The sequence below is a fragment of the Peromyscus leucopus genome, chromosome X (assembly GCF_004664715.2).
Source record: "Peromyscus leucopus breed LL Stock chromosome X, UCI_PerLeu_2.1, whole genome shotgun sequence".
Classification (NCBI taxonomy): Eukaryota; Metazoa; Chordata; class Mammalia; order Rodentia; family Cricetidae; genus Peromyscus; species Peromyscus leucopus.
The window spans coordinates 51,898,384-51,970,472 of NC_051083.1; the positions used below are offsets into that span (position 1 = coordinate 51,898,384).

The 72,089-nt window shown below is 39.4% G+C and overlaps 2 protein-coding genes and 3 pseudogenes across 2 annotated transcripts in view; 1 reads left to right on the plus strand and 4 right to left on the minus strand.

The window, feature by feature from the left end:
* Positions 1-24,796: 24,796 nt before the first annotated feature.
* LOC114683258 (melanoma-associated antigen B4-like) lies at positions 24,797-27,607 on the minus strand. Its single transcript, XM_028857472.2, has 3 exons — positions 27,524-27,607; positions 26,449-26,517; positions 24,797-26,349 (listed from the first exon to the last, which is right to left on the minus strand). Exon 3 carries the CDS (start codon positions 26,287-26,289, stop codon positions 25,255-25,257), a length of 1,035 nt encoding a protein of 344 aa, XP_028713305.1. The 5' UTR covers positions 26,290-26,349; positions 26,449-26,517; positions 27,524-27,607; the 3' UTR covers positions 24,797-25,254.
* Positions 27,608-42,232: 14,625 nt separating this feature from the next.
* LOC114683259 lies at positions 42,233-43,785 on the plus strand (annotated as a pseudogene).
* A 16,407-nt stretch (positions 43,786-60,192) lies between these two features.
* LOC114683260 lies at positions 60,193-61,557 on the minus strand (annotated as a pseudogene).
* Positions 61,558-61,679: 122 nt separating this feature from the next.
* LOC114683261 lies at positions 61,680-65,538 on the minus strand (annotated as a pseudogene).
* A 2,085-nt stretch (positions 65,539-67,623) lies between these two features.
* LOC114683262 (melanoma-associated antigen B4-like) overlaps positions 67,624-72,089 on the minus strand; it is an 18,827-nt gene continuing 14,361 nt past the window's right edge. The window contains exon 5 of the mRNA XM_037198770.1: positions 67,624-68,792. Within this exon, the coding sequence (XP_037054665.1) occupies positions 67,827-68,792 (966 nt within the window). The 3' untranslated portion in view covers positions 67,624-67,826. The remainder of the gene's footprint in view (positions 68,793-72,089) is intronic.

The following is a 72,089-nucleotide window of genomic DNA, read 5'->3' on the forward strand; positions in this document are numbered from 1 at the left end:
GAATTCGAGTCCAGCTGGTCTACAGAGTAAGATCCAGGACAGGCATCAAAACTACACAGACAACCCTGTCTTGAAATAACAAAAAAAAAAAATTTCTTTTTTAATGCCGTGACCTGTCACTAACTAGGACTCCCCCCCACAGACAGCTCATAGAGTTGCGGCTCCAGGGAACATTCTATCAAGTACACACCAGACAAAATTCAGTTTTTCTCCATCTGCATATATTCACAGCATACAGAATAGTAAAATTACATATAACAAAACAGTTATCTCGCAATAATTATAGTTATAATATCTAATCTATTTGTATTTGGCAAAAAATATTTTATCTATCCTATATTTGTGAGTCAAAAGTTTCATATCTAATTTATCTTTTATCATAACCAAGGAAAATTATAACTATCTAGTCTTCAACTACATCAAAGACCTCAGAAGGATACAATATTACCTAAGTAAATAGGAAGAGCATTGTAAGCAACTTCCAAAAATCTAAAATGAGAGAGACAGCTACCTGCCTAAACAGTCACCCAAAGTTCTTTTGCAATGTTGGGGCATCCATTCTTTAGTCCATAGGCCTAGCCTCTCAGTCATTTTTTCTCTGTGTCCTGTAGAATGTCTGGCAGTTTCTTCTGTGAAGCAGGAACCTAAAGGACCATCTCACCTTGCAAAATTTAGTGGTCACCTTCCTATAGGTCCTGCATATCCAGTAGATACAACAATTTGTCAAGCAGTACAGGCAAGAACAGTTTCTTGCCCAAATGGCTATTTTTGTCAAGAAGAAGATAAACTAGATATTATAACTATAATTCTTGCTAGATAACTGTTTTGTTATATGTAATTTTACTATGTTGAAGTTAAAACCTTTTTAAAAGAAAGAAAAGGGGGAAATGATGGAAATGTCATTCTGTATGCTGTGAATGTGTTGCTCTGATTGGTTGATAAATAAAATGCTGATTGGCCAGTAGCCAGGCAGGAAGTATAGGTGGGATAAGCAGACGAGGAGAATTTTGGGAAGAGGAAGGCTGAGGCAGGAGTCACCAGCCAGACACAGAGGAAGCAAGATGTGAAGGCACAACTGAGAAAAGGTACCAAGCCACATGGCTAAACATAAATAAGAATTATGGGTTATTGTAAGTGTAAGAGCTAGTCAGTAATAAGCTTGAGCTAATGGCCATACAGTTCATAAATAATATAAGTCTCTGTGTGTTTATTTGGGTCTGAGTGGCTGTAGGACTGGTGGGTGAGAGAGATTTTTCCAGCTACATTTATATCATTCCTATCCCTTGAATCTCTAATGTCTTTCTTGCTCACCCCTTCTCAAGTTCATAACCTCTTCTATAATTATTGTTTCTACATGTGTCCATGCAATCTGCTGAGTTCACTAAGTGTTGCTCTTATGCACATGTGTTTAGGACTGACCACTTAGGAATGGAAAACTTCAAAAGGGGCCTCATTCCTGAAGGAGACTGCTTCTTATTCTTTCAGCAGCGTGATTACTTGCAACTCGTCATCTAGGGTGGAGGCTGTCAAATTTTTCCTATCCATTCTGGCACGTCATCTGATATTATTATTATACAGGTCTTGGTTAGGTAACTATATTATTGAGATTTTACGGATGTAGTACATATTTCATACCTAGAAGATACTATTTAGATGCAGGCATCCTTGTACTCAGGCTCTTACAATTTCCTACCTCTTCTCTTCAGTTTTCCCTTAGCCTTTGTTACAAGGTTTGTGTTGTTGATTTACCAAGTGAGTTATGGTGATATTTTATTTGTACTGAAATGTGATTTTATTCAAATGTTAATAAATAAAGTTGCCTGGAGGTCAGAGCTAATAGCAAGCCATAACAGAAGTCTGGCAGTGGTAGCACACGTCCTTAATCCCGATCACATGACAGGCAGATCTCTGTGTGTTCAAGGATACCACCACTATGGAGACACACATCTTTAATCTCATTACCAATCATAGAAGACCTGGAGGTCTATATAGGTGGACAGTGACAAGGAGGTCATGTGGTTGGGTTTACAACCAATGAGAAGGCAGAATAGAAAGCCTATAAAAAGACAGATACACTGGAAGTAGCACTCTTGCTGAGAGGAAGGACAGCAGTGGTAGCAAAAGGTAAGCTCAGCTCTCAGCTACTGCTCTGAACTTTTGGGCTTTTAATTTTGCAATTGTCTCTGTGTTTCTTATTTAATAAGACTGTTCATCTACAGTGAGTTGGAGAAACCCATGGCTACTTATTATCTGCAGTTTGAAAAATTATGGTTTTCTGTAGTTGTCTCCATCTACTGCAAAAATAAAGACTCTTTGAACAGGGGTGAAAATTACACTTACCTGTGGGTATAAGGATACATATTTAAAATACAGTTAGTAATTATACTTGTTTAGAAACAAATGACACTAGTAGGTTCACCCCTAAGGTATGTGACTTCTTCAGCCACAAGTATCTGGCTAGGTTTATAGAACCAAGCATGAATTCTCTCCTAACATGCAGGCTTTAAGTCAAATGAACTAACTGTTGGTTACCCCAGTAGAGACATTATTAAGGATATCTTTCCAAGCTGGTCATTGTTGTTATTATAGGGTATCCTAGTTATTATTATTATTATTATTATTATTATTATTATTAGTAGTAGTAGTAGTAGTAGTAGTAGTAGTAGTAGTAGTAAACAAGGCATGTGGCAGTTTAAATTAGAATGGACCTCATAGGCTCATATATTTTAATGTTTGGTTCCCAGTTGGTGAGCTGTTTAGGAAAGATTAGGAGGTGTGGCTTTGGTGGAGAAGGTGTATCCCTGAGTGTGGTGGTATTGTGTTCCCCAAAATATTGTGCATTATAATAAACTTATCTGGGGTCACAGAACAGAACATCCACAATATTAAACATAGAGGATAGACAGTGGAAGCACATGCCTTTAATCCTAGCTTTCCAAAGGCAGAGAACTACCTGGATCTCTGTGTGTTATGGAAAGATCGACTTTGTACTACAAACTGCTCAGGAAAATTTTGAGATGGCTAGCTGAGATGATCCAGCCTGACAGACTATTCAAGCAAGGACTTGTGACAAGCTCTGCACTTTCTCATTATGCAGTGACTGGAAAAATGATACAGGACTTGATAATTAACCCAAAAATTTTCTTTACATGATCCCCTAAAGATGTCTTCTCCCACAGAAAGCAGGAAGTAATTTTAAGAAAATGACACCCACATTCCCAAGAGGTGGGATGGGAGGTTTTTGGTCGTTCAATGAGTTTGGATATTGTCATTGTTTACAATGGTTGGTTACAAGTTGTTAATTGTTAAGGGTCAGGAAAAAAGCTGAACAAAGAGATTATATTCAGAGGTTTTGTTTAAAAAAAGAAAAAGAAAAAAGAGGATATAGATATGAATCTACTCTGAGAAAAATGATAAAGGAATAATAGGATAAATGGGTAGATCACTGAATCTGCTCTAAAAAGAAAAATGGGAAAGATATAAAAATGACAAAAGGTGGATTATTGAATCTATTATGAAAAGAGAAAAAAGAGAATATAGATATAATAAGATAAAAAGGGAGATTATGGAATCTGCTTTTAAAAGGGAACTACTTTAAAATAGGATAAGTAATGAAATTTTTTTGTCTGAGTTTATCAAATGTTACTGGACTGGACATTGTTATATATTAATGGAGTTTTTTCTCTGAATCTGTCAAATGTTAATGGACTAGACATCATTAATGTAATCTTGACTGTGTATATTGTGTATACTTATTGGATATAATTTTTCTTGTATTAGTTATAAGCTTTTTTTAATTTTAGACAAAAAAGGGGAAATGTGGTGGTATTGTGTTTCCCAAAATATTGTGCATGCTAATAAACTTATCTGGGGTCACAGAACAGAACACCCACAATATTAAACATAGAGGATAGGCAGTGGTAGCACATGCCTTTAATCCAAGCTTTCCAGAGGCAGAGATCTACCTAGATCTCTGTGTGTTCAAGGATACAGCCAAGCATAGTGACTCACGCCTTGAATCCCAGAAAGTGAGCCTTTAATCCCAGGGAGTGATGACGGAAAGCAGAAAGGTATAAGGCATGAAGTCCAGAAACTAGAAGCATTTGGCTGGTTAAGCTTTTAGGCTTCGAACAGCAGTTCAGCTGAAATCCATTTTAATATGAAGACTCAGAGGCTTCCAGTCTGAGTAAACAGGATCAGCTGAGGAACTGTCAAGGTGAGGAAGCCGTGGCTTGTTCTGTTTCTCTGATCTTCCAGCATTCACCCCAATATCTGGCTCTGGGTTTGTTTATATTAAGACATTTTAAGATTCATGCTACAACTGGGAGTAGGCTTTGAGATTTCAAAAGCCCACACTAGGCCCAATCTCTCTCTCTCTCTCTTTCTCTCTCTCACTCTCTCTCTCTCTCTCTCTCTCTCTCTCTCTCTCTCTCTCTCTCTCTCTCTAACTCCTGCTTGTCGGTCAGGATGCAAGCTCTCTTCTCAGCTACTGCTCCATAGCCATGCATGCATGCCGTTGTGCAGATCATGCTTATCACAGACTAACCCTCTGAAACAAAAGCAAGCCCCAATTAAATGTTTCATTTTTTTATAAGTTGCCTTCGACATTGTGTCTCTTTGGAGCAATAGAACAGTAACTAAGAATAATACAAACTAGATTCATCTCATCTAGAAAGACAATCTCATTTGAGGATGCCTCTATGAGTTTGGCCTGTAGGCAAGTCTGTGAGAAAGTCTCATGATTAGATTGCCATAGAGGATCCCAGTTCACTGTGGTCCTAAGTTGTATAAAAAAAACTCAGGCTGAGAAAGCCAGAGGGAGTAACTCAGTAAGCAGTATTCCATGGCCTCTACTTCAGTTCCTGCCTCCAGGTTCCTCCTCAGTGAGTTCCTTCTCAGACTTCCCTTCATGATGAATTATAAACTTTGAGTTGAAATAAACTATTTAAGGTTATCCTCCAGGGTCTATTCTAATGATTGCCCCCTACAGCCAAGTTTCTCATATTTCTTCAACCTATTGGATCTAACCCAGATCCCCCAGTGAGTGTCCTGGCCTAGTCTGACAACCTCCTCCAATGCTGAAGCCAATATCTATGGTTCCACCAGGACCTGGCCTTTATGCATTGATGCATAGGTCTCATTGGACCATCTCCACTCTGCCTTCCCCTACCCAGACTGCCCTAGTCCATCTCCAAGATCAAGCCTGGTGAATACCCCATCCTTCTCCACACATTTTCCTTAACCCACTAGATTCAGCCTGGGTCTCACAACCATTTCAGCATCCTAAATGACCTTCCCTGCCATCACTAAAAACCAACTCTAAGCTTGTTGCAAGTCTATCTGTGAAACTATATGACTCTCTGATAATCATATCCAACCTTTCCACCCAGACCTATCTACTACCACACTCCACCTTGGAGCAGAAAGCACACCCAGTTCCCTCTGTCCACATGATTTCATTTCACCAAAGATATTTCCAACCTCTAGACCCAACTGTCTCCACATCTTCTTCCTCAACCTGTTTTATATGTAACAAACCCAGAACTAACAAGTAAGTCTATGTGCCCAGATCTCGTATTAGGAAAAACAACAATATAAAAGAACTGCTCTGGCAGAAATACTTACCAATGAGAGTTATCTAGATGAAGGACAGGACACAGAATTTAAAAGAATAATCACAAACTTCAACAAAGATTTCGAGGAGTTTAAAGAGAATTCAATGAAATAGCTCAATGAAATCAAGGAGAAAGTGCTGAAAGAAAATAAATACCTGAGTAATGCCCAAGAAAATTCAAACAAGACTTGAGAATGGAATTCAGAGATAGACAAAATGAAGAAGACTCAAGCTGAAATGAAGATAGAATTGAAAAACCCAACAGCCCAACTAGAAGACTCAAAGGAAAGCCTTACAAGTAGAATGAGTCAAGCAGAAGACAGGATATCAGGTCCTTATTAGGCATTAGGATCACCTTCACACATCCCAGAAAGTTTCTACTGCGCTAGGTTTCCACACAACCTCCCAAACACCAGTGGTCCTTAAAAAGTATCAATACAATGACAACAATGATATTGTGCTACACTCATAAATCAGTGCCTAATTCAGTCATCATCAGAAAGGCTTCACCAGCAACAGATGGAAACAGATGCCTAGACCCACAGCCAGACATCACATCTCTCAGGGCTCAGAGAACACCAAGGAAGAGGAGGTGGAAAACAGGTATGATCCAGAGGAGATGGAGGACACCAGGAGAACAAACCCTCTGAATCAAATAAGAAAAGTGCATATGAGTTGACATATAGTGAACCAGCAAGCACAGAGCCAGCATGTGTCTGGACTAGGTCTTCTGGCTACATAATATAGCTTTTAGCTTAGCATTTTTATAGGATTCCTGACTGTGAGAATGAGTAGGTCTCTGACTCCTGTGCTGCTCTTAGACTCCTTCCCTCCCATTGGGGTGCCTTGTCCAACTTCAATATGATAGATTTGCTTCATTTTATTATATTTTGTTTTGTCATGTTTGATTGTTGTCTCTTAGAATCCTTTTCTTTTCTAGAGAGAAACAGAAAGGGAGTGGATCCATAGTGGAGGGAAGATGGGGGCAGGGTTGCTGGGAAGAATAGAGGGAGAGGAAATTATAGTTGGGATGTAATGAGAAAAGAATCTATTTTTAATAAAAGGAAAAATTAAAACAAAATGCAAGCAAAACTTCCAAGATACAATAAAAAGTAGTCCTATGAAGGGGATTTATATATAGCTCTAAGTGACTACATTAAAAAAGCAGGAAGAGAACAAATAAATGGATTAATGATGCAACTCAAAAAACTGGAAAAACAGGAACAAACCAAATCCAAACCCAGTTGTTGGTAAGTAATAATAAAAACCAGAGTAAAAATCAATGGAATAGAAACAAAGAAAACAAGACAAAGAATAAAAAATCTTAGTGCTGGTTCTGTGAGAAAATAAGCAAATCTGAGATAGCCTAGGCAAAATGAACCATAGGAAAGAAAGAGAGGACCCAAAATAACAGAATCAGGAGTAAGGAGAAACATTAAAACACACCAAAGCAATTCAGAATATTATAGGGGAATATTTTTTTTAAAAACCTGTTCTCCATTAAACTGGAAAGCCTAAAAGAACTTTATTATTTTTCTAGATTTAGGTAAACTACCAAAATTAACCCCAAAAGTCAATAACCTAGACAGACCCATAACAAAAGGGAAAATTAAATAGTAATAAAAATATTTTCTGCTAAAAGAAAGGTCAAGGGCAAGAAGTATTCACAAAAGAATCATCAGGACTAAATGTATTCACAGAAGAGTCATATTAGCTATTTAAAGAAGATCTACATCCAGAACTTAAAGTATTCAAAAACAAAAACAGAAGGAACAATCCCAAACTTCTATGAAACCAGTGTCTAATCTAAGATCCAAACCAGGTAAAAATACATCAACAACAAAAGCAAAAAATACAGGCCAATATCCATAATGAACATAAACTCAAAAATCCTCAATAATATACTTGCAAAGAGAATACAGATATGCATTAAAAGATTATGCACTATAACCAAGATGGCTCTATCCCTGAAATACAAGAATGTTTTAACATATGTGATACATTGTCACAATTGTGTATTACTTAGCAGTAAAAAAAATGGCATCATTAAATTTGTAGACAAATGGATGGAACTAGAAAAAAAAATTATCCTGAGTGAGGTAACCCAGACACAGAAAGACAAACATGGTATGTACTCACTCATAAGTGAATATTAGACACAAAACAAAGGATAACCAGGCTATAATCCACAACCCCAGAGAATCTAGATAAACAGGAGGACACTAAGAGGGACAAAAACATGCATTGATCGCCCCAGGAAAGAGAAATAGTGAAGATCTCCTGGGTAAACTGGGAGGAGGGTAGAGGGGAATGGATGGGGATGGGAACATGAGGGATATAGATGGCCTGGTTTGGGGAGAGACAGAGAGGGAGAACAATGAAAGAGATGTCTTGATAGAGGGAGCCATTATGGGGTTAGGGAGAAATATGGTGCTAAGGAAATTCCCAGGAACCCACAAGGAAGTCCCTAGCTAAGACTCCTAGCAATGGTGGAGAGGGTGCCTGAACTACCCTTCCCCTGTAATCAGATTAGAAACTACCTTAATTCTCAACATAGAACCTACAACCAGTAACTGATGGAAGAAGATGCAGAGATTCACAGCTAAACACTGGTCAGAGCCCCTAGAGTTCAGTTGAAGAGAGGGAGGAGGAATTTTATGAGCAAGGAGGGTCAAGATCATAATGGGGAAAACCACAGAGACAGCTGACCCGAGCTAATGGAAGCTCTCGGACTATGGACTGACAGCTGGGGACCCTGCATGAGACCTAACTAGACCCTCTGAATGTGGGTGACAGTTGTGTGGTTTGAGCTGTTTTGTGGTGCCCCTGGCTTTTTGGAGCTCATTCCCTATGGTGGGATACATTGCTCATCTTTGATGCAGTGGGGAAGGGCTTGATCCTGTCTCAACTTGGTATGCCAGCCTGTGATGACTCCCCGAGAGAGGTCTTATCCTCTCTGAAGAGTGTATGAGGAGTTGGGGGGAGGGGGAGAAGGAGAGGGGAAAGAGGGGGAACTTTGGTATGTAGAATGAAAAAATTTTGAATGAAAAAGGAATACAGAACTAAGCAGAAAGTTCTCAAAAGATAAAACACAGATAACTAATAAACACTGAAAGAAATGTTCTACATCCTTAGCTACCAAGGAAATACAAATCAAACTACTTTGAGATTTCTTCTTATCACAGTCAGAGTAGCCAAGATTAATAAAAAAAAAAATGGTAGCACATGCAAGCAAGGATGCAGAGAAAGGAAAACACTAATTCATTGTTACTCAAATTACAAACCTGTACAGCCACTTCAGAAATCACTGCGCTTGTTCCTTAGCAAGCTAGGAATAGATCCATCATAAGACCCAGCTATACCACTCTTGAGATAATACTCAAAGGCCTCTATATCCTACTACAGAGACATTTGCTTATCTATATTCATTACTGTTGTACTCATAATATCCAGATATTGGAAACATCCCAGATGACTGGAACACATCCATTAACTGATTAATAGATAATGAAAACGTGGTATGTTTGCAGAATGGAATATTACTCACCTGTTAAGAAAATGAAATTATTAAATTCATAGAAAAATGGATAGCACTAGAAATGATCAACCTAAGTGAGGCGATGTAGATGCCCAAAACAAATATTATACGTTTTCTTCTAAGTATGGATGTTATCTTTTAAGTTTTCAATATGTGTGCTATGACCTGAATAACCCCAGAGGTTTGGTACCTAGTACAGGACTATAGGGAGGAGAGAATCTTCCAAGGAAGGGGAAATAGAATATATTGTTATGGAGAGACAAAGAGTAATATAGAATATCAGGATTAGATAGGGAGAAGCTGGGAGAAAAAATGGAAGGAATATGGGAAGGAACAATTAACACTCAAAGACATTTAAAAACTATATGGAAACCTACTAATGTATAAGCTTCCTAAAATATGTATATAAAATGAAAGGAGTATAGAGTCACCAAATAATAGGGGATAATGCTCCAATTAGATATCTTATGCCACCAAGTAAGACATCCAGTGCCAGGAATCAGCTACATTTTGTTAACTCATTGAATAAAGGGGTTCTGTGGAAGCCACCAAACATCATAAGCTATGTGACCAAGACCAAAGTGACCAAGACCAGTGGAGACACCACTTATTTATATCATGAAACATGGAGAAATTGAACTGGTGCTTAATTAAAAGCTTCACCTCTACTGACTAGCATTCATGATACTGGGAGGTACTTTACATGATACTGGAAGGTACTCTGCATGCTTCCAGAGGAGAAAGTTAATCATCAATATCACCCACCTACAAACCCTGGTACCTACAGTAGTGACCTGTCTGCAAGAAATACTGGTGCAAGAGGGGCTCAATGTTACAAGAATAACCATTCACTTTTAGGTTGGACTTAAGGCCCATTCCATGAGATAGAACACACTCCTGACACTGTAAAAGTAGCCAAAAACCAGGGAGTAGATAGGATATGGGCCTACATAAAACTACCATTATTTGGCTAAAGGAATATAGCAGTAACACGAATCCTAATGTCATATTGCTGTACCCATAGATCAGTACCTCATTCAACCCATATGAGAGGAGCTTCTTCTTGTTGTAGATGGGAATTAATACAGACACCCACAACTGGACATAGTGAGAGACTTTGGATCACTCAGTCCTAAATGGGATGTTTTTATCAAAGCCCTCTCCTCAAGGCTCAGGGATCTATATAGGAAAGGAATGGGAAATGTTGTAGGAGCCAGAAATAATGGATGACTCTGAAGAAAACAGTATCTTTCAGACACAACAGAATTGGTATATATATTAATTCTCAGAGGCTGTAGCAGCAGTCACAAGACCTGCACAGGTTCAGTTCCAAGCATTGAGAGGAGTAAGTGGACAAGCAATTACACCTCTAACCAAGAAGTTATCTGCAATGGGATACTTGATGGCAAAGAGAAAACCAGTTTTCTCCAATGGAATGTCATTGTATGGACCTTCCCGGGCAGGTCCATGTCTTGGAGTAGTCTGCCAACACACAATGAACTCAATGATATTTTTGTGCAGATTTTGTTCATTTTTTTGACATTTTTAGTCTTATTCATCTTTTGTTTATTTTGATTTTCATTTTTTGTTTTTCTTGTTCTTGTTTCCTGTGTATTTGAAGGATATAGAAAGAGAACATAAATTTGGGTGGGTATGGAAGTGGGGAGGACCTGGGAGCAATTGGAGAAGGGGGAAAATGTGATCAAAATATATTATATTAAAAAATAAATAAAAAGAACTATAATAATAATAATAATAAATTAAAATCCTAAAAATGAAGATTAAGAGCTAGGATTCACAAATAATAGATATCATGCAGTGTTTGTCTTGCTGAGTCTGGGTTACCATGTTCAATATAAAATTTTCCAATTCCATCCATTTCTCTGCAAATTTGATGATTTCAATTTTTAAGAAATCCCATATGCGTCTACATCTGTTTGCAGTTCCTAAGTGTTTTAGGCTACCTGGTATTTTTATGGTCAAGGTTGTGCTCTTAGTGCTTACTCAGGACTTCAGCATTCACTCCTTGCAAGCCGTTTGTCTTCTTCTTTATTGTATATTAATAACATTTGCTTTTAACTGATACATAAAATAAGAGCTTTCACACAAGTATGTGATACCATAGGATGTTTTACTCTCTGCGAACACTGTGGATTGTTTAAATCTGAGTGAATATATCTCCTCAAACACTTGTTCATTGTGAAAACATTCAATATCCTTTTTCCATATTTTTCAGATGACAGTACATTTGTGTTAGCCATAGTCACCCTACCTTGCTGTATAATATACAAGATCTTGCTTTCATCTAACTGTAGTATAGTATCCGGTAAACAGTTTTGCCTTATTGAGCACTATTCTGCACTCTTGGATCTTTCATTTCCACAATTCAGCTTAACTTTTAGGAGATAAAACTATTTATTTTAGGCCGGGCGGTGGTGGCGCATGCCTTTAATCCCAGCAACTCGGGAGGCAGAGGCAGGCGGATCTCTGTGAGTTTGAGGCCAGCCTGGGCTACCAAGTGAGTTCCAGGAAAGGCGCAAAGCTACACAAGAGAAACCCTGTCTCGGAAAAAAAAAAAAAAACTATTTATTTTAAATTACACTTATGTGGAATAAAATGCAATATTTAAGTGAAACAGCTCTCTATACATAATGCTTTATTGTGGCTCATGCTCTCAAGACTCCTGACAATTAGTTGGTGTAATGTCCTCACAGTCCTTCCTCAGTCTTATGGATCTGAGAGAAGACCTAGACTACTTTCTCTGTGATTCGGTTTGCTATGTTCCTATTATGTGAGTCTTCTTGTTGGTTATATATATTACTTGGCAAGCGTCCAGGAAAATGCTACTTCACTTCAAATTCTTAGTCATTTAGCCTGGGAAGATCTTGCTGGGAATAGGCTGAGTCTCAGTAGCAATGTAAGATGTAGAAGAGGAAGCAAAAATAAAGATCTCAGGACAGATACTGTGCTGTCAAGCACAACATGATAATCAGCAAGGCCTAGGTACTTATGCAACTTCTTTGTAAATATGCATAAATTCTACAGGACAAAGGATGAATCTTATGATCTTTCAGTCCTTAATCTTTGAATTTTACTCACATTGATTATGTTGCTAGTGATACTTTCAAGTAGTTACTCTTTCTTTTGAGACAGCCGAGTCAACCTGACAGACAAGGCTGCAACAGAATATGCTCCAAGCCCAAGCCTTAGCAGCTGCTCTGAGGCCACCAAGGCCCCCCACAAAGGGGTATAAGGGAAGTCGGATATGAGGCTCCATCTCACTAGAGCTCAGGCCAAGTCAACTCTGCCAAAAACTGGCTTCAAATGCAAAAAAAGGGCCACTGGTCACAGTATTGCCCTGACCCCCAGCCACCTAAGAGGCCATGCTGTCTGCCGACAACCTGGACATTGGAAATCAGAATGCTCCCATGCAGGCCCGTCCTCCATGCCATGCCATGGAGGTCCAGCCTCACCAGCTCTGGCAACTGAGAACTCCTGAGCCTGGTGGAGAACTGACATGGCCTAGACCTGCTGACTCCCATTGTCCTCTCGGAGCCTAGGGTGACACTGCAGGTAACAGTTAAGTCCATTGACTCTCTTTTGGACATGGGAGCCACTTATTCTGTTTTGACATCTCATTCAGGTCCTACAGTTCCCTCACCAGTTTTTGTCACGGGGTGGACGGGATCCCCTCCTTCCCACTTAAAACTCTGACACTCCCTGTATTTTTCCAGGGTGACCTAATTGCCCTGCACCTCTTCTTGGTCACAATGTACTCAGACTTTTTGGGGCCACACTCACCTTGGCCCCCACACTCTCCTGAGTATTTCACAGGTCCATCCAAAGACCCCTCCAGATATGTCAGCCTCTGTACCACCTTCAAAGACATCAACCAGGTGAGGATTGGCAGGTAGAATTCATTCACATGCCATTACCTAAAGAACTCCATTACCTCCTGACTATGGTTGACACCTTTATCCTCAGGAAAGGTTGAGAAGTCCAATGGACTCATCACATGACAACTCACTAAGCTTTCCATTGAACTCACATTATCTTGGCCCTTCCTTCTCCCCATTGCCCTTACATGCCTCAGGGCCACCCCATGTTCTCCTACAGGTTTGAGCCCTTTTGAGCTCCTTTACAGAAGGCCCTTCCTCCTCAATCACCACCTCCTAGCCCAAACTCCCCCAATGTCCAGGTACCTCCCCTACCTCTCTCTTCTGAGGTCCCTTCTCCATTCACATGCTGACAGGCATCTACCTGCCCCAACACCAACAGACTCAACTCCCCCTGAGCCTGCCTCACTCTCCCCAAGGGACAGAGTACTCCTCAAACAGCTAGCTCCTAAGTCTCTTGAGCCCTGATGGATAGGACCTTATACTATGATCCTCACCAACCCTCGGCTGCCAAGCTTCTGAGATATCCATGCTGGTACCATCTCTCCAGGCTCAAATGGGCACCTATTCAGGATACATGGTCTGTCCAACAGCTGTGACCGTCCACCCTCCAGTTTTCCAAGATGTCCCACTAAAGAGCCTATCTGTTCTTCTGCTCTATACATTCATCTTTACAGTACAACTAAGGCAGATGTTAATCTATTTTTTTTCTACAAACTTGCCTTCTTTATTGATGTAACCAACCGTCTTATTAAATAAGAAACACAGAAACAATGTAAAAGAGAAAGCCGAGAGGTCAGAGCTCAGAGCTAAAATCTCACCCTTCCGCCTGCGGTGTCCCAGCTTCCGAAAGAGAGCTACTTCCTGTCTGTAAGTCGATTTTCCAGTCATTCTGCCTTCTCATTGGTTGTAAACCCAAACACGTGACTGCCTCGTCACTGTCTGAATGTACAGCCCCCTAGGTCTTAAAGGCATATGTCTCCAATGCTGGCTGTATCCCTGAACACATAGAGATCTATGGGATTAAAGGCGTGTGCCACCACCGCCACACTCTGTCTATGGCTCTAATAGCTCTGACCCCCGGACAACTTTATTTAATAACATACAATCAAAATCACATTTCAGTACAATTAGATTACCACCACATTTCCCCTTTTCTATTTTAATAAAAAGAAAAAAAAGCAAAAGGTTATAACTAACAAAAGAAAAACTATATACAAAAGTACAATAACTATATACAATATATACAAGTAATAAATACCTAAACAGGCATTTGACAAATCAGAGAAAATAATTCCATTATCTATCCTATTTTGGTAATTCCAAGATGTATCTAATGTACTTTCTATCCTAATTAATTTTCAACTATAACTAACTAATCTTCAACCATAACTAACTAATCTTCAACTCCCTCAGAGACCCAAGAAGGGAATAATATTAGCTAACAAAAATAAAAACAGGAAGTACATGCAAGAAACTTCCAAAAAATTTGTGAGTTGACAGAAACAGCCAGCTGCCTGGGCAGTCACCTGAGGTTTCTCCGCAGTGTTGGGGCATCATCTTCAGCCTATAGGCTTAGTGTATCTGACAGACTCATTTGTGATGTAGGATGTACACAAGGTCAACAGTTCAACCTCACATTGGGTGAGAGCAGTCCATGTACCAGAAACACCTGAATTCCACTAGTGTCCTGTCATGATTCAGGATTTTAAATTCTGGAAATTGTTGACAGTTTTTAAATTCAGCTGTCCATTCTTCTTGGCTGTGTATATATGGCTTCATCTCAGCATCCCCTTCTTCTCCACATCCCTCTATTAAATGCCAGTCTACTTTCGAGAGGCATGAGCTTTCAGCTGCTGTTCCATTGTACAACAGAATCCATCGGCCCTCTGCCTGTTAAGATGCCTTCGAAGAAAAGGGCACCATACCTTTTCCGGATGCAAAGGCCACTTCAGGGATGGGGCCATATTGTCCTGGCCTCAGAAGATGCCTTTTGATAAAGCCATAACCACACTTGTTTTGGCAAGAATCAGTAGTCCCTTGTTTCGTGTTCTGTCTGTCCATTTTGTCCTGTTGATTCGAGGATACTTTGTTGTCCAGTGGCTAACTTTTGCCACAATGAAAGTTGACTCCATATGCAATTTCTTCAATGCCCATATTTTCTCTGAAGTAGATTAGTACTGCCAGGAGCCGACATGTCTCAAAAAAGAAAAATTTTCTAAGTTATTAAAACATTTTAAATGCCATATTCTGTAGATCTCTGAAGGGTTTGAAGATGACCTGTCTAAAACATCTCTGCTCAATTTTTAAAACATATCTAATATGACTACAAGTTCTATTGTAATGTCTAACTACTAACTTTCATTTCTTTATATCCTAGTAGTTGGTAATAATAACATTCAAGGATCAGAAATTTATATTACATTGTTAAATGAATGGTATAAATACAATTAGAAATATACATATAGCATTTTCTAACAATATCAGTTTCAAATTTGTATACAATATAAAACAATTCAATCCAATGTAAAGTATTAGTAATTGTCTTTTTCTTTTCTTTCTTTCTTTCTTTTTTTCTTTTTTCTTTTTTTTAAACAAGAACCTTAAATCTAATCTCCTTTGCTTAGCCTTTTTCTTAACCCTTGACAATAACTTGTAACCAACCCCCCTAAATACTGAAAATTATCCCAGACCCAAAACCCATTAAAAAGACCAAAAAACCACCCGCCCCACACCACCTCTTTGGGAATGTGGGTGTCGTATTCTTAAAATTGCTTCGTGCTGGGTATGGGAGAAGTTTTCTTTATCCTGAAAGAAAAATTTTAGGTTAATTGTCAAATTCTAGGAGAGGTAACTATATCCTTCATTATCCAGTCTGTGTATAATGCCAAAGTTCAGGGTTTATCTCAAGTCCTTATTCAAATAGTCTTTGAGACTGGATCATCTCAGCTAGTCATCTCAAAATTGCTCTGAGCACCTTGTAGTTCAAAGCTGATCTGTGGATGATGTTTGTCAGCTTAATGATATTATTATTGTCCACATGGAATTGTTGTTGTTGTGGGGCCCCATCTTCTTTCTGGAGACTTCAGTTGATGTTAGGCCTGGCCGTGATTTCCTGCAGAAAACTGATAAGAGACTCGAACACAAAAACATATATATGCAGCTAGCCTTTTTTCTAGAATTAGTTAGTACTCTATGTGACCATTCATATCTTAACAAAGTTTAAAATATATATATATATATATTAATCTTGTAAATTTTGATATAAAATTTATACTTTAAGAAAAGTTTAAAGAATCAGAATAGAATCAAAAGAGTTGAGATTAGTAATAGAATAGTCCCTTAATTAATTTTGCTTTTGTCCTGTACCATAGCAGAAGATGGCTCTTTTATTCTGGCATGATACAGGGAGTTTGCATTTTCCTTTTAACAACATGCTTGATTTTAAAGAAGGGAGAACCATTCTCCAACTCCAAAGTCAGCTTTAAATTTTAATTGAACTGGGACTATTAGAAAACCAATAGTGTTAAATCTTTAGAGAAAAGCAGAAACAAACATTTAGGAAGACATAAAAATTTTTTAGATAATATATACCCATACACCGTTTCACTCTGTTTCTTGGGATAGATGATTTGTCCCTTTTCTTCAGTTGTCTCATTTGTCCAGTGTTCTTCAGATTCCTTAACCTTCATTCTCCTAAAAGACAAAAACAAAAACCTTTCCCCAAGACTAATTTTGGGGATGTTTCCTTTTGACAAGTTATTATCTGATTAAATGAAAAGGCATGTGTTATTGATACAAGTTAGTTTAAATTGGATGTTCATGCTGGTTGATGAACTATCACCTCCTCTAATTAAGAGGTCTCTCTTGTTCAAATCGAACCTTTATCAATTTTGATGGTACCCACAGCTTATCTTCTCCTGTAGAAACAAAAGCAAAACCTCGTCCCCAATGTAATACATACCCTGGTTTCCATTCTGAGGTCAGCACATCCTTAAAGTATATAGGCTGATTTAATTCTGTAGTTTTTTCTATTATCCAATGTCTCTCTGCAGCTGTTGTTCCTTTCTCATTGGCATTCAGAAAATTCAAAGTTAGAAGAGCATTATGCAGTCTATTTCTGGGGGTTTTGTTACCCATTTCTGTTTATTTAGCATATCCTTTAGAGTTCTGTTTGATCTTTCTATAACTGCTTGACCTGTAGGATTATGTGGTATGCCTGTAATATGTTTTATATTGTAATAAGCAAAAAACTGTTTCATTTTAACAGAGACATATGATGGAGCATTGTCAGTTTTGATTTGTGCAGGTATACCCATGATGGCCATAACTTCTAGCAAATGAGTGATTACAGAATCAGCTTTTTCAGAACTCAAAGCAGTTGCCCATTGAAATCCTGAATAAGTATCGATAGTGTGGTGTACATATTTCAATTTTCCAAATTCTGCAAAGTGAAACACGTCCATCTGCCAGATTTCATTTCTCTGAGTACCCTTTGGGTTACATCCTGCTGGTAATGGCGTTTGATTGTAGAAGGAACAAGTAGGACATTTCTTTACTATTTCTTTGGCTTGTTTCCAGGTTATGGAAAAATCCTTTTTTAAACCTTTACTATTACGTGATGTTTTTTATGAAATTCTGAGGCCTCCAGCACATTTCCTATCAATAATTTATCAATCTCATCATTGCCTTGTGCTAGAGGGCCTGTCAGACCAGTATGGGATCGAATGTGAGTTATATATAAAGGATGATTCCTTTTCCTGATTGTATCTTGTAATTGAATAAATAGTGAAGTTAATTCTGAAGCATCAGGGATAAATTCTGCAGTCTCAATATGTAACACCACTCTTTCAGCATACTGAGAGTCAGTTACTATGTTGAGAGGTTCTGAAAAATCCATTAATACCAACAGAATAGCATACAATTCTGATTTTTGAACTGAATTATACGGACTTTGAACCACTTTACTTAAATTTTCTGATTTGTAACCTGCCTTTCCTTCTTTGTTGGCATCTGTATAAAATGTACGAACTCCAGATATGGGTTTTTGCCGTACAATTCGAGGCAAGATCCAATCAGCTCTCTTTATAAGATCAACTCTATTGCTTTTGGGATATTTGCTGTTAATTTCTCCCAAAAATTACTGCAAGCTCTTTGCCAAGGTTCACTTTCTGTCCATAATTTTTCAATGTCCTCCTTAGTTAATGGTACGACAATTTCTGCTGGGTCTATTCCTGCTAATTGACGAAGTCTCAATTTTCCTTTGTAAATCAAGTCAGAGATTTTTTCCACATAAGTTTTTAATTTTTTATTTGGTTTATTTGGTAAAAATATCCATTCCAATATAATATCTTCCCTCTGCATTAATATTCCAGTAGGAGAATGCCTAGAAGGTAAAATAACCAAAATGAAATCCAGCTTTGGATCAATACAATCCACGTGTCCTTCATGCACTTTCTTTTCTACCAAGGCCAATTCTTTCTCAGCTTCAGGTGATAATTCTCTTGGACTATTTAAGTCCTTGTCACCTTCTAAGGTTTTGAACAAATTAGTCAGTTCATCATTTTTTACCCCAACAATAGTTCGTAGATGAGAAATATCTCCAAATAATCTTTGAAAGTCATTAAGAGTCTGTAGTCTATCTCTCTGAATTTGCACCTTTTGGGGTCTAATTTTTTGTAGCTCTTTTTTATATCCTAAATAATTAATAGAAGCTCCTCTTTGTATCTTTTCAGGAGCAATTTGTAATCCCCAGCAAGGTAAAATTTTCTTTACTTCTTCAAACATTATTTCTAAAGTATTTGCAGTTGAGTCAGCTAGTAAAATATCGTCCATATAATGATAAATTATAGATTTAGGAAATTTTTTACGTATCACTTCCAATGGCTGTTGTACAAAATATTGGCACAGAGTTGGGCTATTCAACATTCCCTGAGGGAGGACCCTCCATTGAAATCTTTTAACCGGTTGAGAATTATTATAAGTAGGCACTGTAAAAGCAAATCTTTCTTTGTCTTTTTCTTGTAAGGGTATTGAAAAGAAACAGTCTTTTAAATCAATAACTATGAGAGGCCATCCTTTGGGTAATAGAGTAGGCAAAGGCATCCCAGATTGTAGAGAGCCCATTGGCTGAATTACTTTGTTAATTGCTCTAAGGTCTTTTACCATTCTCCATTTACCAGATTTCTTTTTAATAACAAATACAGGAGAATTCCAAGGGCTGGTTGATTCTTCAATATGCTGAGCATTTAACTGTTCTTCTACCAGCTCTTCTAAAGCCTGGAGTTTCTCTGTTGTTAAAGGCCATTGTTGGACCCATACAGGCTTGTCTGTTAACCATTTTAAAGGTAGAGCTGTTGGTGTCTTTGGAAGATCATCAGTTATTGTGCCCTGTTCTTGTATAATATGGATGGCTGGTGACCACTCATTAGAATAATATCTTCTAATATTTCTCTCAGTAACATGTGTTAGTTTATGATTTGTTTCTGAGATTGGAGGGATGTTAATCTGAGTATTCCATTGTTGCAACAAGTCTCGACCCCACAGGTTCATAGTTATGTTAGCCACATATGGTTTTAATTTTCCTCTCTGTCCTTCTGGACCTATACATTCGAGCCATCTTGCACTCTGTTTCACCTGAGATAATGTCCCAATTCCTAACAGTTGAACGTTTACCTCCTGAAGAGGCCAAGTTGGATGCCAAAATTCTGGTGCAATTATGGTAACGTCCGCACCTGTGTCTACCAGACCAGACAACAAAACACCATTTATTTTTATCGTTAATTTTGGTCTTTGTTCATTAATAGAAGTTTGCCAAAAAATTTTCTTTATGTTTTCTCCTGAATTTTCTATTCTCTCTGTTTCATCAACCTGACCAGCATGATTTATTCCAATAGGCATTTGGTTATTTAATCGCTCTCCAGAGCAGGGATTTCCTCTATGGCTGCAGGAAAGGTTTGAACTGGATTTGCACTGGGGGCCTGCACGAGGCCCCTCTGGGAGTTTCCCGAAGACTGAGGCAAAGGATTACCCTGTCTGTCCTTTGTTGATCTACATTCGTTGGTCCAGTGTTTTCCCTTACCACACCTTCTGCATACTCCAGAAGGAAGGGGCATTCTGTTGCCATTGTTCCTTGAAGAAACATTGTTTCTGGGAATGACCTGTCTACAGTCCCTTTTCAAATGTCCTTGCTTTCCACATCCAAAACATCTAACACTCCTCAAACCTTTTGAAATTACTTCTCCTACCCATGTATCATCATGCTCATCAGCCTCAACATTAATTGTTTCTCTAATCCAATCTTCTATAGGTGCAGATCTTGCCCTTAATGGCCTGATTATTCTTTTGCATGCTGCATTCGCATTCTCAAAGGCCAAAGATTCAATTATTGCCTTACCAGCTTCTGAATCCGAGACCATTCTCTTTACTGCTGAAGCCAGTCTTTGTAAAAAATCTGTAAAAGACTCTTTTGGGCCTTGCATCACCTTTGTAAATGACTCAGATTTTTTTCCTGGTTCCTCAACTCTGTCCCATGCATTCAAGGCTGCCGTTCGACATAAAATTAGGGTTTGGACATCATATAAACATTGTGTTTGTACTGAAGCATATTGGCCTTCTCCAATAAGCTGATCCTGGCAAACTTGTATTCCTTTATTCCTCCATTGTTTTTCTATGTTTTTAGCCTCCTCCTTAAACCAAGTCAGAAATTGAAGTCTCTGGATGGGTTCCAGAACACCTTGTGCAAGGTCCCGCCAGTCCTGTGGTACAATCCTATTATATGTTGACCAAGAGTTTAACATTTGCTTTACATATGGGGAATGCATGCCATAAGATACTATTGCCTCCTTAAACCTTTTTAAATCCAACATTTCAATTGGAGCCCAAATATTTTGTGTAGCCATTTGATCAGGCATCTGCTGTACGGTTACAGGATAAATTAAGGGTGACTGTGTGAAAACAGGCTTTCTTTCTGCAACCTTATGATCCCGACTTGAAACAACTTCGCTGTTAATTTCTTCTGTCTGAATTTTTACAGGTTTAACAAGTTCTTCTAAAGCTGTTATCCTGGCACTTAAATTGATTATCTTTTTAAATATTAAAATGTGGATTAGCATAGTGATAAGGTGCATAATTCCACCAATACTAATATTATATAGTTGTTCCATTGTCAGACTGCCTAAAATTTCGAACAAAAACCAATTTTCTTCCAATGTACACATAAAACCCATTTTTTTTAATGTGGAAAAAAATTCTCTTTTAGATAGTTTCCTTTAAAATATCTGATATATTATGACTTACCAAATCTGCGTAGAACAGTAGAAATCCGAGGGGATTTTCAAAACAGCCACCTAGTGTCCCAGGTGTAAATCCAGAGAGAGAGAAGAGAGAGAGAGAGAGAGAGAGAGAGAGAGAGAGAGAGAGGAAAGAGAGAGAGAGAATGCACAAGAAAGCGTAGCTGGCTAAAGCTTAAATCCAGCCACGTTTTTCCTCTTGTGCCGAGTCAAGGCTTGGGTCTGGCTTCCTTAAGCTCCGACCACGTGCGTTGGCTTTACAGGCAGGGCCCTGTTCGGCAGGGCAGGTCTAAGTTGTTTGTAGCACCGGCTTTAAGCTAGCAGGCTTTAAGCAAGCAGCTCAGTTAGTCCGGCCTGAGGCCAAGGACTAGGGGGCCGCCGCTTGGACTAGGAAGTCGGCGCTCGGACTAGGACCCTGGCCGCCAGGTCTGCCGCCCTTGCGGGAAAGCGGACCTGCCGCCAAGCCAAGCGGTTTTTAATGGATTCTTGTCACGTTGGGCGCCAGATATTGATGTAACCAACCGTCTTATTAAATAAGAAACACAGAAACAATGTAAAAGAGAAAGCCGAGAGGTCAGAGCTCAGAGCTAAAATCTCACCCTTCCGCCTGCGGTGTCCCAGCTTCCCGAAAGAGAGCTACTTCCTGTCTGTAAGTCGATTTTCCAGTCATTCTGCCTTCTCATTGGTTGTAAACCCAAACACGTGACTGCCTCGTCACTGTCTGAATGTACAGCCCCCTAGGTCTTAAAGGCATATGTCTCCAATGCTGGCTGTATCCCTGAACACATAGAGATCTATGGGATTAAAGGCGTGTGCCACCACCGCCACACTCTGTCTATGGCTCTAATAACTCTGACCCCCGGACAACTTTATTTATTAACATACAATCAAAATCACATTTCAGTACAATTAGATTACCACCACACTTCTTTGCTTCCTCAGGTCTCCAGGATGACAATTAATCAGATGCTCCTCCACCTCCTGCTCATCAATTCCCAAATCCTCTTCCCCACATCACCCCATGCCCACAGGAAGTAGTCAGACTTGAATGGGCGTTCCTATACCCAAAGAGTCAGGAATGTTTGGATGGGAGCTCCACCTCAACCCCTGGCACACTTGCACCCTGGCATCCCTATACCCAAAGAGTCTAGAGTAGGAGCTCTACCTCACACAGCTCCTCCCCAAACCCATCCCTTCAAAGCCATGCCAAACATAGCTCCTACCCCAGAGAGGCTCAGGACGACTCCCACAGGGGATATATAAGCTGCATCCCCAAAAACACACTCATGGTTCTTCCGGTCTTGTCCCCTTCTCCTCTCGGCAGGGCAAGGGAATCACCTGGGAGGGCTTTAACCCTTAAACCTGGGTTTTCCAATTTGGTCTGATTTGTTTTGTTGCAAAGGTGGAGAGGCCTTCAGTAGGCCTAAAACTTATCAAAATAGAGAAAGATAAAAGCCTAGAGACAAAAGATAGACAGGATAATTTAAGTTAAGAAAAGATGGCTAGAAATAAGTCAAGCCAAGGCCAGACATTTCCAAGACCGAATAAACCTCTGTGTGTATCTATTTGGGAGCTGGGTGGTGGACCCCCAAAAGAGTCAAAAGAGTAAAAAGAGAAAAAAACCAACAACAGCATACCTTTCTTCACTACCCAAATATGAACCCATCTCAGTGTACACTCTAAATAACCTAATTAAGATATTCTCTTGGGACCCACACTGAAATATTAGGCCAAGCTCAGGGAATCTTTGGAAAGAGAGAGAGAAGTATTGCAAGAGCCAGAGGGGTCAAGGACATCACATGAACACCCACAGAAAAAAAAACTAACCTGGCTTGTAGAAACTCACAGAAACTGAACCAATGACCAGGGAGCCTTCATGGGACTGACCTAGGCACTCTGCATATATGTGACAGTTGTTTAGCTTGGTACTCTTGTGGGACTCCTAAGAATGGGAGGAGAGACTGTTCTCCATGATTTTGCTGGCTCTTAGCAAGGAACCTGTTTCAATCATACTGGGTCACCTTGCCCAGCCTAAACATAAGAGGAGGTATTGAGTCTTACTGTAACTTGCTATGCCATGCTTTGTTGATACCCATGGGTGGCCTGCCCTTTTCTGAACAGGGGTGGGTTGGGGGAAGGAATGGGAGAATAGGGGAAGGGACAATGGTGCTCAGGCTGTAAAATAAATAATAAATTAAATAATAAAAAATGATGTCCACTTGGAGGATGGGAAGATGGCCTAGTCAGAAGAACACTTGCTGTACAACTGTGAGAGCCTGAGTTCAAGTACTCAACACCCATGTAAAAACTTGGTGCATAAAATGCACCTGCAATCCCATAGCTGTTGAGAGGGAGAGTCAGAAATAGGAGGATCCAAAGTTCCAAATAGGCAGCTCATGCACTAAGGATAGGTCCTGACAGCCTGGGCGAAGGGAGAAAGAGACTGGACCTGCCTCAGTTGAATCTACCAGGCTGAGGTGAATCCCAGGGGAATCCTTGCCCTGGAGGAGATGGGAATGGGGGGCGGTGAGCTGGGGGAAAGGCAGGGGGGGCTGGAGGAGGGAGGGCAGGGGAATTCCGTGGCTGATATGTAAAATTAAATTCAATTATAAAATAATTTTTTTAAAAAAAGAAATAGGAGGATCCATTGAAGTCGCTGTCTACTAGCCTAGCTCCAGGTTCAGTGACAGAGCCTGTCTCACGAAATAAAGAGTGTGATGGAACAGGATATTCAGTGTTCTTCATTGGTCTCAATGCAAGAGTGCAGGTGTGTGTGTGCATGTACCACATGCTTGCACATTCATATGTGCATACATACAAACACAAAATATGTCCTTTTATTAAAATAGAATATGGGTCTACCAGCCCATACCAATAAAGACAACTCAGTGGTTTCTTGGTCCTCTTATCAGAATAGTATTGCTTATACTTGTTAGAGAATCCTAGGACATTGTGTGTGTAGTTTTTGCATGGTATTTACATGCACTAGGGCAATCACTTAGACTCCTTCCCTTCTTATCAGAGGTAGACACTTATTTCTGGTACTTTTAAAGTTCTAAATAAATGCTCAAGAGTTGGTCTCTCTGCTAAAAATAATGCTACCTGAGGTTTTGGACCTTGATCACCATCCCCACATTTTCACCTAACCCACTATGCATCACTGAAAGTTTTGTGCACTGAAAATGGAAATTCCTAATGTTCCAAACTAACTTCATCAAATAATTTACATTAATCTGGTGTTTGAAATCTCTAGTTCTTTATATTATCTTTTTACTTGTCTTCATGTCATATCTTACCCTCTCCCTTATTTGTAGCTATGATTAGGCTCTAAATTCCTCTTGAGTGCTGATTGAATTGGGTTTGGGGGTCCAAAGAACAGATGCTCTAATAAGCATTGGAGATAATAATGACACAATGAAAGAGTGAATCAGAAGTTTATAATTTATTAGTTCATACATTGAGTAAAGTAATCAAATCCAAGTTTGTGTCAATTGATATTACAAACAACAGACAAAACCATACATCCAATTAGGAATCTATCATGGTATCTGTTTCACCAATGTGTGACACTACATTTCCATGGGACTCACTTTTACAATTTCATGTTACCTTAGCCAATACTAAAAAGAAATTTATGGAAAAATTTCAGTTGGTTTTTAAAGTAACAAAACTCTTTGGTTGTAAAATTGAAATGCATCAATAAATGTGTCAAGCATAACATCAAGAAACAAAGGCTGTGAAACAAATTAATTTTCCATTAATGGAACATCTACAACTCACCAAAGCAATTACACATATCATTTACTCATTGTATAACAGAAAAAAGAAAAGAAAATATATGCTTTATTCCTGTAACCCATAAATCCCCCACTACATAGAAGGCTGACTCCTTTTCAGATGGAAAGTGAGTTGCAGCTATTTGTGAGAGGAGCTGCAGGACATGCACCTGGGATGAGCACTGGCCATGACAGCTGTGCAAGCCAAGACTGGAGATTCTGGCTGTGCTCTCTCCATTTGATCTTTAAGAGCTTCTTCATATGGAGTGGGGAAGAAGCTAGGAATGGTGTCATTGATCTTAGCCCAAACTTCCAGGACTTTCATTTTGCTGGTTTCTACATGGGCCCGGGAACCCCACAGGAAATAATATCTAGGGGATTTACCCTCAGACATCTTGCGGATCTCAAGGTAATTTTGCTCAACCAGATCTTTGGTTATGAGCCTTCGGGGCTCCCCAAAGATCAAGTGCTTCCTCCCTGCATACACTCCTAACACACTCAGGAATTTCCAGACCTCTTCCTCAGTGGCACAATTGCCTTTTGTGAATATCAGGCCCAAGATGGTCATCAGGAGACCCATCTTTGGCAACCCCCTCTTGCCACTTAGAATTTCAGCAGTGGAGAGACCTAGCTTGCTGACAATAGCATAGGACTGACTATTGGGATTGATTTTCTTCAACTGCATTGCAAAGATCATTTCCATGCGGGAGGAAGATTTCCTGAGGATGTCAGAAAACTGTGTTTTGTATTTCTTGTTGACCACCTTCAGCATATCAGCATCTGTAAACTGTTCACTCTTCTTAAACTTCTCTAGCAGGAACTCTACCAACATGCTAGCCTTCTTGGTAAGAGCATCTCGACATATTGGCTGAGTGAAGGCTTCTGCCTGGAAAGCACGTGGACTTCCCCCAACAGCACAGACATCACGAACCCCAGCACCTAGATCAGAGCCTGTGCAGGACATAACTGCATCAGGAAAGACAGGAAATGCAGCTCCCTGAGAAGCACGGGCATTAGAAGAGCTTGGGGAATTAGCTTGGCCAACAGGAGGACATGCTGATTCTCTCTGAACAGCAGATTGAGCACCCTGGAGACCTTGGCTCTCCTCAGGTGCCTGATTACCACGACGTTGTTTGGAACGGGAGTGGCCCTTATTCTTGTGGCCCCTAGGCATGAATGCAGGGGTCAAAGACAAAGGTCAGGACTATAGTTGGAGAACTGGCAAGGCAGGAACCTGGAGGGATACAATGACAACATGTGAGCACCATATCATCACAAAGTAAAGAATACTTTGCTTTTAGGAAGGTCTCTGTTTTCCTGGAGGGCAACATACTGTGTTCCTGCTCTCTTGTACAGCTTGGTCAGGACTCCTGTTCTGTAGGTCAGCTTGATTCCCAAGAACCTTGCAAAAGAAATTAGAGTTTGTTAGACTGTTGTATGATAGCCCAGTTGAGGATTCCTAGAGTGAGAAAACAAGCTGTTCTTCCTGAATAAGAGTCAAAATGCGCCGGGCGGTGGTGGCGCACGCCTTTAATCCCAGCACTCGGGAGGCAGAGGCAGGCGGATCTCTATGAGTTCGAGGCCAGCCTGGTCTCCAAAGCGAGTTCCAGGAAAGGCGCAAAGCTACACAGAGAAACCCTGTCTCGAAAAACCAAAAAAAAAAAAAAAAAAAAAAAAGAGTCAAAATGCTCATGGTTTACATTCCCAACCATATATCCATGGTTGGTAAAGTCTGAATACCCACTTGTCACTGTTACTCTGAAGTTCATGCTACACACTTCTATAGTTGCACACAGAAAAATTCAAAGAGCATTTTGCTGCTACCACTTTGTTCAAGGGACCTCAGGACTCCTAGTGCTGGCATGAGAGGAGATATTCTAGAGCCCTTGCTGTTACCAAGAATCTGATTCCCACAATGAACAAAGTCCTTACCAGACAAGGCCCCTAGCAACAAAGTACCATCTCCCTATCCTACCAGAAACAAATGGAGGTAATATATCATTTTGGGGGGTGAGGGTGGGGCTTCCCTGATCCACTCATGCTATCATACAGAGTTCTGGTGTGTGCCCCCTTCCCTACCAGTTATGGAACATGAAATCTCCCTAATCTTAACAATGAGCTTGTTTGTAACACAGCAAGTTCCAAGAATTCTCTTTCTGCTGCCTGAATCAACCAGCCTTGCACCTGAGACGCCATTCCCTGAGAGATGCCTTGGTAAAGTTAATGGCCGCTGGTCCTAGCTACTGTGTTCCAGAACTCCAGAGACAAGAGTAGGGTAGGACCTGCATGACCTCTTTTCCAGGAAGATGAATTACAGTTTGAGGGGAATCACTGAGGTTTAGGGTTGTCATCATTTTAATTCAGATTATCCCCCAAGGCACATAACAATACTTAGATGACTCTCTTACTTGATCAGAGGCCACACTTCTCAGACGAAAGCCTTGTCCCCGCAGGCTGGGGAAGCAGAAGTCAGAGTCATCTTCTTCCTGCCGACCCCCACATTCTTTTCTAGTTCTTGGAATAGAACACCTAGGGTGGTCAGTTCCATTGTTCCAAGGAGGAGGGGGAGAGTTCATAGTGGGGAAAAACAGACTTTTTTCCTGTTGATTTTTCAAGGGGCTAGGATACCTCTTGAATGAGCTGAGTTGGGAACTAAAGACCTCATTTCCAGTCCTGAAATTGGAAGGAAGATGAAGGAATTTTGAGCTTAAGATTCATGCCTACCACCTTACCATAAATTATGGATAGGGCCCCAGGAGGTCAATTTTCTTGTGAGGATAGAGCCCTGAGTCATCAAAAAAGTTTTTTCTCCTTTCTTTCTGGGAATGGCTGTATAGCCCAGGCTGGCCTGGAACTCCTGTTCATCCTTCCTGAGCTTCTAGAACCCAGAGTTAACACTAACACACTACAATGTTTACTTGTTACAAATTTTTAAATTAGATATTAGTTTTTATATTTTTATTTTCATTTTGAGGCAGCTTCTAGCTATGTAGTCCAATATCGCATCAGACTTGATGTATAACTCAGGATGACTTTCAATATTAGGAATTTATTTTGAAATAGTGTTTCATGGTATATTTTTTTAATTTAATTATTTTAGTTTTTTTATAATTTCATATATGTTTTACATCATTTTCTCCCCTCTTCAGCTCCATCTAAAATTCACAACTTCTTTTTCAATTACACATACACATGTATACACATTTTGATAGTATTTTGGGTTAGGACCACACTTTGAGACTCTCTTTCAGTTGAAGTTTTTACTTCTCTGTAGACTTTTATACTCATTTATATTGGTCGTTTAAATTTACTTCATGTGTTTAGAGTAATATAATAAATATTTCAATGAAAATATCCTCAAAATTTAAAAAATGGTACAGAGAATAGAATAATAAATCCAATTATCTGACCTTCCTCATCTTGAAGCTGTATTCTTATGAGAAGCACTGTGTTCATTTAAAAGTTTCTTATCAGTAGTTGCACTTTATAGGCAATGTTTTGTAAATACATTAGGTGTGTTGTCTTTTATGCTGCTATGTTGTCAGACATTACCTTTATTCATTTATATCTTAAGGAATACAGGATATTAATTTTTTTAATTCTAAAATTCCTATCAGTTTAATTGAGACAGTCGATTTGTTTGAACTGTTTGGGAGGCCCCCAGGCAATGGGACTGGACATATCCTTAGTGCATGAGGTGGCTTTTTGGAACCTAGGGCGTATGCTGGGACACTTTGCTCAGCCTGGTGAAAAGAGGGGGGGACTGGACCTCCCTCTACTGAATCTACCAGGCTGGGCTGAATCCCCAGGGGAGTCCTTGCCCTGGAGGAGGTGGGAATGGGGGGTGGATTGGGGGGCGCAGGAGGAGGGAGGACAGGGGAATTCATGACTGATATGTAAAATTAAATTAAATTATGGAAGAAAAAAAGAAAAAAATTCCTATCAGTTTATTACTAGAAATTCTTTGGGAAGACTCATCATTTTCCTTCATTTATCATGTTGTCATATTGTTAATATGTAGTTATAATATTCCATTATTGATAGTAAATCTTTTGTGCAAAAAGATTCTTGTCTTTTTAGTTTACTTATAACATTTTTTCTGATTACTTCATTTTTAGTTGGAATATGTATACATTTATTTATATAAATTATTATCTTAACAATATTTTTATTCTTTGCAAGTTTAATACATGTATAGAATGCATGTTAGTCATATACAGCCAGCCAGCCTCCCTTCAACTTTCTGTACTGTTTCCCAAACTAACTCCCTCCCAAATTCATGTCTTCTTTTATGTATTGTTAATAATAATACATTTAATCCAGTTAGTACTGCCCATAGGCATGTGACTTTGTTGACATATACTGGGGCATAAATGACCAACAAGTAGCCACATCCAGAAAGGAGAGTGACTTTCTCTCAACACTCATCAATTGCAAATAGCTCCTTCAATAAGGATGGAATTTCATGGGCCCCTCCCCATCTATGCAGAAATTTTGGCTGGCACTGTGCAGGTATCCAGAAATGGGATGAGTTGACAAGTGCAACAGCCATGTCATGTCCAGAACTCATCTCTCCTTCCTGTCTGCCAACTCTTACACTCTTTCTGCCCCTTCTTTCATAAATTTCCCTAGGCCATAGGTAGAGGAAACTTAATATAGATAAACGACCCATTCACAACTGAACACTCAGAGTTATTTGTACTCAATAATTTGACCAATTAGGAGTCTCTAATAACAACTACCCACTGCAAAATTTCCCTAGTGCTATTTTGTAGGCATTCAATTTTAGCTGTATCTTCATTATTTTTATCAGCAGTTTCTCTATGTTTAGTCTGATATTGATTCTCTAGTTTCCTGAATTTGAGGATATGTAAATTTTTTTCTTATAAACATGTTTTATAGTTTTTTTTTTTTTTTTTTTTTTTTTTTTTAGACAAAGTCTCTCTACATGGCCTTAGCCACCCAGGGACTTGCTTTTTATCTCACATTGACTTTCAACTCCAGTCTTTTTGCCTCAGCCTCCTCCTAAGTGCTGGTTGTACATGCGTGATGCGGAGCTATAAATATTTAATGGAACAAATGCTCCTATAACCACCATAATTGCCATTTATAAAAGGTAATATTAATGAAGTTACTGAGTGGAGCTTAAATATTTGAAAAATTGAATATATTATTAATGCTCTATACTAGTTTTAATATGGAGATATATATTAATATATTTTGAGAATATAATTATGTATACAAACACTAGGAAATACAGCAGAATTATATAAAAGTTTCATAATAATCCATGTGTTTGTTTGCTGTGTTATATTTTGTTTATTAATGATGGGAGAGAAACTTGATGAAATTGAACCACTAGTGACATATGTCTTTTTATTTTGTAGAAATTAAAAATATTATCCTACTGAATGTGTTTATGTATGATCCAGTAAAACAAATTCCACTCTAAATAGATAATTCAGAAGAGATTTATTTTATGCATAGGCTATTTTAGAGAAGTTTCATATTTTAAGAAATTGAACAAAATATTCTTTCGCTAGAAATTGCTACATCTAATCTGCTCTTGTATCTCTTGAGGTTAACATCTTGCATTAGTGAGCTATATGTGTTACTATAAATGTCTTAATATTGATGTATTTTTATTAAGCAGCATTCACATTATGATTCACTTTAAGTATTATATACTCTTATAAAATATTTGTACATCTGCCAATACGGAATCATGTGAATCATATTACTACAGTAAGTCTTTTGTGTTGAACTTAATCATTTATATTTCCTTCTTCTTGAACACCTTATCTTTTTTGAAATTATTTATATTTTAAAAATTATTTATTCTTTGACATTTTCACACACACACACACACACATATATATATATAAGTTTTTTTATCATATTCACACATAATTCCTTCTCTTATTTCCTTCTCCACCTCTGGTACCCTTGTCCCTAACTTATTGCTCTCTTTTGTCTGTTTTTATAACCCACTTATCTTAATTAGGATTATTTGCATAGACAAAGTTGTGTAATTATTTCCAATGTCATGGTCAACTTAATAGCGTCTATATTACTGAAGGAAAAATGTCTTCCTATACCCCAGCAGCCATTAACTGCCAAAAGCTTCTTGATAGAGATGGAACCTCATGAGTCCCCTCTCTTATCTTTAGTATAATGCTGACAGACCCATCTTGTACAGTTCTTCTGAACATACCCATAGCTTTTAGTAAGGTCATAAGTAAAACAGCTAGGTCAACTCCAGAAGGTATTATTTCAAGGTACTCCTCCCCATCCTCTAGCTCTTTCCACAACCACTTCTGTAATGTTCCCCAAGCCTTGTTAGAGAGGTAATGCAGCTGTTCCATTTAGTATTGAGTACCCTATAACCCCTTGTTCTTAGCATTGACTAATTATGAATCTCTTCATTAAAAGCTTTTAAAATGATTTCCATGATTTTGTCTTTTTTATAACTGTATAAAGTTGGAACCACAGCAAGTTATCTTTTTCAGATAGGCTATTTCACTTTGCTGTATTCATTTAGGATTTTTCATGTCTTTTCATGTCTTAATGACTTTTTGAGATTAGAATATAATTGCATCATTTACTCTTCCCTTTCCTCCCTCCAAACTCTCTAATATATATATATATATATATATATATATATATATATATATATATATATATATATATATATATATATATCCCTCCACCTTGCTCTCTTTCAAATGCATGAGTTCCTTTCTGTTGTTGTTACTTATGTGTTTGTATATATTTCTAAATATATAAATATAAGTTTCTCAGTTTATATAATGTTGTTTGTATGTATATGTTTTCATGGCTAATCATTTGGTATTGGACAACCAATCAGTGTACTCTTCCCAGGGGAGGACTATTTCTCCTGCTTTCAGCATTCCTTACTTGCCTATAGTTATTTTTTCTCCTTTGGAAACTTGCATAGTTGCTTCTCACACCATGAAAGTTAGCCATCAGAGAGGAGGCTTTGCCCAATACAGCTTGAATCCTCTAGACTCTGTGCCCCCAAGGGCATGCTATCTTTAGCAATAAGGACTTACCTTCCACCTCTGAGGGGCAACCAAGGAAATAGCCTACAATATTTTAGGACTCTCTTGGACAACTCTGACTAACAACTCAAAAGAAGACTTCTTGTTGGGGTTCAAGTGGTCCATAGTTTACTCCCCAAGCATAAACCCTGTTGCAAGCTAGATTCGTTTTGGAAGAGAGAGAGCCAATTGAGAAAATGCCTTCACCAGAATGGGGTATGAGCCTGTGGTACATTTTCATCATTTATAATTGATGTGGGATCACTCTGCTCACTGTGGGAGGTGCCACGTCTGGGCTTGTGGTCATAGGTACTATACAAAAGCAGGCTGAGCAAGGCCTGAGGAACAAGCCTATAAATAGCATTCTTCTATGACATCTGCATCAGTTCCTTCCTTCACATTCCTGTCTTGAGTTTCTGCCCTGATTTTGCTGGGTGATAATCTGAGATGTGAAACTGTAAGCTAAAATAAAACCTTTTCCTCTTCAAGTTGTTTTTGGTCATAGTGTTTTATCACAGCAATGTAAATCTGAACTAAGAAGGTTTCCTTATGTCTTTTTCAGGCTTTCCTAACATTCTTTTACTCTCCTCCCTCCCCTCATTTTCTACTTACCTCCCTCCACTCTCCATAATTAGACCCCTACTTCTCCCATTCCTTCCTTCAGTTAGCTTGGGTACCTTTTCACTTTCCTTGTTTCAGTAGACTTTTAAGACTTAGAAGATAGCTCAGTTAGTAAAGTGCTTGCTTTATAAACCTGAGTTCAAATCCAAAAGCCCACATAAAATTTCCGATATACTTTTAATGCCCATACAATCATTATTTATGGCCTATCTTTGTATTTTTATTTTCATAGCTTATATTTTTTCCTTCTTAATGTGACTTGAAGTCTATAACTTTCACCAGTCTTCTGAAAATGTTAGAATTTGTTTCTATTGGTTTTCTCTATCAAATTTTAGTTTCATTTGTTCATTTTAATTTGTTTAAATTTTCTTTTTATTATAATTACCTATGGTAGAAATTTTGCATGATTATATTAGATACCATTTCTTTTTTAACACATAAATTCACAGCTATGAATTTCCCACTAAGTACTGCTTTCTCTGCCACTCAGATATTTTGATGAATTTGCATTCATTTCATTTATCTCAAAGCACTTTTAATGTTTTTCTTTAAAGACTCCTTTAATGTGTGTTTTCTTTAGAAGCATGTTCTAAAACATCTAAATATTTAGGGTTTATGATTAACTGTAGTTAATTTCTACATTAATTTTTTATGGCCTTACAGAATACATTGTATGGTTTCTGTTCCTTCAAATTTGTCAGTGGTGTGTTATTAAATGGGGAAGAACTCGCTCTTTGTGTGTATGTATCCTTTGTAAGCTTATAGATGTGGTCTATCATGATCAATATTGTATAAAGAGATTGTAGATTGAGATAAATGAAAGCAAATTCATTAAGATATCTGAGGGGCAGAGAAAGCAGTACGTAGAAGGACTCGTGCCTTTTGGCTTGTCAATGACTCATAAGATAATGTTGAAATATTTAACTACACAAGTGGACTTGTCTTTATATCTATTTTGTTTTCATTAAAATTGTGTGTGTGTGTGTGTGTGTGTGTGTGTGTGTGTGTGTGTGTGTGTGTCTCAGTGGCTTCCTTGCATGCATGTCTTTTTACCGTATGCATCCCTGATACCTGCAGAGGCTAAAAGAAGGTTTAAGATTTCCTGGAACTGGAGTTACAAATGGTTGTAAACTGTCATGTGGGTGTTGGGAATTAATTAATCCTGGGTGCTGTGGAGGACCATGCAGTGCTCTTAACTGCTAGGCCATCTCTCCAGCCCCTTTAGAACTATTTTTAACACAGGAATATTGAGTCTATACACAACTATGATTGTCATATTTTCTTGGAGAATTAATCCCTGCAGTATTATATTATAGTCCTCTATCTCTGATAATTTTCCTCTGTCTAAAATTTTGCTTTTTCTGAAATAGATATGGCTGTTTTGGCATTGTTTTTATTTCTGTTAAAATGTTAGAACTTTCCCCTCAGGTTCACCTTTAATATGGTTTTAGTCATTGTATTTAAGGTTATTTTTTTCTAGACAAGACTTGCTTTTATAACCTATCATGAAACCTTCCAGCTTTTAGATAGTATGTTTAGTTCACTAACTTTTAGCATCTTTATTGTGATAGTTATACTAATATATAGCAAGTGTCCTTTTGTTTTGTATTTTTTGTCATTTTTGGCTTTCTGTTTTGCTTTGATATTTTCTATAGTAATTGAGAAAATTTTATTTTTCTGTTTATTCTCTTAACATAGAAATTATACATTTTCAAATATTTGTTACTGATTTCCTTAGATTTTGAAGTGAATCTTTTCAAACAATCAAAGTTCACCTTGAAACTCTATTATAACACTTCATGTTATACACCATAGATGGTGCAAATATCTTCTAGCAGATTATTCTCTTTTGCTTCTTTCTCATAACATTTCTCTCATGTTCTTTTATTATCATAAGATATAACTGAATACAGTTATTATCATTTCAAGCTAACTTTTATCAGCTAGATCTATTGAGAAACCATAATAAAATATTTTGTTTTTAATGTTTATTTATTCTACAGCACAGTTATGCTTTCTTATAAATCTAAGTTTTTGACTTACATAATTTTTTCTTTCTGAATGAGTTCTTTTAATATTTCTCACAAAGCATGTTTATCAGTTGCAGAGCATGTTAGATTTTGCTTATCACAGAGAAACTTTGCATTCTTCGTGTTAAAGGAAAATTTGGTGGCTATAGAATTCTAAGTTGGTGGGTTATTAAAAAACATTTTATATATTCAGCTTGATTCTCTCTCATATTTCTGCTTAAACTACAATTCATGTTCATATGTTATCCATTTTTTTCTGATATAATTCTTAAGATATTAACTATAGGTATTTTAATTACCTGTTCTGATAATTCCTAAATGTATTCCATACTAGAGGCTGATCCTAATACTCACGCTATTTTATGAGTTCTTGACTTTTTGTCTTTTAGCATTATACTGTCTTGTTGAAAATGAAGTATAATGTCTTAGTTATAAAGAACTAAATTAATTAGGTATGCATTGTGAAATTTTATATTTTTCTAGCTAGGATTCATGTGTTTAGTATATCCATGGGTGTTACAAGCAGAAACCTCCACTGCTATCCTTCATTCTGTCTCCCTTATTCTTCTGAAATATGTAATTTTGTCCTTAATATTTCTGCGTTATTACACAGGAGCCCTCTGGATATGGTGGTATAATGTAAGGTGAGGAGAATCATTCTCTAACCTATGATTATGCTTCAATATCTTGGTGAGTCTTTGTCAACTGACTACTTCATGAGGAACTTTTAAAAGTTTTTCACCCCAGGTAAGGAAGTGAGGAATTTATGCTACTTGACATTTTACTTCCTTGTCTTAGAAAGCTAGAGTGGTGGGGGCATGTCTATTCACCTTCCCAATTTGTTTGAATGTTAATAAAATCCTAAGTCATTTAGATTGTTAAATATTTTTAATTTATTTAATTCATTTTGTTTTCAAAATAGCAAGATAATTTCTTAAAATAAAAGTTCAAAATATAGTTTATGAAAAACTCAGTCAGTAAAGAATATTGTTAAATTTCTGATTTGCCCAAGAAAATGCAATAAAAATGATATTCATTTACAGGAATCTTGATGCCATGTGTTCCCAGAACTCTGTATATTGTCCTGGAAATGTTCAATATTGCCTTTTTCTACTTCTGAAGCACAAGACTCTAGTGAACATTTTCCATATTCTTAGTTGGCCATCTGCTATGCCTAGGTGACTGTGATGTTTATTCCAACCTTATCTGAGGGAGTCTATGCCCAATTATGAGAAATTTGTTTTGGCAGTTCATAGGGCTTACCATGATTGCTAACAGGCACGACTACCAAGTTCCCTAGTAAATACACAGTTGTGGCTCATTATTGAAGTATGGGACACATATGTTCCACCTTGTTTTCCAAAAGACTGAAAATCATTCTTGGTGAATCCATTATTTCCAAATAGTTTCAAAACACAACTCTCTCTTTTCCCAGGCTAGTTTTCCAGGCTTCATCATTTGTTGTTCCCTGTCTCTTCATCCATTTTGCCTTTTATTGCAATTTTCCTTATTATTTTTTTTCACAGAATATATTTTGATTATGTTTCCCTTCTCTCAATTCCTCCCAGATCTCCTGCATCTCCCTACCTACCTAACTTCATGTTTTGTTTGTCTCTCTGAAACAACAAACATAAAAAAACAAAAATATAAAAATAAAAACAAAAACAAGACAAAAATGTCAAAACAAAATGAAACAAAAAACCCACCAAAACAAAACAAACCATGGAGTTCGTTTTGTTGTTGTTTTTGTTAGCCAACTACTCCACTTTTTAGAAATTACACATACTCTTCTTTTTACCTGAATAATATTTGGCTAATAATATGATGTGCCCGTGATAGATAATCTTGGTTATCTACTTGACATAACTTGTGTTATGTGGCATTTTCATTCAGTCCCTCTGAAATGAAACATTTTTCTACAGGAGGGAGGATAAGACCCATGAGACTCAGAGGGAAAATTTTTAAAATGTTACAAGTTTAGGAGAAGAAAACTTAGAAATTTCTTGAGGGCATCTCCCCAGCAGTATATAATGGAAGGCTGGTGGAGGAGATTCTGATCAGCCAATCTGCAAAGGGAACAGATATTAAGACTGTCAAGTTGCCTATGAGCTTTGCAGGGAACTTCAGTGTTGCAGCATTTCTGAATCTTCACCCATGTATATTTGGAGTTTCTTATGGTGAGATAGCTGCTTTTAAGTCATTCCTGATTCTAAGTAACATCTCTCCCATATGTCTGTTAGACTCAGCAAAAATTCACTTATTCATTAAACTGTATATTACTGAAATTGTTGCTTTAGTATATCATGGGTACCTTTTGTGAACAGACATGGAGATGTTTGCTTTGGTGTGTGTGTGTGTGTGTGTGTGTGTGTGTGTGTGTGTGTGTGTGTGTGTGTTTTCTGTATCTAAGAAATTTTTATCACACAACACCTGACAGTGAGGAGCCTTGGTTTGGGGAATTGCCCCTATTTGATTGGGCCTGAGGAGGCATTTTCTTGATTGCAAATTGAAGAAGGAAGGCCCAAACATCCATTGTAGTCAGTTCCATCCACAGGTAGGTGGACCTGAGATGTATAACACAGGCATCTAAACATGAGTGAGGAAACATGACAGTAAACAGTATTTCTTCATGGTCTCTGTCTGAGTTCCTGCCTCCAGGTTCCTGCTTGAGCTCTTTTTCTAGCTTCTGCTAGCTTCCTTCCCAAGTTGCTTTTGATTATGACGTTTTTCACTCAACATCAAACTAAGACAATTTCACATAGTCATTATCCATTCATCAGTTGATGGACATATTGGCTGTTTCGATTTCCTGGTTATTGTAAACAGAGCAGCAAGTATGGATAAGCAAGAATCTCTGTAGTAGGATATAGAGTTCTTTGGGAACATGTCCAGGAGTGATAGAGCTATTTCTAGCTTTTTGATGAAACTTCACACTGATTCCCATAATAGCTGAACCAGTTTGCATTGAACTAACAGTTAATTTGTTTACCTTTCCTTATATCCATGCCAGCACTTGTTTTTTTTTGTTTTGTTTGTTTTGTTGTTATTGTTGTTTTATCTTAGCCATACTGACTAGGGTAAGATGTAATCTCAAAGTAGTTTTAATTTGTTTCCCTGATGGCCAAGGATGTTGAACATAAAAATACTTTTATCAGTTTTTTATTTGTGTTCCTTTTAATCATAACTCTGTTTATATCTGTGCCTAAAACATAATCATGTTGCTTATTTTCTTGGTGTTCAGCGTTTTTAATTCTTTATATATCCTAGACACAAGCCTTCTGTCAAAAATGTAGTTGTAAGGATTTTTCCTATTCTCTGGGCTGCCATTTCATTCAAATGATAGTGCCCTTTGCTGTACAGAATATGCATGCATGCAGTTCTCAAGCAATAAAATAATAAAAAAAGTTTTATATTCTGCTCTAGAGAAAGTTACATGAGTTGTTGAGAAAAAAATATATTTTCAGTAGCTTTACAATGGAATTTGTTGAATCTGATTGATCTCTAGCACAGCTAAATTTTGATGTTTCTTTTCTGAGTCTATCTCTGGATGGCCTACCTGTTGATGAAAATTACATGTTGACATGAGCCTCAAGTTTTGTATTGGGACCTATATGCCCCTTTATGAAGAATAGTATTACTTTTATAAAATTGAATACACCAACATTCAGTCCTGATATATTTAAAACCATTGTGTCCTTTTGGTAAATTGTCACCTTTATTTGTAAACACCTTTATTTATTCTGACTACATTTTTTTTTATTAAATTTGATTTGGAATTCTGCTTTTTGTCAGGCAATAATATAGATAGTTCGGCTCTCTTTCTGATTCCATTTATTTGAATATACTTTTTCCATTTTCCTATTCTTGATCTTTATACGACTTTGTAGATAAGGTAAGTTTCTTGAAGAAACTATGGCCTTCTTGCTAGTCAGTCACTATGTGTCCTTGGATGGGAGAATTAACACTGCTGACCCTCAGGGTTATTTCAAATAATCTACTAATTTTTGTTTTTTCCACCTGTGTTTTCTTTTTCTTTTATTTATTTTGTATTTGTAGTGGAAATTAGTGAGGCAATTCCACGTAGTTTATCTGTTAGTCAAAAGAGGTTTATTTTGGATAAACTTACAGCAAGCAAAGAGGCGGGTTATGGGATCCAGGAGAGGTGAGGCACAGTCCAATACGGTTCTCAGGAGAACTCCGACTTGGTCTGCAGACCAGCATCCAGCATCCAGGATCATGAGGTAGCCAAGAGAGAGCTAGCACATAAGCACCTGAGGTCTTAAGAGGTCCCACTCTTGCCCACACCCCAGGCAGGGGCAGGTACCTAGCAGTTATCTGCTGCCTACTAGAGGTGGTGCTTCAGGGATGAAGCACAGACAACTATCCCTACATGTATTTATTTATGTATTAATCTATTTATATATTTTATATCCTGGTCATAGTTTCCCTCCCTCCTTTCCTCTCACTCCCCACACCTCTGTTACCACCCCCAATCCACTCCTCCATTTCCATTCAGGAAAAGACAGGCCTGCCATGGATATCAACAAAACAAGGCATATCAAGTTGCAGTAAGACTGGGAAAGGGGACTCCCCTGTGGGATGGTCTGTATGTTAAATTGCTCTGATTGGTCAATAAATAAAACACTGATTGGCCAGTGGCCAGGCAGGAAGTATAGGCAGACTAACAGAGGAGAATGGAGGGAACAGGAAGGCAGGAGAGACACTGCCAGCCGTCACCATGACAAGCAGCATGTGAAGATGCCGGTAAGCCACGAGTCACGTGGCAAAGTATAGATTTATAGAAATGGATTCATTTAAGATGTAAGAACTGGATAGCTAGAAGCCTGAGCCATTAAGCCATACAGTTTGTAAGCAATATAAGTCTCTATGTGTTTACTCGGTTGGGTCTGAGGAGCTGTGGGACTGGCGGGTGAGAGAGATTTGTCCTGACTGTAGACCAGGCAGGACTGGAGAAAACTCCAGCTACAGGACTCAATATTAGGCATAGGGTCCCAAAAGCCAGGGAAAGAGTCAAAGACAACTGCTGCTCCCATAGGATTCCCACACAAAGACCAAGCTACACAATTGTAACATATAAGCAAAATGCCTTGGTCAGTCCAATGCAGGCTCCCTGGTTGTCAGTTCAGTCTCTGTGAGCACCTATGAACCCAGAATAGTTAATTCTGTGGATTTTATTGTCGTATCTTTGACCCCTCTGGCTTCTACAATAAGTTCTTCTCCTTTTCTGAAGGATTCTCTGAACTCCACTTAATGTTTGGCTGTAGGTCTTTGCATCTGTTTCCATCAGTTGCTGAGTGAAGCCTCTCTGATGACAATTGGGCTAGACACTAATCTGGTTATAGGAGATGGCTAGTTCAGACTACTAGGGATCTAAGCTAGAGTCTTCCTTTGAGATTACTAAGAGATTCCCTTGAACCAGGTTTTTACCTGACAATGAGATGCCCCCCACTTCCAGTATTCTTTTTTAGTACTCTCCCCTCCTTTACCCTCCACCCCTTCAGGCTGATTGCTCATGTTCCTATCCCCACCCACCCTCAGTTCACTCACAAAATCTCTTTTATTTCCCCTTCACAATGAGATCCATGTGTTCCTTCTTGAGCCTTCCTTGTTACTTAGCTTCTCTGGGTCTGTGGATTGTAGTATGATTATCTTTTACTTTATAGCTAATATCCACTTATAAGTAAGTGTATACCATGTTTGTCTTTCTGAGTCTGGGTTACCTCATTCAGGTTGATTTTTTCTAGTTCCATCCATTTGGCTTCAAATTTCATGATATCATTGTTTGTAACAATGAGTAATACCCCATTGTGTAAATGTACCACATTTACTTTATCCATTACTCGATTAAGAGACACCTAGATTGTTTCCATGTTCTGGCTATTACAAATAAAGTTGCTATGAACACAGTTGAGCAAGTGACTTTTGGTATGGATTAAACAGCCTTTGGGTATAGTCCCAAGAGTGGTATGCTGGGCCTTATGGAAGACTGAGTCCCAGTTTTCTGAGAACTGTCATATTGGTTTCAAATATACTGTATTCTGTCATTATTATTAGAAATTTAATAGTTATTAAAAAGTGATTGAATGTTTCTTAATTCACTTCTCTATCTAATCTTCAAATAAGGTTTGTGTTTTCTTGAGCTCTCATGGTTGTGTGTTTTGTTCTTTCTCATTGGTCTGTGCATAAGTTTCCTCTAAATATCTTCTGTAATGTTCGTCTAGTGGTCGTGAATTGCCTTAGCTTATGCTTATCTTGGAAGATTATTATTTTTCATTTGATTTTTGAGTACTAAATTTTCAGGAAATAATAAGCCAGGTTGGCAGTTATATTCTTTTAGTACCTAGAAACACCACTCCAAAGTTTCCCAAGGTTTTATAGTTTTTGCCTGGAAATCAAAAGTTATCATGGTTTCCTTTCATAGCTGAATTGACATGTCACTCTGACAGCTATCAACAATCTGTTTTCCTCAATCTTGGTAGTTTAAATGAAATGTGATGTGGAGAAATACTTTCTGGTTTTGTCTATTTGCATTCTAAATGGTTTCAGTACCTTGATGTTCATACCTTTCTCAGAATTTGATTTTTTCCAATTATTTGTCTTAATAGGTTTTCTATACTTTCAGTATAATCCATGTACACCTCCAACTAACTACGTTGTTCTTAAGATTGATCTCTTAATGTTATGTCAAATGCCATTCTTATTCTAGGCATAATTCATATTTATTTTCAGATTTACTGTCAGGATAGAATTCATCAACATTATATTTAATCCTGGTAGTCTTCCTTCTGTTCCATTTACAATTCTGTTGAGGTTTGCAACTGAATTTTTTCCTTGAATTATTGAAGTTTTAATTCTAAGAAATATTGTTTGTAATCTGAGAAGATCAAAAACAGAGACAGGTAAATTGTGAATAGAAGCCAACCTGGGTTATATAACAAACAGCATGTCAAAGAGAAAAAATAAAAATGAACAAAATAAATTTAAAACAAGAAAAAAAATGTCAGCCAGGCAGAGTAGCACACACCAGTGGGTAGGCAGAAGCAGGCAGAGCTTTGTGAGCTTGAAGCCAGACTGATCTACAGAATAATTTCCAGGACAGCCAAAGATACACAGAGAAGTCCTGCCTAGATAAACAAAAGAAGAGGAGGAAAGAGGGGGGGGGGGAATTACCATCATCAGAATATAAGTCTGTTTTTTGGTTTTTTGTTTTTTTTACAATCTCTTTGCTTTGTTTATTTCTTTCTATTGCAGTACTGCAGACCTAAAATGGAAGCATTGTAATTGTGAATTAGAGGTCAACCTGGATTATATAGCAAACACTGTATCAAAAGGAAACAAATGACCCCCCTCAATAACAGGTCATGGCCTGCCTCTCTGAGTTTACATGCCCACCACCCACCCACAACTCTCAAAATACTTCAATTACCAAACAGTGTTTTGCTACATAAGACCAGTGCCCTGGGCCCTGGATCCTCATCTCACTCCTGCCTATGTCAAAGATGTTAAATTTGGTATGGATGCCTGAGCCTTAGTACTTCAAGGTGTAGACAGATGTAGCTGTTAGAATGGGACCTAAGAGAAGAACAGTGATTATTGAACAGAGTTGGTGAAACCCCCAAAGTAATGAAAGATGAGGTGACTGTTGAAAAAACCAACTGTGGGGCGGTGGTGGCACATGCTTTTAATCCCAGCCCTCGGAAAGCAGAGGCAGGTGGATCTCTGTGAGTTCGAGGCCAGCCTGGTCTACAGAGTGCCCTGTATCGAAAAACCAAGAAAGAAAGAAAGAAAGAAAGAAAGAAAGAAAGAAAGAAAGAAAGAAAGAAAGAAAGAAAGAAAGAAAGAAAGAAAGAAAGAAAGAAAGAAAGAAAGAAAAAGAAAGAAAGAAAGATTTAAAAGATAAATATCAGAATTGGAGAATTAAACTGGTTAAAGATGTGGCCAGTAAATAAAATGAAGAGGACTTTCATGGCCCCACCTCTGCTACTGTTCCATCATGTTCTATTGCCAAGGATGGCTTTGAGTAGATCAGCAAAGGTGCTAACCTGGTGGGAATGGGAGAAGTGTGATGTTGGCTGTGGTTACTGTAATTGCTGAAGTTCTAAAACAGTCTGAACCCATGACAATCCCTAAAGAAATTGCTCAGCTTGCTAAGAGTTCTGTAAGTGGAGACAAAGGCATTGCATTTCTGATTCAGTAAAAAAAGGTTGGAAGAAAGGGTATCTATCACCACAGTGAAGTATGGAAAATCCCTGAACAATGAATTATAAAGGATTGAAGGAATGAAGTTTGATAGATATTTCTGCATATCTCATTAACACACCAAAAAGTCAAAAATGTGATGCCTATGTTTTGTAGAGTGAAAAGAAAAATTCTAGTGTTCAGTCCATTGTACCTACTTTCAAAATTGCCAGACCTCACTGGAAGCCCTTGGAAATAATCACTGAAACTGTTTATGGAGAATCTAAGTCCATTGGTTTTGAATAGGCTAAAAGTTGGTCTTCATGTTATATCAGTCAAAGCTCCAGGGCTTGGGGACAATAAAAAGCAGCAGAAAGATATGGCTATTGCTATTGATGGTGCTGTAGTTGGAGAAAAGGGGTTGAATCTAAATACTGAAGATGTTCAAGCTCATGACTTAGCAAAAGTATGAGAGATCAACAGCATCAGCAAAGATAATGCCATGCTTTTGAAAGGAAATTGAAATTGAAAAACATATTCAAGCAATCACTGACCAGGTAAACATGACAACTAGGAAATATGAAAATGAAAAGCTGCATGAGAAACTGCCTAAACCTTCCAAAGGAGCAGCTGTGCTTAAGGTTGGAGAGACAAGTGATGTTGAAGTGAAAGAGAATACAGAGTTACAAATTCCCTAATTCTACAAGAGTAGCCCTGAAAGAAGGCATTGTTCTAGAAGGGGATTGTCTGCTTTGGTGAATCCCAGCCTTGTATTCATTAAAGCCTGCCAATGAAGATCAGAAAGTAGGTATAGAAATTATTCAAAGTGCACTCAGATTTCTTGCAGTGACTATTGCCAAGAATGCAAGATCTTTGATAGTTCAGAAAATTCTGCAGAATACCTCAGAAGTTGGTTATGATGCTGCACTCAGGTATTTTGTGCACATGGTGGAAGGGGAAATCATCAATCCCACAATGTTTGGAAGAACTGCCTTACTAGATGCTGCTGGGGCAGCCTAATTGATAAGTACAGTGGAAGCTATAGTGACAGGAAATCCTACAGAAGAGACGGTCCATGGTATGGAAGCAATGTGTGGAGTGGGAAGGGTATGGGGGTGGCATGTTCTAACACCAAGAATAGTGTTGTGCCCTTATCATTTAATTGAGACAAGAAGCTCATGCCAGATTCCTCACCAGTGACTTCAGAGAAGTCACCTAAAGAAAATGACTAAAGAAAATGCTGACTAGTCACTATAACCATCAATTAGTGGTTTCAATTGACAATATACAAATGTTTACTGCTGTCAATGTCCATGACAAAAAATAATGTTTTATGTTTTTAAATAAAGATATTTCTTAAATTCCTGAAAAAAGAGAAATAAATGAAATAAAAACTAAATACAGAAAATGTAGGTTATAAAACAGTAAAAAAGGAAGGAAGAAAGAAGAATGATAAGGATTAAATGACAAAATTTTGCTTCCTAGTGATTTGAATTTAGAAATTTCTTTCCAGGTTCTACTGGTGTGAAACAATGAAAGATAATGGAACATCAGATGAGTCTAATACAATTTCTGTAGGTTCCTACTAAACAAGTATGCAGGCTAAGACTCAGGCTCAACCAAATAGTGATATTAGTGACAAAGTAGCATTAATTCAGAATACTTAACTTCCATGACCACTAGTAACTACTGCTGGTGCCAATGAGATTTGAACTATTGAGTTAGACATTGTTGAACTAACTGCAGAGACTCCCAGTCTGTGCACTCCTTGGCATACTAAATGTCATCATCAAGACTTATTCTTACATGTGTTGGAGAGCTAGGAGAGTAAAAGAATCACTTTGTTTTACTCTTCCATGTGAGAATTTTAGTGAAATAAGTAAATAGTTAAATAAATAAATCAAAACAAACAAACCCATCTGTTGAACTTTGGCTCTAGGCTATAAAGCCTTACCCCAACTAAATCTAAAGGTGGGCAGGCTCTTTACCACAGATGATATAGGCCAGCACAGCAATATACTTTACAACAAAAATGCCCTGTTGCATAACCCCTTAAGTAGGTTTATACCAGTGACTTCCCATCTCAATGCGTTGATTTATGTCAGCCTTCCACACAAACATCTTGACAAGAGGGTTCTCAGGTTTTACGGACCCTCTGTAGGTTTTCATACACAAGATCTTGTAGTCCCCTTCTTCACCGGGAGCTTGCATTCTAATTATGGCCTACTTTCTGCTTCTCTCTAGTCTGCCTTTCTGCTTTTCCATGTTTTTGAGATTTCCTGTCTCCTCTGCCTTGGTTCCTGATGCTATTTATGTTTATCATTATTTATAATATAGTTTCTTGAGCTGGGCAGTGGTGGTGCATGCCTTTAATCCCAGCACTCGGGAGGCAGAGCCAGGCAGATCTCTGTGAGTTTGAGGCCAGCCTGGTCTACAGAGCGAGATCCAGGACAGGCACCAAAATTGCACAAAGAAAGCTTGTCTCAAAAACAACAACAACTATATATATATATTTTTTTTTTCTTTGACTGTCCTCACTGGAAGACTCAAATGGAAAAATCATTTAATTTTCTATCTTACCCAGGATTTCAAGGACTGATGATTTAATGAAGAAACCCTGTAAGCTCTGATCATCTCTTACAATTATTGCAATGAAGTCAAAAGTGGTTGATACTTAACATCCTTTGAAAGTATTTGGACCAAGAGATTGTATTTTCTGATCTGAACTAAGTGACCTACTTAAGGCTGTGGGAGTAGATAAGCCTTAATTTCTTAAAGTTGCCTTCATCCTCACTGGGAAATCTACCTGCTTTTTTGCACACAATGTAGTTAAATCATTTGTTTGTGTGCATACAAGTCATCCATTACTGATCCTCCTTCCCCAAGCCTTTGGGTCCCTTAAATGAAAAGTCTTAAAAAGAGTATGTAAATTTTCATGGATATATAAACATTTTCCTTGCCAGGATTTCAAAAATTGGACTTCTTGGAAATGTGTACCATTTCACCCTTAAATACAGATCTTTATTCCAATGCTTTTATTTAATGTAACAGAAAATTCTGTCCTGTGAGAGTTTATGGTTTAATTTTATATGAACATGCTGTGAAGAATTATTTGCACTGCCAGAAAAATGCCAGGAAACCAGAAACTTTATGATATTCTGTATGTTGTGTGTTTGGTGTTAGATTCTGAGACAATATAGATGTGTACATTTTCCAGTGGGAGAAGATTAGTCATATGATTCCTTTCCATAACAAGATGATATCAAGTGAAACAAACTTTTAAAAAAATATTTTCTCCCTTAGTTTTTCAGCTATTCTCTCAGAGTAAGGGGGAAATTTTACTAATAAAATGTGGATGTCGGCATGGACATGGGCCCTTTTTCATTCATGCTAATTTCACCAGTTTCTTGAATCTCATAGACATTCATACAATGGATGATCATTGGTGGACACCTACCAGTACACCAGGGATTTCTGTGCTCCAAATGTGTATTGGCAAGTTCCGACTCTTCATATATGAAGTTCTTGTCCCAGCAGATATGTATATGTTTACTTTTATTTAATGTGTGTGCAAGCACTGATCTATGAATGAAACAGGATGTCATTAGGTGTCATATTGTTACTATTTTTTTGGATAGTAGTATTTAGTTTTACTCTAGGTCTATGAGCTATCTAGACTCAGGTTCTTGGTCAGCCAAGTAGTGTTGGGAATGGGTTCTTTCTTTTGGAGTGGGCCTTAAGTCAAATCAGACATTGGTTGACTGTTCCCACAAGCTGTATGTGTCCATTTCTTTCATATGTCTTCCAGGCACAAAAACATTATAGATGAAAGACTTTGTTTCTCTTTTGGTGTTTATGTTTCTTTTGGTAGCCTGCAGGGTACCTTCCCATACCCAAGACACTAGAAAGGAAGAGTGAAGACTCTATGTAGGCACCTTCATGACTTCTTCATGTTCAATGGGTTATATAAGTGTTGTCTTCAGCAGTGGGTCCTTGCTGTCAGTTTGTGGAGAACAACTTCAAATCTTGACAACAGTCTGCATCATTTGGGAATTCCTATTGAAACTCTTTGGCCAATAACTCAATATAGATGTAAACCAATCCCAGTACTAGATGCTTCATTTGGTGAAAAGAGATAGCCAACTGGGACTCTGTCTCCTCCATTATTTGCTAAATTTCTTTAGTTAATCTTCATATATGTATATATTTTATGAGCTTCTACTGTATTTACTTTCCATACTCACTGTCCAATGGCCCTTACTCTTATCTATCTGTATATTTCCTTCCTTGTCCCCTCTCTCCTTCCCCACCTCCACCCCATGTAATCCTAACATTCCAGCACCCCCATCCATATATAACTATCTATTCTATTTCTCTTTCCTAGAGAAAGTATCTGCCCCTCTTCCTCAAGTCCCTTACTCTACACCTAACATCTGTGGTTCCACTCATTGTAGCTTGCTTTCATTGACTTAAGAGCTAACATCCACATATAAGCAAATTCATGCCATATTTTTTGTTCTGAGTCTGGACTACCTCACTCAGGATGTTTTGTTCCAGTTCCATCCATTTAACTGCAAATTTCAAGATTTCATTTTTTAGTCCTGGGAAATATTACTCATTGTGTAAATGTAGCACATTTTCTTTATGCATTCATCTGTTGAGGGACATTTGGCTTTTCCTGGCTATTAGGAATATGGTTGAACAAGTGTTTCCATGGTAGGATGAAGCATCTTTTACATATATGCCCAAGAGTGGGATAGCTGGATCTTGAGATGGATTGATTCCCATCTTTTTGAGGAACTGCCACACTGATTTCCACAGTGACTGTACAAGTTTGAACTCCCACCAGCAATGGATGAGAGTACCCCTTACTCCACATCCTCACCAGCATGACCTGTCACTTTTTGAATTAATCTTAGCCATTCTGTCAGGTATAAGATGAAATCTCAAGGTGGTTTTGATTTGCATTTCCCTGCTGACTAGGGGTGTTGAACATTTCTTTAAGTAAGTGTTTCTCAGCCATTTGAGGTTCCTCTTTTTGAGAATTCTTTGTTAAGATCTGCACTCCATTTTAATTTGGTTATTTGTTTTCCTAATGACTAACTTTTGAGTTCTTTATATGTTTTGGATATTAGTCTTCTGTTGGATATGTTATTGGCAAAAAATGTTTTCATTTTCTGTAGGCTGCCACTTTGTCCAAATGACAATGCCCTTTGCTGTGCAGAAGGGTTTCAGTTTCATGATGTCTCATTTAATGATTGATGATCTTAGTCTCTGTGCTATTTGTGCTCTGTTCAGGAAGCTGTCTTCTGTGGCAATGAGTTTAAGGCTATTCCACACTTTCTCTTCCATCAGGTTCAATGCATCTGGTTTTAGGTTGAAATCTTTGATCCTTTGGACGTGAGTTTTTGTGCCGGATGATAAGTATAGATCTTTATGGATTCTTCTATTTGCAAACATTCAGTTTCACCAGCACCATTTATTAAAGATGCTGTCTTTTCCAGTGTGTATTTCTGACATCTTTATCAAAGATCAGGCTTACCTAGGTGTATAGATTTATGTCTGGGTCTTCAAATCAATTCTGTGGATCAACATGTCTGTTTTGTGCCATTACCATGATGTTTTTATTACTATAGTTCAGTAACAGAACTTGAGATTGGGAATAGTGATACTTCCTGCAGTACTGTTATTATTCAGATTGCTTTAGCTTTCCTGGCTTTGGGGGGGAGGTCTGTCTGTCTGACTGTTTGTGTTTTCTTATGAAGATGAAAATTGTCCTTTCATGATCTGTGAAGAACTGTGATGCAATTTTGATGGCGATTGTGTTGAATCTGTAGTTTTTTTGCTAGGATAGCAATTTTTACTATATTAATCCTACTGTTCTATTAGCATGAACAATCTTTCTATCTTATAACTTTTTCACTTTATTTCCTTGATGCCTTGAAATTTTTATCATAAATCTTTCACTTGTTTGTTTAGAGTTACCCCAAGACATTTTATATTATTTGAGGCTATTGTGAAAGTTGCTGTTCTGATTTTTGTGAGTTAATTTTGTATCCAGCTATTTTGCTAAAAGTGTTTAGCAGCTGTAGTAGTTTCCCAGTAGAACTATTAGGGTCAGTTATGTATACAATCATATTATCAGCAAATAAAGCTACTTTGACTTCTTCCTTTCCAGTTTGTATCTCCTTGATCTCCTTCAATTGTCTTATTGCTCTAGCTAAAAAATCAAGTACTATGCTGAATAGATAAGGAGAGAGTGGAAAACTTTGCTTGTTCCTTATTTTAGTGTAATTGCTTTGAGTTTCTCTCCATTTAATTGCTTTTGGGTAGAGGTTTGCTCTATATTGCCTTTATTATATTTAGGTATGTCCCTTGTATCCATGATCTCTCCAAGACTTTTATCATGAATGGGGCCTGGATTTTGTCAAAGTTTTTTTCAACATCTAGTGAGATGATCATGTATTTTTTCTTTAAGTTTGTGTATATTATAGATTACATTTATCACTTTATAAATGTTGAAACATCTCTGCATCTCTGGGATGAAGTTTATTTGATCATGGTAGATGATCTTATTGATTTGTTTGTGGATTCAGTTTTCAATTATTTAATAGAGAATTTTTGTGTCTGTATTCATTAAGGGAAACCGGTATGTAATTCTCTTTCTTTGATAGCTATTTATTTGGTTTTTGGTATCAGGATAACTGTAGCCTCATAAAACAAAATGGATAAATATTTCTTCTTTTTCTATCTTGTGAAATAATTTGAGGAGTATTGACATTAAGGCTTTGTCTTAGCTAGGGTTTTTTATTGCTGTGAAGAAACACCATGACCACACAGCTCTGGTAAAGGAAACATTTAATTGAGGTGGCTCACTTACATTTTCAGAAGTTCAGTTCATTATCATAGTGGTAAAGATCGTTGCTGCACATAGGCACGCATGGTGCTGTAGGAATAGCCAAGAGTCCTACATCTTGAAGGAAACAGGAAGTTGACTGACAGTCGTGCTGAGGGAAACTTGAGCAAAAGAGGCCTCAAAGCCCCCCTCCACAGTGACATGCTTCTTCCAACAAGGCCACACCCACTCCAACAAAGCCACACATCCTAATAGTGCCATTCCTTATGAGATTATGGAAATCTCATAAGGAATGTCACATTCAAACTACCTACCACAGTCTTCTTTGAAAGTCTGGTAGAATTCTGCTTTAAAACCATCTAGTCCTGAGCTTTATTTTAATTTTTAAAGGCTTTTACTGACTTTTCATTTCACTCGGGGTTAAATGCCTGTTTACATTGTTTATCTCATTTTAATTTAACTTTGGAAAGTAGTATGTATCAAGAAAATTATCTATTTCTCTTAGATTTTCCAATGGTGTAGTGTAAATTTTTAAAATTTAGATTTTAAACCCTTAGATTTTCTGGTTTTCCTTGGTGTTTGCTATGTCCCCCTGTTCCTTTCTAATTTTCTCAATCTGGATATTATCTCTCAGCATTTTAATTAATTTAGATAATAATTTCTCGATCTTATTATTTTCAAGTTATCAACTTCATTTCATTAATCTTTATATTGTCTTTTTTGTTTCTATGTCTCTATTTTATCGATTTCAGCTCTCAGTTTTATTGTTTCTTGCCATCTATTCCTTTTGGATGTAATTTCTTCTTTTTGTTCTAGAGCTTTCAGTGTGCTGTTAAGTTGTTAGTATGAGATCTCTCTAATATTTTTATGTAGATACTTGGTGTTATGAATTTACCTCTTAGAACTGCCTTCATTGTGTTCTACAATTTTGAATGTTATGCATTCATTTCTTAAAAGTGTTTAATTTCTTTCCTAACTTCTGTCTTGACCCAGTAGTCATTCAGAAGAGTGTTGTTCAGTTTCCATGAGTTTGTAAGCTTTCCGCTGCTTCTGTGATTGTTGATATTCAGATAATTTAATCTGTGGTGGTCAGATAGATTGCAGGGCATTATTTTAATTTTCTTGTATCTGTTGAGACTTGCTTTATGCCCAAGTGTTTGGTCAGTTTTAGAGAAAGTTTCATGAGGTGATTTTGTGTTTGTTCTTTTGTGTTTGAGTGAAATGTTCTGTAAATATCTGTTAGGTCCATGTGGTTTATAATGTCAGTTAGCTCCTGCATTTCTCTGGTTTTTGTCTGAATGAACTGTCCATTGGTGTGAGTCAGATATTAAAGTCTCTGGCTATCAGTGTGTGAGGACCAATATGTGATTTACGCTGTAGTAGTGTTTCTTTTACTAACTTGGGTTCATTGTGTTTGGGACATAGATGTTAAGAATTCCAATGTCTTTTCCATGGATTTTTTTTGTTTGATGAATCTGAAGTACCTTTCCTATCTCTTCTGATTAGCTTTGGTTTGAAGTCTAATTTGTTAGATATTAAAATGGCTATAACAACTTGCATCTTAGATCCATTTGCTTGGAATATTATTTTTCAACCCTTCATCCTGAGGTAATGTCTATCTTTGATGTTAAGGTGTGTTTCTTGGATGCAGCAGCAGATTAATCCTGTTTTCTCATCCATTCTATTAGTCTCTGTCTTTTTACTAAGGAATTGAGACCATTGTCTTGAGGGATATCAATGATCAATATGCAGTTTTTTTTAATTCCTATTATTTTGTTGTTGTTGTTGTTGTTGGTGGTTGTGGTGGTGGTGGTGGTGGTGGTGGTGGTGGTGACATTGGTGGCAGCAGTGTGTGTGTGTGTGTGTGTGTGTGTGTGTTTCCCATCCTCTGGGATTATTTATTACCTCTTTCTTCTTGGGTATAATTAACCTCCTTAGGTTGGAGCTTTCTTTCAGGTGCCTTGGGTAGGGATGCAGTTTGGATAGATATTTCTTAAATATTGTTTTATTATGTAATATTTCCATCTGCTGTGATTGAAATATTCCTGGATATAGTAGTCTGAGCTGGCATCTGTGGTCTCTTAGAGTCTTTAGCACACATGTCCAAGGCCTTCTGGCTTTTAGAGTCTACATTGAGAAGGCAGGTGTAATTCAAATAAGTCTACCTTTATATGTTACTTGATCTTTTTCTCTTTCAGCTTTCAACATTTTTTTCTTTGTTCTGTACATTCAGTGTTATGATTATTATATGCCTGTAGGACTTTCTTTTCTGGTCCAGTTTTGGTGTTCTGTATGATTCTTGTATCTTGTTAGTCTTCTTCTTTAGGCTAGGAAATTTTTCTTCAATGATTTTGTTGAAAATATTGTCTATGCCTTTGACCTGAGATTCTTCTCCTTCCTCCATTCTTACTAGTCTTAGATTTGGTCTTTTCATAGTGTTCCAAGTTTTCTAAATGTTTTGTGTAAGGATATTTTTTGACTGTGATATCTATTTGTTTTTATCATTTTTAAATACCTGAAATTCTCTCTTCTATCTCTTGTATTCTGTTGGTTAGGCTTGCCTCTGAGGTTCCTGTCTGAATTCCTAAATTTTTCATTTTCAGATTTATAGTGATATATTGTGTTCCCCAATATACTGATTCTCCCAATAAAATTTGCCTGGAGATCAGAGAAAAAAGCCAGCCACTATATAGAAGTCAGACAATAGTAGTACATGCCTTTAATCCTATCACTTAGGAGGCAGGGATCTGTCTGGATCTATGTGAGTTCAAGGCCATACTGGGAACAGAGCCAGATGTGGTAGCACATGCCTTAAATTCCAACACTAGTTAACCATGGAGGTCTGGAAGTCTGTATAGACAGACGGGAAGTGACAAAGCTGGGCAGGAAGAGGAAGTGATGTAGCTTGACAGAGAGAGCAAATCAGATGGCAGAACAGCAAGGCATATAGGTGTGGGTAGACAGGAAGTAGTCACATTTGGAAGCTGCGGAGTTGGTGAGGTAAGGCTAGCTGTGGCTTTCTCTATTTCCCTGATCTTTCAGGTTTTCACTCCTGTATCTGGCTCTGTGTTTTTTAGTTAATAAGTGTGTTTAGAAATTCATCTACATAGATCTCCCTTTTTTATTGATTTTATTTACACTTTCAGGTCTTGAGCTGTTTTATTCTTTTCTTTTGACTCTTTCTTTGTGTTTTCATAGATTTCTTTAAGGTACTTCTTCATTTCGTCTTTAAGTTCCTCTTAAATTCACAAAACCTACTTTAAGGTCTTTTTTATGTGATTCAGCTTTGTTGCAATTCTCAGAGCTTACTATAGTAGGCTTGCTAGGCTCTCGTGGGGACATATTGTCCTAGATGTGATTGGTTGTGTTTTCACATCGGCAGCTGGGTATCTAGGATTGGGAAGAGTGTGATCCTAAGTGCTGATATGTGGTCTTGTCTTTGTTGGGTGGATGTTTTTTTCCTTTGTTTTTGTTACCCTCTCTGGTTTTTAGGAGTGCTTTGTGGTGCTTGTGTGTTGCCTGTTAGGAAAGTCTTCTGGTATGCTAATAGGTGTGGGCACTGGGAGTTCCACATAAAATCTGTCTGGGCATTGAGAGCTGATATCTGATTCATCCCCTGGGAATGAGAGTTGAGAGCAAGGAGAGGCCACAGCAAAGGAGTTGGGGGTGAGACTGGGAGATTGGACTTGGAATAGAAAAATGGAGAATAAAGATCTACAGTTAGCCTACTTGTTTCCTTGGTAAGAGTAGCCTCTGTGTTCCTAGGAAATGCCTGCTGGAGTTGGGGCCTGGGACAATTCAATGTGCAGGAGGACAGAGTTTAGCAGGGGATGATCTGTGTGGTCCACTGGAAATGGGAATGAGGTGTTGGCTGCAGCTGGTGGTCTTCTGAAGTGAAGGGCATGAGACTGGGAGATTGGATTTGGAGGAGCTGAAGGAGATATGAAGATCTGCTGTTAGCCTACCTTCTTCCCTGGCCAGAGTGGGGATCCAGCCTTCTATTTTTATTGGCTTCACTTTTAGTCTGAAAAATGCCATATATTAGACTGAAGCATTCAAGCTAAAAGGGAGGCTGTGTTATTAAGTCCTCTCTTGGGTTTTAGCTGATGGTATCATGGATAGAGCTAAATTTTGGCTTTTTTCTCTATTGAAGTGGATGATGTAGTGTTACCTTATCATGTTTTCTATTGTTATAATAGAATATGACATTTGAGTAATTTATATAGATGGAGAATTTGTCAGCATAAAGCTCTGGAGACTAAGATACTGATAGACCACATCTGATGAAGGCTCTTTCATTTTTTTTTTTTTTAGTTCATTGTGAATTTCATCCAATGAGTTTTGACCATATTCACCCCTTCCCCAACTTTCCCAGACCCACCTCACCCTATTTCCTAAACACTCAACTTTGTGTTCTCTTTATCTTTTATCCATTCATTTGAATTTATGCTTCCTCTACATTCATGTATATTTGGCCTTCTACTGGAGAATTGTCAATCTACCAGTGGCCTTTCTGGTGGGAACTACCTATAGAGTCCTCATGTGAAATGGAGTATCTCATTGAGAAATAGAATGTGTTCAGGATACAAATTTATACTTAATTCACCAGAGATTCACTGTTAAGATATACATAAATTAATTAATTATCCATGAACAAACATATGCTTAATCACTACTTCAAGGTTTGCTAGTTACACTGATAAATCATATGAGAATTAAATTTCAACATGAATTTTAAAAATGATATATGAGCCGGGCGGTGGTGGCACACACCTTTAATCCCAGTACTTGGGAGGTAGAGGCAGGCAGATTTCTGTGAGTTTCTAGGCCAGCCTGGTCTCCAAAGCGAGTTCCATGAAAGGTGCAAAGCTACACAGAGAAACCTTGTCTCAAAACCTAAATAAATAAATAAATAAATAAATAAATAAATAAATAAATAAAAATGATATATGTATACCATAATAAGTGTGGTCCCATCAATCTTCACTCACTGTTCTTATTTTGACTTCTTGTGGGGAATCCAACTCATCTCTCTTAACTGAGACTATCTTCTTATAATAAAATTCTGACCTCTCTCAGATCTATTTTAGAGAACAGACTCTTGCCTTGCTTGGCCATAGCTATATGGAGTTTGCTAACATAGAGATCTGTGGCAGGCAAATTTTGTACTCAACATGGTTGCTCTCAAAGATCTTCTTATAGTTTTACATCTTTACATACATTCCTGCAACCATAACAAAATATAACCCTCAGTTAAAGTTTTCCAAATCACAATCAAAAGAAACTCCTCTTAGATACCCTTGTAATGCAATTGAATCCACTTTTTCCAGGGCAAGGCAAAAAATCCAACTTCTCTACATCTAATCTTAAATGAAGGTCATTCTTCCTATTTCTCAGAAAAGTTTTGGAAACAATATGCACAGACCACCTGCTATGCAAACAGTATACCCTAGCAGTGAAGATAGAATACATGGCACCTCCCATTCCTGTCAAAGTAGAGAGTTCCCCATGTATACACCATCTCAAAGTTACTTATGAAAGTAGTTTTCCATTATGAATTGAAAGTATGTGATCATTAAATTACCATGGAAACGTATTATTATGCAATGTGGTGGGAGGGGCTGAACAGATGGCTCAGTGGTTGAGAGCACTGGCTGCTCTTCCAGAGGATCTGGGTTCAGTTCCAATATGGCAGATCACAATTGTCTGCGACTCTAGTTCCACAGAATCTGACATCTTCACATAGACTTACATGCAGGAAAAACACCAATGCACATAAAATAAAAATAAATAATAAAAAATAACTGGATTATGGTGGTGCATGCCTTTAATCCCAGCACTTGGGAGGCAGAGGCAGGTGGAGCTCTGTGAGTTTAAGGCTAGCCTAATCCACAGAGCTAGTTCCAGGACAGCCAAGGCTGCACAAAGAAACCCTGTCTCAAAAAAAAATCTAGGGGTATTATAATGATGGACTTCTGTAGCTGAAGTTTTCCTGTGTCCTACCTGATCTACAGCTGTTCAGATCTAAGTAAACACACAGAGGCTTTTATTAATTAAAACTGCTTGGCCGTTAGCTCAGGCTTCCTACTGACTAGCTCTTACACTTAAACTAAGCCTGTTTCTGTTAATCTATATGTTGCCATGTGTCCTGTGGCTTTACATATGTGTCATTACATGCTGCTTCCTAGACAGCAAGCTGGTGTCTCCTGACTTAGCCTTCCTCTTCTCAGAATTCTTCTTGTCTGCTTATCCTGCCTATACTTCCTGCCTGGCTACTGGCCAATCAGCATTTTATTAAACCAGTGTACAAAAGCATTATCCCACAGCATTTCCCCTTTTCTGTTTAATTAAAAAGGAAAGTTTTAACTTTAGTATAGTAAAATTACATATAACAAAAGTTGCCAAGCAAGAATTACAGTTATAATATCTAGTCTACTAGACTTCAGAAGTAATTATGATTTAATGATGTTAAGAAGGTGAAGCCCCCATTTGGTGATTCATGGCCCTATCAACAGCCTCAGAGTCTACCTCTGTAAGGCTACCTCCAGAATTCAGGTCAGAAGGTGCAGCATAGCAAAAAGAACTTAGAATATTTTGATCTGAGGGGCTACAAAATAACTCATATGCATGCTTTTCTAGTTATGTCATTGTTCTACCCCTCTTTTCAAATGTTTCCAGTTTATATTCATATATAACAGCAATTCTTTGGAAATAGAAAGGTTACAATGCTTCTTTCCTGGGTCATAAAACAGATTAGAGTCATACAAAGCAATAACTTGTTCACTTTTTTATGATTGCTGGCAGATGTGGCTGTAAAAAGTTCCAGCTATCTCTTAAAGGGGAAGGGGTCGTGAAGGTCATGAAGGGGAGAAACTAAACCAATAGAGAAATCTAAAAAGGGAAAAGGGAATATGTGTACTATTCTACATTACCTAAGTGTGACTAAATATATAAGCTAAAAGTTTGTGGTCAATTTATCTTGAAAAAGATAAAACATAGCAGACACTGTTTCTCTCCTGGCATGCCAGGAATGTAGCTGAACCAAGGAAGCCAGAGTAAACCATGGGGGAAGCCTGAGGCATTTGATACGCATCAGCATATTCACCAAACATTAACTGGCAATAAAGAACCTTTCAGATCTAAAAAATACACCTATACTCTAAGTGTTTAGAACAAAGTGGTGTTCTGTAACTATTTTGTAAAAAATCTGGGGCCTTGCATCTCTCAGTCACTATGACCATTTGTGGCATTCATTCCCATGATGACTATGTGAGAAAATGATCTCCCTTCAGAGCTGGTCAACAGGTTAACAACCTCTTTCTGTTAATCATACAGATCTCAGGGCTAAAACATAAACAATTAGTCTCCTAAGCTAAAATCTTGCATCAATAAACCAAGGTGAAAGTATACACAAAGTGTTAACAGCCTTCTGAAGTCAAAGAAAGGATTGCTGTGTTGCACTTCCCATTATTATCAGGCAAGGTAATTTCAAGGCATTCTGTTCTGTTCTTCTCTGAGGGGTTTTGATTCAATAAATCCAGACATGCTGCAATTCTGTCCTTGAGTCTGTCTGTGAAAGTTCCATTTGTGATTTTTTTACATAGACACCTTATCTGACCAAATTGTCCTGTCATAAAGATAATTATAGAGAATAGTCTCTAAGTTTTTATTCAAATGTGGAACAAATATTTAACTATGGGACTTATTTTTCTCATCAGAATTACATAGTATGTGGAAGAAGTCATCCTTCTATCAATATATAGGAATAATTGTACCTGACAAATGAGGAATATATTGCTAAGGTTGCGGAGCAAGTCCCAAAGCTGTTATGGGTGAGGGGAAACAATGGCATTACATAAGAGATTTACAGTAAGAAGCAGTCATCTATTCAAAAGGCAATAATCCTCATCATCCTGCATATGAGTTTGTCCTCCATCAGATATGTACATTTCTTGTGGGTTGGCCTTCTAAATATCAGCTGTAATCTACTGCATAATCTTGTGGACTCCATCATGGCCCTATAACAAAAGAGCAGGATTTCTCTCTTTCTCTATCCCTCTCCATATTTCTATTTCTCTATTTTCCCCTTCTCCTTCTCCCTGTATCTTCCCCTAGTTTTCCCTGCCTCTCCCCTCTCCCCTCATCTCCTTCCTTCCTCCTCTCCTCATTTCCTGTGGTTGACATATTGTGCACCCCAATAAACTTATCTGGGGGTCAGAGAGCAGAACAGCCACAATATTAAACATAGAGGTTAGACAGTGGTAGCACACACCTTTAATCCTAGCATTCTGGTGGCAGAGATCCAACTGGATCTCTGTGAGTTTAAGGCCACACTGGAAACAGCCAGGCATGATGACACATATCTTTAATCCCAGCACTTGAGATCTCATGTCTTGCTTGGTAAAGATAAGTGTCTTTAATCCCAGGAAGTGATGCCAGCAAGCAGAAAGTTACATAAGGCATGAGGACCAGGAAGTAGAAGCTTTTTAAGCATTTAGGCTTTTAGCAGCAGTCAACTGAGATCCATTCTGATGAGGACTCAGAGGCTTTCAGTTTGAGGAAACAGGATTGGCTGGGAAGTTGGCAAGGTGAGGCTGTCTATGGCTTGTTCTGTTTCTTTGAACATTCAGCATTCACCCCAATACCTGGCTCTGAGTTTGTTTTAATTAATAAGACCTGTTAAGATTAATGCTACATTCTCCTTCTCCCTTTCCCTTCCTCCATCGTCTTCCCTCTCTTTCTCTCAAGCCCTGTCTCTTTCCTCCTTCTTTTCTTCCCTCCCTTCTTCTCTATAGGTCAGGAAGTATACTGTCCTCAGGAACTGGATCTCTAGACAGCCTGAACTTGTACTTCCTAGCCTCTGAGATATAGAAAAATAAGTATCAGTTAAGAGGACACATATCTCCCACCCATTGTATTTTGTTTTGGAAACCAACAGACTTAAAAGATTCTACCCCTTGAGTCTGAAGCATATCATCTGAGGTTATGTATGTACTGACATTTCTTTGAGTCCAATTAGCCCACCACCTACCTACATGACCAATGAAAATTATATATCCTGTTATGTGGAGCTTTACCCATCCTGAACTAAGATCACTTCTGAGGAGGTGGTCAGAACCCAGGAAAGGTAAGTGTACCACTTACCCGTTTCCCAGCCATCCTCTTGCCCAGAGACAATCAGATGCAGCAGGAAGTCATGTAAAGCAGGAGATCATTTATTATTAGGCAGTAAGCATCTTTTATAGCAGAAAACCTCAGAATCCTAGGAGGGAGTGAAAGGTACCAACCAATCGTTTTAAAACTCACCCTCTATTCGTTCCTTGATCTATGAGCTGTTTATGTACTGACATCATCCTATCTGAGTTTTGTATCTAATCTCAGCATAAACAACTTGGGCTCCATCTGTCCAACTTCCTCTTGGCACCATCTTTGCAGCCCATGCATGCCCCACAGATTTTCCCTTTTTGTTTTTAAGCAAGCTCATCTTATTTTAAGGTTCAGGTTCAGGGCACCTCTTTATGAAGATTACTTAGCTGTAACAGGGACATGTGTAATCTGTGTCCTGTGGTGACCACTTCAAACACAGAGGGTGTGTCACATCTGTTTAAGTGTATTGTCATTGGCAGATCAGCCCTATTGTCCCTGGGGGATTTAGTTAGAAGCAAACATGGTGTAAGTTCCTAGTCCCAGCACTAGTTACAAATTTTAGGGGATTTTTAAGTATCTCAATAAAGTACAGCACACACCCAAACAGACTTTTACTCTAGTATTGTGTGCCCTGTGTACTGTTGTGATATGTAACTACAGGAAAGTAAATCTTGAGAATTAGTGAGAGGTGTGGGTCAATTTATATTTAACTTTGTCTTGCAATCTAGCCCTGTGATGGCTGCTGGCAAGCTCAGCCCTTCTAGGAAACCAGCCTTGAGCTATGAGCATGCCTACATTGAGATTTGGTTCAAGGAATGCGAGCTGAAGCTTTGGACAGGAGGCTCCTGGACTTTTGTCATCTGAAGTACTTACATCAACATCTACAGAGAGAAGAGTGAAGAAACCTGTTAAAGTTACAAAGAGAGAGCTATCCTTTCCAACACCTATCACCAAAGATGGCTGATGATTTCCAAAAGGAGGCTACTCCAGTCACATTTAGGAATTACTAGGATTAATCCATCTTTGAGTCCAATCCCATGGAGAACTGTCAATCCCACATCTGGCTCTGTACATATAAGACAAACAGTGTGATGGTGACAATTTCCCCGTGTGGGAACAGGTGAGAGAGGTGGCCTTGTCTCTTGGTTTCTTATCTAATACAATTAAAGAAAAGTGAGCAGTGTTGGTCGGAGTTTCGTGTGGTCACCATGGAGCCTGTACCATTTCAAGGCTCCAGTGCCTGGGCCCCCACATACCCCACTGGTGCCAGTGCTTCTGACAGAGCTGAGGAGCCGCCCCCCCCCAAGGCTACGAGTCCGACCCCATGAGCTCTTGTCTCCTGGCTGTGGATGCTGCGGCTGAGACTGTGACAAGGACCCCTGTTCATCCCTCACATTAATGGTGGTATAGTTGAGGCCGTTCTAGAAACCCACAGAGATCTCTCCATGCATGGGAGAACCGCTGCCTCCAGGACAGCCAATCAAAGCTCCAGGCTGACCTGGGTTCCATGGCCTAGCCTGTGGCGCCGGTGGCACAGCCAGAGGGCAGTGTCTGTCCTGGGGAATTGGTTGGCTCATCACTTCCTCCCAGGAGGTCACTGCCTTCACTGCTTTTCCTGAGAGAGACATTTTCCACAGAGGCCAAATTGTGGTGCTTGGAGTTGTGGGCAAAGGGCAGGGACACCGGGGTGATAGTGGTGGTAGAGGAGAAGGTCTCTGAACTGTGGCAATGTTGCCCCACTGTGGGTCTGCACAGATGACCTTGGCACCCTGGTGGGGGTCAGGGAGCTGGCTGACTTGAAGAAAGGCCTTTATTCCAGACATCTGATCCATGAGACTTAGGTGCTTCAAGCCCGATGTCATTTGAGCTCCTTCTGGCTTTGGGGGTGCTACAATAGGTTGTGGCAGGGTAGTGGCCACCCCTAAGTCCATCTCAGTATAGTTACCATTGTCCCCGAGCTCTGAGGATGTTGAGGAGCCAGTGCTGGGGCCCTCGGAAGTGGCAGCAGATGCTGGAGGCAGACCAGGCAGTAGAGCTCTCCTGAAGTGTGTGGCAGAGGCTGCTGCAGGGAAGAAGGGCAGGCCGAAGAGTCAGAGAGAGGGAGCACTGACTGCTGGCTGTCACTGCTGGTGCCTGGGGTACCTGAGCCCAGAGACAAAGCAGGTGATGCCAGCAGTGGGGGGGGGGGTGTCGGGAAGGTGGGGACAGATGGATACCCATCTCACCAAAGTCAATGTCCGACAGCGCTGACCCAAGAAACCCTCAAGGCGGCCACTGCTGCCACTTGGCCTCATGGGGGAAGACATTGCTGAGTGATGAGGCTAGGTGTCAGGAGTATGAGGCAGAGTGCACCTGTCCTTCCAGTCCCCAACATCCCAGGAGCCCCTCGCCAGGTCACAAAGATCGAAGAACAGTTCTGGCCACCAGGTTCCAGGTACAGTCTCACCACCTAGGTCACCCGCTGAGGTTGGTTCTGGGTCCCTCTGGGCCACAATCTGGCATCAGGATAGCACACACTTGCGGCTCATGCAGCAAGGGCCACTCTCATCAGAAGGGTTTAACTTTCACAGTTTGTGTTGCCAAACTTACTCTCTCACTTACTAGCACATAGAAGGCATCCTCCACACCCTGTCAGGGCTTGGCTGATGTTTCATGGGATACCATAGCCGTGGGCAAGGTCCTGGACTTGCCAAGACTCAACAGTATGAACTGCTAGATCACATTTGTTCCCCACCATTGGCACATCGTCTGAGTCCTTCTGCCACTTAATCTGCTCCCTGTCTGATGGATATCTTCAAAGGACTTGGTGTTGTTGATGGCAAACCCTCCCCTGTGCACATGTACTGGTCCCGCAGGGCACTATAATCCTCTTGACCTGCTGTGTCTAAGATGTCCAGCAGACATGTCTCCCCATCAATGACCACATGTTTCCGATAGGAGTCCTCTATGGTGAGGTCATTCTCATCCACAAAATGGTTCTAGATCAGCTGTGTGGTCAGGGCACTCTTTCCCACACCTCCAGCATCCACCACCACAAGCTTGTATTCTGTCAATGCTTCTATAGGGACTGTCACTCGAGGAGCTCCTGCTCCATAAGAGGCACGAAGGAGTGGCTGGGGAGCAGAAGGCCCTCATGAGGGCCTGATGTGGGTGTCCTTGTAGCCCCAAGGCCAGAACATGATAGCCGCAGGGTTCAGAGTAACTGAATATGGGGTCTAATTCCCCCTTTTGTTCTATTGAAGCAAAAATATATTTAAGTTTGCTAAAGGATGCAAAATGGGTAACATCTGTTTGTCAGAGGATATTAGGCTCTAGGCCTCTGGGGTTAACTCTCTGTGTTTGTAAAAAGGGGTACCTTTAGGAAGGGCTGACTTGCCTTGTAAACCTATGTTGTTCTCTCCATGTTAGTCAGCCTGGCCTTGGGCATCTTTCTGTTGGGGTGGGGAGGTGGGAAGAAATTTTAGATTTCTGGCTAGGAGCCAGATCAGGGCCATCTCTCCAAAGGGGAAAACACAACCCTATCCTCCCCCCACAGTAAGCAGGGGATGTGGTCCTCTTCACTGAAGTGTTAGAGGATCCTTCCATCCTACTTGAATTTGAGGTTTGGGGTTTAATTGACTCCAATGTTTTTGAAATCTGGTTTTATTGGCTACTTTGGACAAATTCAAAATAATAGTAAATAAGACCTGATGTAGTTGAATATGGGGGCTTAATCCTCCTTTTTGTTTTAAAAGCTGTTCTTTGAAACATTGATGGTTCCTTTCAACGATTGCCTGACCCTGAGGGTTGTGGGGAATTCCCATAGTATGTTTTATGTGCCATTGTTGAAAGAATTTTGTCATGGTTTTACTGAAGAAACAAGGCCCATTGTCTGCCTTAATATGTGCTGGCAAGCCCAAGGTAGCACAGCATTGTAGAAAGTGAGTGTGCACGTTTGGCCCTCTCGCCGGTATGGGCTGTAGCCCAGCAGGCCCCTGAGAAGGTCTCTATTGAGACAAAGATATATTTCAATTTGCCAAAGGGTGCAAAATGAGTGACATCAGTTTGCCAGAGTATGTTTGGTCTCAGGACCTAGAATTGACTCCTGGTGGTGTTTTTTTGTTGTTGTTGTTTTGTTTTGTGTTTTTTTTTTGGGGGGGGAGGGTACTCATAGAAAGGGCTGGCCGGCCTTGCAGGTATGAACTATCTTTTTAAGGTCCCTTATAGGAATATGAGGAAATCTATGTTGTAGACCTCTCCAGTTGAGTCAGGTCATGTAGGCGAGTGGCTTCTTGTAATGTTGATATTTGGGCAACCAAGGCCAGAGGATCCACCCAGTCATTTTCCATAGCCAGAAATCCCAAGAGCTTAGAAGGTCCCCTCATATGTTGAATATAGATAGGATAGTTTCTTCCCTCCAGTAACCCTCTAAGGGTCACCATTAGAGGGGAAATGGAATTAGTTAGTGTCCAGGTGAATATGGGCCTTGGATAAATGAGGTACTAGATTTACTACATACAGGCTATCAGAACACAAACTGAAAGGTTCCTGGATACTCTGGAGGGCCATAATAACTGCAAGCATTTCCTTATACTGTGCTTATCCCTGACAGGGTCAAAATTCCTATACGCTCAGAGAGTCCTGATTGTCCCTGAAAGCAGCATAAGCCGAGCTGTTTGGGCCCCATCTGTAAACACATGAAGAGCATCTAGAATAGGCTCAGGTAAAATCAATAGGGGTAGCCTCAACAGGAGCCTCCAAAGCATAACTGTCCATGGGGAGGGTCCATAGTGACAATCAAGAAGTCCCAGGAATCCTTCAAGGGAGAGGACAAGACAGGCATTGGCTTTAGAAAGCCATTCAACATCCACCATCTGGGAGGGGAAGATGATAGACTGAGGATCCATTCCAAAATGTCTCTGGGTTTGCGACCGACCTCTGATTATAGCATCAACAAGCTGGTCAGGTTGGGAGTATACCTTTGGGGTATCTCCCAGGGAGGTATGGATTCATTCTATTGGCTCTCCTTTTTGAACCAGCACTGCAGAGATCAATATAGTGCTTGTGAACAGCCAGAGGGAAATGAGAAGGTCAGCAGAATACCTCCTCAGGGAAACTTTATCAAGAGCATTCTGAAATTATAAAAGGATGGCCCAATGTTCTGAGGTAAGAACAATAACATCCTGAGGTTACTTATTTTTTAATAGGGAGAATAAGAGTACAAGACTATCTTTGGAGATGGGAAACCAAGGTAGTATCCAATTGATCTCTCCCAGGATACTCTGCAACTGAATCAGGGTCAAAGACACAGGAATGTCTAGCTTAGGCTTAAGTGGGCAGGCTTGGGTCAGGATAAGTTCGGTGCCAAGAATCTTAAAGGGGGGGTACCCTTTGTACTTTGTTAGGAGCCACTGTGAACACTCCTCTCTGAAGCCATTCGAGCACCTGCCCCAACAAGTCCTGCAGACAAGAAGAGTCCTTATGTCCCAAAATAATATCATATGTGTAAACATAGGTAAGTGTCTTATCTGTCTGTAGCAGGGATCCTAACAGGATAGCCAGGTATTGTTGGTAGAAGGTCAGGCTATCAGCCACTCCCTGAAGTAATACAGTCCATTCAAATATCTGATCAAGTTGGGAAAAATTGAAGGAGGGGATAGAGAAGGCAAACTTGGCACAATTATCCGGATGGAGGAAGATAGAAAAGAAACAGTCCTTAACATCAATCACCACCAGGGTATATATTCTGAGGGTATTGCTGGCACCCAAGGCAGATCCCTCAAGGGAGTGCCTACCAGCTCTATCCTCTAATTTATCCCCTGTAACATGTGCCAGGCTTCTGAGGCTTTTTTAATAACAAAGACAGGTGTATTCCAGGGACTTATGGAAGGGTGCACATGTCCAAGGAAGGTCTGATTGTTCCTTAACCAGAGCATGGAGTGCCTCTAATTTAGGTTTAACAAGTGGCCACTGTTCCACACATACTGGGTCACCTGACCTCCACCTAAAAGGGAGTACCAGGGGGACAGTGGCCTCTAGGGTTGGGGGTAAAACCGAGTGGATTTTTTGAAGTCATTTCTATAGTGGGTGAAGAAGCCCTCTCCTTTTATCTCCTCTTCTCCCCATCCCCTTCCATGTGCCTCTTCTTCCTCCATAATATCATCATAGAAAGCTCAGTGGTCGGTGGTGAGTACTTCATCCACTTGAGACAACATATCCTGCCCCAATAAGTTGGCAGTAATATTCTCAGCCACCAGGGGTCATATCTTGCCCTGTTCCACGTCTGGGCTGGTCCATTTAAAGAGAGCGACTGTTTCAAGAGATTGAGCATTACCCCGTACTCCCAATATTCGGGTCCCGGAGTCAGGTCCCAGTCAGGGGGCACCTCCTCTCAGTGGAGCACGGTCCTGTCTGTTCCTGTATCCACCAGGAAGTGGAATCTTCTCCTACCTATGATAATACTCATCTTGGAGTGGTGTCCCAGGACCAAAGGAATGGTCCAGTTGGCATGGGCCACTCTGGGGGGCCATGCCTCCCCCCAGGGGGAGTTCCTCTTTTGGCTAATGGGGTTGGAGGGCACCCCCTTATCTAGTTTAAAGGTTTCCCATCTATGTTAGATTTTGACCTGCAGTCCTTTTTCCTTTCTGCACCTAGGGTAGCAGTTGGTAGGGGGCTTTATTTCTCCTGGCCAACTTAAAAACTTTTGTTGGATGGCAGGAGGTTATTGCAGAGGACACTCTTGTATAAAATGTCCCTCCTGCCCACATCTAAAGCATGCCCCCAGGTCGCAGGCTTTGCAGTCCCCTGACTCTGGGTTGCCAGGGCCCTTGAGAAAGCCTCAGTCAGGGCAGCCATCTGGGATTGCAACGCTAAGGCTAGCATCTGAGTCTGGTGATGTTGGGTGCCCAGATCTTGGGTGGCAACTACCCATCAGCCCATGGAAGCCTCTTTCAGCCCTGTGTAGGCAGCATGGTGTTCTGAACTCATTCCATCCCAGACCAGAATCTTTATAAATTGGTCCCAGAGGTATCTAGTTGGTAGTTTGCAACTAATGCTCTGTTGGACCTGGTCTATAAACTCTGGTAGGGTCTCATCTATGGGGGATTCTGTAGGTCCCTCATCTAGCTTCCCCAGGCTGCTAGCACCATTTGTCACACTTGGTCTTGGTATGGCACCAGGACTGTGGCCTGCTGGACCCTAGTAGAGTATACTTCAGCAGTTCCCACCAACATGCCATAAGTAATTGCGATCATGGACTGAGCAGCTCGATTGGCCTCTGCTTAAACTCTATATTCCTCCTTTTAATGGGCACACTATTTGATATATTGACTGCTTGAAAGGACAACCTCAACCAAGTCCAGCCAATCCTTGGGGACACAGTGATTATATGCAATATTCTGCAGTAGGGTCTGGGACCAAGGGGCATTTGAACCATCCTCTGCCACTGCCTTGTGGAGTCCCTTAAGGTCTTTGGCCTCCCACAGGTACCATTCTTATGCCTATTAGGGGAAGAAACCAGATTAACAGTAAATGCCTGGGGGTCTGCTCTTGGGGCCCCCGTGCCTTGCCTCCCTTAGGGCCCTATCTGGGTAATATAGGCCTCTGCAAAAGTCGGTTCATTGGCTCCCTGATCCCCAGCTAATGGCAGGTCATAGGTACCCCAGTCACCTAGGTCCCTTCTACGGGTAGTATATGGTGAAGAACATTCCCGTTTCAGGGATATAAAGCAGGGGGCCCTGCTCCTTGGGGTGCATGGCTCACAGGGCATGGAGGGGGTGACTTTCACTTTCATGTCAAACTTGGTCCCTTCACCCTCCTGTTCCTTTGCCTTCTTTAGCCTCCCTTGCTCTTGGGAATCTTTTGGAAAAATTGCTTTATCCATACTGAGGGTTTCACTTACCCTGGAAGACAGCTTGGCCTTGGCCGAATGTACTTTCAAGCCCCACATAGGAGCGCCAGCTGTAGGGCTTTACCCCATCCTGAACTAAGATCACTTCTGAGGAGGTGGTCAGAACCCAGGAAAGGTAAGTGCGCCACTTACCCGTTTCCCAGCCTTCCTCTTGCCCAGAGACAATCAGATGCAGCAGGAAGTCATGTAAAGCAGGAGATCATTTATTATTAGGCAGTAAGCATCTTTTATAGCAGAAAACCTCAGAATCCTAGGAGGGAGTGAAAGGTACCAACCAATCGTTTTAAAACTCACCCTCTATTCGTTCCTTGATCTATGAGCTGTTTATGTACTGACATCATCCTATCTGAGTTTTGTATCTAATCTCAGCATAAACAACTTGGGCTCCATCTGTCCAACTTCCTCTTGGCACCATCTTTGCAGCCCATGTATTCCCCACACTGTTATGTTATTTCATCTTTCCCTAATGTCCCATGTCCTTTATACACTATATTTCCACTTAATAGCTTTCATAAAAAACTCATATTTTCAATCTACATTAACTAATAAAAAAGTAATTAAATATAGTGATTGAGCTGCAGTTCTTAGATTTAAAAATTCTAAAAGTAGAAGCAAATGATTTAACTTAGCATCCCAGTTTGATCAGTGTGCTAAAGGAAGTTTTGGTGAATAGCAGGTAAGAAGAAAAAAATTTGAGTCATAAACATTTAATTTCTTCAACTTTATTTCATAAGCAAAGAATAACATTTAATTGCATGTAACTTTACCAAACCACATAGTAAAAAAAAAAAAAAGAATGAAAACTAGATTTGAACATCTTTTAATCCTTCTAACTGTAGAATTATTTCATATTTTCAAGAAAACCTTTTTTTTCATGCTTTATGTCCTTATCTCAATGACAGGAAAACTTTAGGGGTCAACAGGGACAGTGGAATTCGCTGGTAATTTTGCTGAAGAATCTTCACTAGTTTCGCCAGTGGCATCAGAGTCATCTTCAACTCTGGCTTCTGTTTGTTCCTGATCACCTTTCAAAACCTCTTCATAAAGGGCAGAGATGGCACCAGGTGTTGTTTGGTTTGTCTTGGCCAAATATTCCAGGACTTTCATCTTGCTTGTTTCAGCATAGGCTTTGGGACCCCAAAGGAACTCATAGCGTGGAGGATCACTGCCGGCCACCTGCCTGTACTCCAGGTACTCCAGCTTCACCAAATAGTGGGTCAGGAGCTTCCGGGGCTCACCAAAGATGCAGTGCTTCTTCCCTGGATAGATTCGCTTCGTCTTCAGGATTTGCCAGATCTCTTCTTCACTGGCACAACTGCCCCTAACGAGGATGATACCTAGGACACACATCACAAAAGCAGTCTTGGGTAAGCCTCTGCCAGCACGAATCCTTCCATTGTTGGGGAGCTTCAGCTTGCTGATGAGGTTGTATGAGGGCTCACTTGAGTTGACTTCCCTCACTTCCATTGCAAAGGCATCTTCAAGCTTCTGAGAGGCTTTCCTGAAGATCTCAGGAAAGTCGTCTTCATACTTCTTGGTGATAACCTTCAGCATGCCTTCCTTAGTAGTATGCTGCCTCAAATTGAAGTTGTGAAGCAAGTATTGTAAGAGCACCATTACCTTTCTTGATACCATTTCTTGGTGAGGACGGATGGTACAAGGCTGGTCCTCAACAGGGGATTCCTTTTCCTGGAATTCATCACTTTCCTCAAAGGAACTCTCATGTGATTCAGTGGAAGAAATACTCAGAGTGTTTGAGGCAGATGGTGTTGCTTTCTCAGAAGCCTCAGGAGTGCTGGAGGACTCAGCCCCAGCCTGGCTCTGGGAAGCAGCAGAGGACTTTTCTGCTGCCTCTGGTATTTCCTCTACTGTTTCCTGAACACCTTTACAAGCCGAGCCTCACCTCGGGCCTGGTGGCGTTTCTTCCGTGCATGGCGCTTATTCTTATGACCACGAGGCATGATGACTCTGGCTAGGGACAACAGCAAGATATGTGGGCAGGATGCTGGTGATGCAGACACCTGCCAAGGGGAGAATGAAATTATGTGAAGACTTTCATCCAGGGGAATCCACCCTTTGTTTATCTAAGTTAGCCATGAGAGCACCGATTTTAGGAATCTACTGGCCTTCTGTTATCAACTGCCTGTTCCCTAAGGAAGAAGCAGATTAAGTCTAGGCTTACAGCCTATCATTCCTGCCTCTGCTGGGCTTGGCTGAATACATCAGGCTGGCACTCATGCCTTCTAGCTCCTTAGAGTTGTTGGGGCCTTTCAGTTTCCACTGAGAATCTTTAAGCAAGTTCTTGGAAATCCTGAACCTCTCTCCTCTACCACTTGCCAAATCTCCCCCTGTGATATACTCTGTTGTATGTGATCTCCTCAAACATGACTTGAATTTCCTTGTAGAAATATTTAGGCCATGTCCTCTGACCAAAATCCTTGCCACTATTTCAGCTACAGCCTCATAGCATGGGAGTAAATGGGGGCCTGACCCATTACTACTGCACAGAAAATCTAGGCTCTTAGCAGAGGAGAAGTACTCTGATTCCTCCCATGGAGTCCTTATCGGATTTCTGACCATACTCCAAGGACTTATCTGGCTAAAGGACCCTCCATTCACCATAAGAATCTCATTACTCTTAAGACTCTTCTGATAATAGTTAACACAATAGCACTACATGTACCTCCAAGGATTGATGGAAGGGGCAGGCTGTTAACCTCCTGAGTGTATTGGGATGGGGAGTTCCCTCAGGACACACTCTAGGTTCTTCACTTAATTCCCTACAAAACATAGTGTTGCTTCTTTGGCTAACATGAGGATCTTTTCCCCTCATGTCAAGAGCCTCAGTTCTCTAATTCTGCAGGAACAGAGGGCATATGTCTATGAGACACCCATGCTTGGCCTTTCTGAGTATCTTCACCTATGTTTTTCTGCATTTTATGTTGTCAGTACAGGCTTCTTTCCTCTACTAAAATGTGGCCCACATTTTTATTGACTATGCCATTTTTGAAACCCTAAATGCATAAACAAGCAGGTATTTCAATTGCCCCATTCTTCTCAGGGGTTCTCTAAATTGTTAGAGGTAATTTTTTTCCTCTGGGGTGTTCCACTACTGCAAACATGGACCAGCTTCCTGAGGGCAATGTGAGTCCGTCTCTGAAAGTAACAGAGATTGAGAACAAAGGTGTGTGTGGCAGGGGAGCAACAGCTATTATAAAAACTGCACAGAGACAGATTAAAATGGTGGTCACAGACTGTAGTTCTTATCTAGGGTTGAAGCCTCCTTGCAGGAGGCCATGGGAATATACAGTGAATGACAACTAGTATTTAACAAGTCGAATCACCAGCCCTACCTGATGGGGAGCCCCATCTGGAAATGCCATGGAGACCTTGACTGTAAATGACTGGTTGTTTCTGTCTGTAGTTTTTCTCATGTGCCACTTCATTTATTCCCTAATAACAGCTATGGGTATTTTCCCTACTGCTTAAGTGTTTATCTCATAAAAACCCCATCCTTGGGAACACTTATAAGTCAGAAAGATGATTTCTATTAAAGCTGTATAATTCTGATGAATAAAAATTTTACTAGAATATTTTTCATGACCAACACATGATAGTAACAGTATTCTCAGTCACAAAGGACAGCTAATTTTAGATTTCAGAACAAATTCAAAACAGACTATCTGCCCTTGCAGAGAACACACAGACATTAATTCCATTTGTTAATTGCTAAATCAAGGTCAGAACTGAAGCAACATTGGTAGACATAACCCCCTGCAATAATTCTCTTTCTGCATGTACTACAACCATTCAAGGTTTAGTCAACTACTGTTATTGTTAAGTCCTGAATTTCAATGTCATTCTATGTCTGGGAACACTGCTACATGCTTGGCCAAGTGTTACCCACTGGCCAGTCAGTGTGACCTTCCTAGCCTGAGAAAAACTATGTGACTTATCATGTGTTATGAAAATGGGTCAGACCCTGAAAATGTAACATATAATTGTGCAGAGTTTGGCTATGAGAGGAAGAATGAGGAATGAGAGAATGTGTGAACATATATGTGGGTATGCAGAAGGAGCTCAAGAAAGAGAATGAATAGCTAGGCAGGAGAGCAAGAAAAAGACAGACTTTCAGAAAGAGAAAGTGAGATATATGTGTGTGTGTGTGTGTGTGTGTGTGTGTGTGTGTGTGTGTGTGTAAGCTCAGGAGATAAAGCAGTCTTTAAGAGAGCCAGCTCCATGACTGCATCCAGGGTATGCAAAAAAAACATGAATTTGGTGAGTGAGTGAGTGAGAGAGAGAGAGACAGAGAGAGAGAGAGAGAGAGAGAGAGAGAGAGAGAGAGACAGAGAGAGAGAGAGAGAGAGAGAGAGAGAGAGAGAGAAACTATATGGAGTCAGATTTTCCTTTTTGTTTAGTTTTTATTAAGAAAAAATTTTATTCATTTTACACGCCAATCAAAGATCCCTCTCGTCCCTCCTCCCACCCCTCTAGCCACCATCTCCCAATCCACACCCCATTCCCTCCTACAAGAATGTAAAGCCTCCCATGAGGAGGTACATTCAGTTGAGGCATGTCCAAGCCCTTCCCCCTGCCTCAAGGCTGTTCAAGGTGTCCCACCTTAGGTAGTGGGCTCCAAAAAGCCAGCTCATGACCAGGGATAGATTCTAATCCCATTGTCATCCCCCTTATGTAGTTCAAGCTACACACCTGGGAGACAGATTTTCAGAGAAGAGATTTTTTTAAGATGAAGTGAAAGAAAGTTACCATCAGAAAGCATGTATATTTCCATATTTTCCTGCTCAGATAGAGAAAATCTAACCCTCAAGTGGATAAGAATTTTTCCTAAGCCCTCACCAAATTCATGGATTTATTTTTTTGCATATCCTGGATGCAGTCATGGAGCTGGCTCTCTTAAATACTGCTTTAACTCCTGAGCTTGCCTCCTCCCACACAAACATGCCTATTGGTGTCCTCCCTGTCCAGGTCTGTTTGGACTCCAGTCACCTTGAAAACATGCATGCATGTAACACTATATGGATTGACCAGGACATATTTTGTATTTGGTAATACTCACAAACTACTACCACTACCACCACCAACACTGCCACCTACACCACCACCACAACCACCAACAACAATTAAAGAAAAAGAGACCAGGAATTTAAAAGT

Coding starts and splice junctions, on each gene's coding strand:
- LOC114683258 (XM_028857472.2), bottom strand. CDS start 26,289: ATGCCTAGGGGCCACAAGAATAAGGGCCACTCCCGTTCCAAACAACGT.